This window comes from Urocampus carinirostris, chromosome 5 (genome assembly GCF_059441175.1).
Source record: "Urocampus carinirostris isolate Australia breed hairy pipefish chromosome 5, RoL_Ucar_1.0, whole genome shotgun sequence".
In the NCBI taxonomy this organism is placed as follows: Eukaryota; Metazoa; Chordata; class Actinopteri; order Syngnathiformes; family Syngnathidae; genus Urocampus; species Urocampus carinirostris.
Window position 1 is genome coordinate 39325770 of NC_142353.1, and position 72089 is coordinate 39397858.

Here is a 72089-nt window from a genome sequence, read left to right on the forward strand (position 1 = left end):
AACAGGCCTAATATATTATTTTGTCTCAATTATGATAAGAAAAAAATACTACAGAAATACAACAAAAATACTACTATGGTAATACTCTGATAAAAAAATATTATTACAAGAATGTTACAACATAAATGCTACAAAAATACAACTACAATAATCATTAAAAATACTAAAGAATTACTATAAATATACTGGTATGGAAATACTTCAAAAATACTTTTACAGAAATACTACAAAAATACCACAACGGTAATACTTTAATATGTTTTCGTAGTGCAGTGGTTAGAACATTCGCCTAACACGCAAAAAGTCCCCAGTTCGAGACCGGGTGGAAATATACGTTGGCCTGGAGAGAAATGGGCGCCACCAGGTTGTACTTGCCCAAGACACACCACAGGAAATGTCACCCCAGCGAACAGTTGATTAGGGAATCCAACCAACTTTGAGACGAAAATACTTGTACATGAATATTACAACGAAATAACACAAAAATACCTCTTCAGAATTATAACGACAAAATACTACAGAAATACTACGAAACGTATACTATGGAAAGATGACAAACTACTACTGTAGAAGTACAATAAAATACTTAAAAATAAAAGTACAGTAACACTATAAGGGGGGATGACCTCATGTGCAGTCCCTTCTCAAGGTTTCTTCATTTTCCTCATGCTGGGGTTTTTGAGTTTTTCCCTTGACTTCATGTACGTTTTAGATCAGGGGATGGTGTAAAATAATAGCACTGTAATAGTATGTGGTCTGTGCAGCTCTTTGAGAGTCCTTGTGATTAAGGGCTATACAAATAAGCAAACATGACATGATATTTCCAGCACAAGGCACATCGGGCCTCGTATTCAGCCATGTTCCAAACTAAACGTCTCTGTCTGAAGTTGTTATGTATATTAAGGGTAGACCTACAACAGTTTTGTATCATAGTGTTATTGTAGTAGTATTTCTGTAGTATTTCTATCATATTTCTTCTTATCAAAATTGTTTAAAAAATATACATTAGGTTCCGTTTTGATGGTACCACTTTTGTAGTCACACCAAGTTGCCACGAAAGTAAACCAGTGAAAATGTAATAAAAAACGACAATTGATAAATGGTACTAAATTGTTTTTGTTCAAACAATCATAAATCTTATTAATATGATTGAAAATTGGATTTTAAGACATTTCCATGCCAATTAAGGCCTTATTTTTAGAATAACGGATTCAAAGCCTTTTAAGACTTTGCAAGGATCCGAGGGAACCCTGCCACTTTTATAAAGCAAACGCCCGTCTTTGTCTTTCAGTGTTGTGAAATCTCGGCCCCCTGCAGCAGAGACGCCACAGGGGCCCCACGCCGGCCCCTGTGCCGAGTCAGTGTTTTCCTTCCCGGCAACTCAGATGTGCTGACGCCGGCCTAGTGGGACATGTGGGTCGCGTTAAGTGGGAGTGGAGGCCGACAGGATGACCGCCGGGGATTTTTATTTTTTCTATTTTTTTTATCAACAGCTGTCGTGTTGACTACTCCGGACACAATATTGCTATTTATTCATATTGTCAATATACAGTTATTTTCAGTGTTGAGCGTGTAACTGAAAAAGAGTATTTAGTGTCTGTTATTAGTTACTTCATTTAAAAAGTAATTCACTTACTTCCAGAATACTGTCACCAAAAAGTAGCACGTTACTCTGAAAGTAATTAATTACAAATTACCGTATATACTCATTGAAGCCAACCCCTTAAAATGGATTAAAAAAGCCACATAATAAAAGAAAGAGAGGAAGTCGTGTACACTGAAGCAGTGAACCCTTTATAATGAAATATGAAATAAAAGTGGAATAAGAAAGCTCGATGCGGTTGAGAAAATGGTCGGATCGCTTTTTTTTTGCCAATCTCTACCACGGAGGAGGACCTCTTGAAGCCCATCTCCCAAAAGTAAGTTAAACTTAACTTTATCTTTAAATTATTGTCACGGTTGCCATGGCACCCAATTGGCCCCGCCCGTGTGGCGACAGCTGTGGCTCGTTAACAGATTGGCTTTCTGTCTATTTTAAGCTCAGCGCTGTCACGCTTCCCTTGTCAGCTCGTCAACGAACTTCTGCCCCGCAAGACATGGGTTTTGACTCGGTCCCTGTTGGTATTTCCTGTACGGTATTGTTCCCGTTTATTTTGTCCTGTTTAATATCGGTTTTCAGTTTAGTTCCCGTCTATTTTTGTCCTGTATATTATTTTCTCCAGTTTTCGTTCCAGTCTAGTTTGTCCTGTTTATTTTCGATATTTTGATCCATTATCTATTCTGTCTGTCCCGTCCTTATTTTATGAAATGTTTATTTTTTTAGTACAAAACAATACAGGTTACCTGTACAAGCCTTAAACAAGCTTTTATAAAACTTAAACATACAAAATATAGCACTGAATCAACTTACGAACAAATTCAACTTACGAACGATCTCGTTCGGAAGTATGGCAGTGTCTGGATTTCCATGTTTTCATATTTTGAATTTGTATATTCTTAAACTTTTTTAATGTTTAAGTTTGATTATTTTATAATAATAATTATATTTGTTTTAAATGCATACTTTAAAAAAAAGTCAAGTTTTAGTGTATTTAACAAATTTCAATGTATTACCTATTGTTTTCTTTTATTGATGTTCACTCTGTTTTGTGTACTGTTACCCAATGCTAAATCTATTGCATCCTGGTCATCTAGGAAAGGGGGTTACCACTTGTGAGGCCACTTCTCAAGGTTTCTTGTTTTCTTCATGCTGAGGTTTTGAGTTTTTCCTTGCCCGCATGTTGGTTTAAGATCAGGGGATGGTGTCAATGTAAATGTGAGTTGACTTGGCCCGAGACCAAAGGTGTTGTTTGAGTTTTGGCCCTCTGAGCAATTGAGTTTGACAACCCCTGATGTAGAAGATACAACCAGAAACCTCTGACTTCTCTTTCCAGCCTTCTTAATATTGTGGGTGTGTGTATGTGTCGATATTGAGTAAACATACCGTCAAAGACTTGTCACTTCTCCTGCAAACACTGCCAATACCTTAGGAAATGGGTGTTCTCGTTTCGCAGCTTCTACAGTTCCCGCAGGGCTTGGAGACGTTTGCTGGAGAGACACAATGCAAACTGAAACACTCGCTCTACGTTTGAGTCGATTTTTGATTATATCACAGACGTGCTGCTTCGTTTATGAGCGTTTGTCAGTGGGTTTGAGAAGGATTTCCTAGCCTATGATTAATGTTAGTTAGATATAGATAGATAGATAGATAGATAGATAGATAGATAGAGAGAGAGAGAGAGAGAGAGAGAGAGAGAGAGAGAGAGATTTATCCCCGTAGGGAAATTCACACTTCCAGCAGTATCCTTGTGTTGAAAAATAAAATGATAAAATAAAAGATATAGAATAAAAAAATACCCAATATAACGTGTTGATATATTTAGTATATAGTATTTAAATAGTGCTACAGAAAATGCACACTGTAATAAAAATAGGGTAATAAGCAAATGTGGGGGTGGGGTTTAAGGTGGGCTTTTACTCCCCCGGGTGGAGTTAAAGAGCTTCATGGCATAAGGAAGAAATGATCTCCTCAGTCTCCATGTTGCCTGGAATAAGAACAAAGCAGACAGAACTAAGTGTAGTGATCCTTCTGTGGGAGGAGCCATTTTGCCACGGTCGGGAGAAGATGACATCAGTGCAGTTGCTCAAGACTATGACTTCACATTGGAACAGGAGCTAGGTTCAGAGAAGACTGAGTTACTTATAGTGGAGGGATTAGGATAACACAATAACACCAACAGACTCCTTTATGACTGTAAATCACTAAACAACCTTTTATTTGGAAGCTCATTAAACAATTTATGTTCTTTGATGAGGCGCTTTACGATAAAAAGCTGGACAAACTTGAACCAAAAACAAACTTTTTTACCCAAAAGCTCTAGCAAAGCACCTAGAGCAATTCGATTGAGTGAGCAGTAGGAATGGGCGTAGCTATACACAGCGCATACACACTCTTTATCGCCCAGCGCTGTCTGCACTGAAGGTAAATATGTTGGTATCTTTGTCTGCAGTATTTTGTGACATTTTTACACAAGAATTTGCTTGCACCTTGTTTCGAAACCATTATTTAGGACAAAAATGAGTTAACACACTCAAGTAACTAGTATATTTATATTGATATGGGAAACAGGCTCTGGCATTCTCATTCTTATTTCATAGATTTGATCATATTATCAAACATCACGGGGTAAAAAAAGAATTAGCTTTTGTCTGGAGAACAGGTTTGGCAGATTTGTTAAATTTTGTCTTAAAATGAATGGCATGACTCTGTTTTTTTCTTTTTTTAAATATTTTTCTGATGTAGCGGTTAAACATTAGAGTTAGGATTACCATTACTGTTATTATTAGTCGTAGTATTTTTCTTGCTATTAAACAAATATGAATTATTTAAAAAAAAAAGCCTGCTCTAAAGTAATTATCATATTTCATATTTCATGAATTGTTGGTAAATTATACAAGTCTGGAATAATGTAAATATGAAGAAAACCTCACTATAGTTGACTCACTTCTGATTTCTGATCGCAGCTGTAAATCTTTTAAAACAGACTGGGTAGCCTGTACCTAGTCCAGTTCTTGTTGGCTCATAAGTGGAAACTGGCAACCACTTTTGGGCGTAGTTAACTTCAACCCAAAAGTTAGTTTGGATATGGTCCAGCTAGACCGCAGGTCGAACACAGACTACGAAGGATATAAATCAAAACTGGCCCTTAGAAACCGAGAACTGGCTAACCAGCGTCACCACATCGCTTCCTTTTGCTCTTATGCTGCTTTAGGTCCGCCAGCCCTGGTCCTTAGTCGGGAATGCTAGGAAATTCCCTAAGGTCTGCCACAAATATTTCATCCCACAAATCTCCCATGTGCTGCTTGCAACCCGGAAGTGACAAATTTCTCTTGTGAGAGGAAATGGTTTGTTTGGGATGGCGGTGCTACATTTGGAGAGGAGGTGCCATTGTGGGAAAGCATCAAATTGCCAGTCTAAGATTTTTGGGGTGTGTGAAACCAGGACCTTAGACATAACATCTTATCAGATATACTGTCCCAAAACCATATCACTCATATATTAGCTAACTTACTCCCGGTCCGCTTAAGATGTGACTTTAAGCTTCTCTTACTTACACTCGAAAAATGCTAGTCTACTTGTGACTCCAAGAGCCAAGAAGAAATCTGCAGGCTCACATCAGGTGCTGTGGAATTCTCCGCCCCCTGAGATAAGATTTGCAACCTCAGTGGAGGTTTTTTAACCTAGACTTAAGACACACTTCTATTTGATAGCTTATGACTAATGCCAACCTCGTGCTTTTATTTTCATGTCCCTTCCGACTACCTTGTTGGTGGTGAAATGAGGGATAAGGACAAACCGGGATGAGTCAGCAGACCAGCACCTAGACCTTGAGCATGTCATGATCACCATCGACCAGCAGGCAGAGGTGGGAAACTACTTTGTTGCTATCATTGACTTTTAGGACAATTTTACCTACTATGTTTTTTTATTGTTATTCACCAAGTTTTGTGTATTGTTACCCAAAGCAAAAATCAATTTTAGCCTGGTCATCCTGGAAGGCGGATTACCTCATGTGTGGCCCCTTCTCAAGGTTCCCATTTCAGTCATGCTGAGGTTTTTGAGTTTTTCCTTGCCCGCATCTAGGTTACATATCAGGGGATGGAGTAATAGTCTGTGGTTTGAAATAATCTGTGCTCTGTGCAGCCTTTTGAGACTCCTTGTGAGGGGCCAGGGTTGGGTAGGGTTACTTTAACTTGATTACTTTCAATTACTTTTGGATTACTCCAATACCAAATATGCTAATAAAAGACAAAAGAAACTAAATATGAATAAAATTATGACTCACAACACGTGGTAAGCTTTCTCTCCTGGCTTTGATCTCCGGCAAAACTAACATAAAATGCGACAGAAACAAAATGAAAATAAATCCAAACAGCTTGCCAACATCATTTTTGCCGTTCCATGTATTCCGTTACTCCCCAAGCCTGCACAAAATTGAGTAATTGTATTCATATTCAGTTTCTTTTGTCTTTTATTAGCATATTTGGTATTGGAGTAATCCAAAAGTAATTGAAAGTAATCCAGTTAAAGTAACCCTGGTGAGGGCAATACAAATAAATGTGACATTATCACCAAGTGCTGCTGTATTGACCAGCAATTGGTCCGACTATTGAGATGGCTGATTTTTATTCTATGCCCTGGGATTGTGTTGTGTCCCTACACCCTAAATGGGGAAATCGGTTCTGACAGAGGCCAGCGTAACATAATATTTGGGTAGAAAATAAACAGTGATCCTTAGGGAATGCAGTAATGAGAGACTGAGAACTTGCATCCGTTCTCCAAACCAGATGCAAGTTTTTATCCCTCTTAAATAATTACTTGTATGTGGAAACATATTATTGGAAATAAAGAACACCTCCGAGACACAACATTTTCAATTTACCGAGAGAATTCTTGGCCCCTATTTAATTCGCTCAAAAAATGTCAACTTCTTTGACATACAAACAAGTTCTTTTTTAAGTATCGGGAAAAGTTACACTTCCTGATAACTAGTTACTTTTACTACAGAGTAAATCAGTTACTAACTTATTTACTTTTTGGAAGAACTATAACAAAAAACTTCATACAAGTAGGAGAATATGAATTGCCGTCAATTCCTGGAGGTGCAAAATCATCAAATCACACTTATGTCAGAGCGTAATCGTAAGTGGTCATTGAGCTTGTCGGCTGTTATCCGAAGGCCGGATGTCGGCTGTCTCATTATCGGCGGTAGCGAGGCCTAGCGGTATATCATCATTGTCGTTATCTACACGGGACTATTACTGAGGTCTATGCGGCCGGCGGTCTGTCTATTGTTCTGCCTTCCTTCCCCCTCGCACTCTTCAAGCCTTCTCCCTAATGTTTTAAGGGCATCGGGGTCATTTTTGTTGTAAATTGGCCCAATTACAGTTGCTCTGAGTTTGTACTTTTCTTCTTGGCTTTTAAAGCTGATTTGGCAATTTTCTTTACGCTGTGTTACTCTCCGGGTTGGGAGGGTTACTTTAAAAATGGAATCATGTTATACAGGGAAGTGACTATTCAATTAAAAGGCTACTATCACAAAGAAAAAAACTGGGGACTAGCAGTGTCTGAAACCCATGACAAAAAGTTAGCGGACACAATAAGACGACTAATCGGAAAAAAACTATTGTTGCAAAGTATTGAGGATTGATAAACAGAATAAATCTATTAATAACATTGATTGCATGTACAGTGGAACCTCGGTTCTCGACCATAATCCGTTCCAGAACCCTGTTCGAAAACCGATTTGTTCGATCACCGAAATCATTTTTCCCATTAAAAATAATGTAAATCGTTTTAATCTGTTCCAACACCCTGTATGTTTCCCTTGAATGTTTAACGTAAACATAAAGCTAACCCAGGCTAACCGTACGTTCGCGTTATCGTAATCTTCCGTACGAAAGATTACGCTAACATGAACGTGTAAAAATAAAAAAATGAGGTCGTTTACAAGTCATTAAGCACCCGGGTCTCCGATTTTTTGATCGAACAGCAAAGCAAGAATTTCTCGAAATTTTTGGTCGGACTCCGATTTGTTCGAACTGAGAGGCGTTCGAAAACCGAGGTTCCACTGTATATGACATTGCGGTTTTCCATCTGCCATCGTTCTGGTCTTGACACATATAGTCATGTTTTGTAGTCAGGCACCTTGGGTAGCTCCGAGGGTGTAGGGGGTCCTGAGAGTGAGCGTGCCGCTGCGTGTGTGTGTGTGTGTGTGTAAAATTAATGAGATGGCAAAGAGAGAGATGGGCGGACGTATAAGGTGAATGTAAACAAAGCTAACCGAACGTGGAAAAGAACAAAAAAAATTAAAATTAACACACACAATATTGACCCCTGTCATTTGCACTCAACAAGTTTTTTTATGTGCTGATTACATAATGCAGATAAATGTATCGTATTCCGTTACTCCCCAGTTACTGTTCATTTGATTTGAAAGTGCCAATGACCTTATCTTCTTTCTGTGGCCTTACTCAAGCAGGAAGTGAAACGAGACAAACACAAGGGCCTGGTCGGTGCACTCCCATGAAGTCATCCACTAAATTCAGCACGACCGCATGATGCAACAACAACACCAGGCTATGAAAACACTTCGGTTTTAGCGCAGAATGTTTCCTGAGAGCAAAAAATGAAGGGTTCAGAAAAGAAGCAGTCACATATGATTTCAAAAACAAAAACATTTGATGCTAGTAAGCTAGGTAGTTTGTGGTTCTAGGTCCTGTCTAGAAATTTAGTGAGATGGTCAACATTTTTATGCAATATTTAAATTCTTAACAGCTTATCAGTAAGGCACTAGTAATCCGAAAAGAAAAAAAAGTTATATTGTCCGATTTTTCGACTTTTCTTAAAAGAGCTCTACAGAATTTGGAACTTTCTTACTTGCTGCCGCCATCTCCTGGTTTGCATAATCATTTCAGTCTCTGTGATCTCGTGCTTTTCTTAGACGCGCTTAAATAATACAATAATCCTTTTTTCTTGGGGTCCAATTGTAGTTTTGACTTTTACTTGAAGAAAAATAATACCCCAGCACAACCATGACGTCACTCTCCAGAACTTCCACACACTCAGATTCCTCCTACCCAATGTGTTCCGTTCCAAACAGCTCTACGAAAAGGAAGGTAAAAGCGGCTAGGCGCAGTGGATAATAATGTATACGGGCTCTTCGAACTCAGTTGGGCATTGATAACACGTAGTTGATAGAGTACATTCCATATCTAACTTTAAACCTTTTAACCCTAGACAATTTTTGTAAGGGTCAAACTCTTCCAAAGAATAGAAAGGGTTCTTGAGTTATCCAGGGTTAGGGACCCCTCAAACGACAAACCCTTCCTATGTGTATTATTTGTCTCTTTTGACTGGAATTTGTTTTATATCATGAAATAACTCTTATTTGTTTTCTTTTTTGACTAGAACAACAAAACAGAGCATATATCATTAGTCATTATTTGACTTCAGTACATTTTTTAAGTATATTTATTTGATGATAAAAAGTTACTTTTATAAGTTTAAGTGTTGTCTTATTTCAGTGTAAAATAACTTTTATTTTGCAATTAAGACAAATAATTATCAAAATATATATATATATTGAAACATTTTTTTCTAGTCAGATAAAAGATTTGTCAGAACACTGACCCAAATTAGGTTTTGTACAGCCCAATCAAAAAGCATTTATTGAAATAAGGAAAGTATAACTACATTTCATTTTAGCAATATTGTCGTAAAATAGGGGGAAATACTGATGAATGAAAAAAAATTGGCTGATTGACAGGGACTAATTAACATTGTTCGCTCTTTTTAACTGGAGTTGTGCAGTGCATTACTTTGGACGTTCTTCGCAGACATAAAGAATAAAGCGTGATACCGAACATGATTACCGGTAACCTTGTCTGAATTTGTGAGGCGTTCTCAAATATTTGCTATTTAAAGACACATTTTTTTCAAAGTACACAAGTGTGGTATTCCTGTTTGTTTCTTAAATGAGTGAGTAAACTTAAGTCTTGAAAAAATGCCACTCTGAATTTACATAAAAATAGCTTAACTCTAAAAGTAGGGTGAGTAGTCTGAGGTGTTGTTAAAAAGTTCAAAATTAAATATTTTTCTCAAATATTTTCCTTTATATATATATATGCTCATGCCCACCTGCTTTTAGCTTACTTTTATCATCTGTGTTAGCAACACGGAGCGCATTAGGCTGGATGAAAGGGGGCGGTGGTATGAAAGACAGAGAGTGGTCGAGGTTTTCTTTTATTCGAGGATGAAAATGGTGAGAGTAAGAAAAGGACTGTTTCGAAAGCAGTCCAGATGCCAACACAATCACAAACAGATAAAGAAAGAAGAGTTTATCCTAGCACATTTAAGAGCGTCACGTACTTGCTCGTGCAACACAAGCAGCTTGACAGAGGCTGCAATTATGATTTCAGCCAGAAGATGGAGTCAGCAACTGGAATATATTAAAGTTACGGACACAACCATTAGGTATTATTGTTTTTGTTAACCTGTTGATCAATTAAAAAAAAATCTATCTGTACAAGTATGCATGTTTGGATTCTTGTGAATGGTTTCAGATTCGGATCCCAGGCAATGCATGATGGGAATTTGTTTGTCCTGTACCTGGCAGAGGTTTCTGGAATGTTGGAGAACTGTGCTCTGCAGCACTATTGTTTTTACAGCCCGCACACAGGAAGCGCCTGAATCTTTCGCGCTCTCTCGGGTGGGGGCCTCATTCGTGGAGACCAACAAAACGTGGACCGACTGACCCCCACCCAAATAAGCTTCCACCTCTCTGGCTTACCTCCAAGATATTAACAGCCAAAAACATGTGCCAACCAAAGTATTTTTTCCTTTTGTGTTTAGTTTTTGTTGTTGTGGGCGAATGAACATTTTCTCAGGCTGGCCTCCATCAAAACTTCATTTAAAATACCAATTAAAATATACGAGCAGGAACAATCGTTGTAAAAGGCCTCGAGTCTCGCCCGTCATTTTATTTTATGGCTTATATAATACACCATGTGTTGGTAAACATCTGTGATCTCGAACAAAACCATGCATACATACAAATAAACTCGTTTGAATAATTAAAAAAAAAAGGTTTCTAGTAAAACATCAGAAAATACCTTGCATGACCGGCTAAACCTCACCAATAACAAGAACAGAGTTAAATATATGTAAAGTTACTTACCTTTGGAAGACGCTTGAGTAAAAAGGCATCTGTGAGGAATGAAGTAAGATTGAGGAGGCAAAACACACCCATTTAAGATACAGTACAAGTACATCATGCTAGATATTAAAGCACCCATTAATTCAGGAATTGTGCAACTTGGTCAGACTTTTATCCCATGAAAGAGCAAAATTTGGCCAGATATTCAATGCTTTATATTCAAGCCCCTTAAAATGGACACATTTAGATAGCACAATAACAAGAAAATAGTTTATTGTTGACTAATGGTGTATGTTTTTATCAATTTTCCTTTTGGCCCCTAACGCCTCTAGCTTGTGCACAATGAAAAATAAGGTAAACAGTTACTACAACAATTAGAAAGAGAAATATGTGCTTCTTAATTTTTGTTAGATATTTTAATGTATTATTATTATATTTCATTTATCATGTTCAAACGGTAGTACATATTGAACGCAAACTCGTTATAGTCTAAGTTTTCCAGTTCAATGATTATTATCAATGGATGAGCGAGTACTGATACAAGCTCTTTCTTTTAAAAATAAATAGTAATCAAAATGATAGCGGGTACCAGTATCAGCCTACTAGTGGCCATTAACCAGGAATCTGAAATAAAATGAGAAGTAAATTGCCAATATGTGAAACTGCCTGAAACTCATGACAAAAAGTTACAGGACACCAGGGCAGACAAGTGAACAACACTTTAAAATTAAGTGGATTATAAATCTACTTATAACATTCATTGCATGTATATGAGATCACTGTTTTCTATCTGCCATCAGTATGTTCCTGTATTTACACATCTTCATTCATGCAATGTTTGCGTTGCGTTGTCTGCTACAAGCCATGTGAACTCCTCTTTCCACGATGCTTTTAATGTACGTTTACGTTTTGTAGCGTCATCAATTTTTTTAAGCTTCTTTTGAATCTTTCTTCTGGGGCTGAGGTTTTGGCTTGATTCCAAACCACTTATCCATTTTTCTTGTGTTCTCTGTGCGTCCTCTTTGGAAAATGATATGCAAATGCGCGACCTTAGAACGAAAGCACGAAGTTATTTGATGCAGGCTTCTGATTGGCTGCCGAGTATGCAAATTGCCAAACGAACTGAAATTTCCAAACCGAATGAAGATTTTGGAATCGAAATAAAGCAAACGTTTCATTTGAAAAGAAAATATTTTCGGTTTTTTTTTTTTTCTTGAAAAAGTTGTCGGCCACCCGGGCGGAGACGTTTTGTAAGTTGTAAGCCCCACATAAAATATGCACGCCCCCGGTGTCCAGACAGATGTTGTTTCAGACACTGCCAATATATGCAATGCTAAGGGAAAATATTACATCAGGAGTCATAGAAATGTCTCTAAAATATCAATCACTTATGATGGAGGGATGAGAATTTTAGGTTCTAATCATATTGGTACATGGTATTGCTATTGATGGGAATTCAAGATTTGAGTGTCAGTATCAAACATTCCTAATTATCACCTTGTACACTTTATCAAGAAAAGGCAATCATGAACTGCAGAGTACACACATTATTCATAGATTAAATTAAGACCAACCATCAAGTTCTTAATGCTGACTTGTAGAGGTGAACTATCAAACAGATCTGAACGAAACCACTTAGCACTGAATCTGTGTTTTTTTTCCGTGTCTAACATTTACAACGCTCCAGGCACACGCTGCTCTCGGCACGGCCATGTTACATTCCGTATGTATCTGCAGTATTTTACACGCCTTGATTAGCTCTCAAGAACAAAATAAACAGCTTCTAATGGTATGGTTAAGTGGGCGGTGAGAGGGAGTAAAATGGTGCAAGCTCATTAACACGAGCAGGCCAAAAGCACTCCACGATGTCTTGTTGCACGGTCACACTTACAAAAGCTTAAACTGTGGTCAAAGATGAACTGATCCACTCTGAAAGATGTTTTGAACGCTGAGTTGTGGCCAGCTTAAATAGGATAAAAGATAAAGAAAACTGTGGACCTGACAGCACTGAAAGATTATGACTCAATGTCATGTCAACAAAAGTACAAAAGGCCAGGTCACACATTGTAGATAGCCTGAAGCACACTTGTGATTATCTTTTTGTTTTATATCTAAGTCCAAGATATGTCATTGATTTTGTTCAGCAGAGTGGTTTTGTCTACAATATTTTCAACTACACACAAATACTTCAATTTTACTCAATTCTTTATCACACACGAAAAAAATCTGGAGCGCAAGACATTCAATCCAAGTAAGACACACTAAACTAATATATTAAGGAAAAAGGCTGGGAAGTGCTGAGAAGAGTCAGGGGCAAAGATCTAATTAACTTGTCTTCAGTGACAGAACTTTGAAAGGTGAAGTTACACAAAAAAATAGTAATAAAGGAAATGAGAGGGTTTCTAACCTGTCGTTGGAATAGGTCATTTTTGAACAAAGAGTAATGATTTCCTGCAGTGTAATTCCTTCTTGCGATGAGTGATCCTAAAAGCTACCAAATAAGAAAGACGGGAGACATTATATAGCATGTTGAGGAGACAAAATAATAATTTAAAGTGGTTTAATAAAAATGTATTTTAAATAACAAATTGTACATCTTGTAGGTTACATCACCTCGATTCGTATCCTCTTCAGGGATGGAGGATTCCAATCAGTACAGTAAAATATAATATATATAAATACACGTTTCCAGTGATCATCAGTACCTTCAACTGAGAGCAGCTTTTTCTAAAGACATCCCGTCATAAATAGAAAGAAATTGCCAGGTATGTTTCCCTAACTCATTGAGTGGTAATGACAGCAAACGAGAGTGAGGCAATAGAATCAGTAAAGTGAGAATATAAAGTAGCTTAAAATGCATTAACACGATTATTCAGAGTATTCAGAGCATCCTATTTTTAGCAAATAAAGGTTATAATGAGAAAATCTATCAGTAGCGCATTCAATTTAATAAAAGCATATGGTGAAATGCTTGGCCTGCACCGCATCAGAGGCAGAAACTCCATTCGCTAAGTCAGACGCCAAATACAGCATCGGTAAAGGACAGAATGCAACATTTCGTAGGAGCAACTGCCCCCTCTGGCGGTTTACCAAAACACAAGCAGAATGTATTGACAAGAACAGTGGAGATTGTTTTTTTTCTCAATTCGGCCAAATTTGTCATACTTCACGTTCTACGAAAATAGGTACAGTAGTGTGTTGAATTAAAAAAAACAACACACGCATCCTATACTTTCTTAAGCATTTTTTCCCACCGTTGTAAAAAATGAAACATTTAAAAAGTCTACACTCCCTGCATTCTTATGCATCAATTACAACAGCAATTTCAACCAGGTAAGGGTGTCACGTGCCTACTTCCTGTAGAGAGCTGGTATGCACCCAACACCTCCGCGACCCTAGAGATAAACGGTGCAGAAAACGGATGGATGGCGATTGCTCTAAAGAGACATATACATTTGGGGAAGATGTGCAAGAATTTATACCTGTTTGTGTTTTGGGGGACTCGGAACAATATCAACAATACACTTTAATATTTCTTCCCTTTTTGCCTGGACAGCCGTCATTCAGTCCAGTCTTTTTGTGATTTAGAGGACCATTGTTTTTTGAGCTACACAGGACAAAGATTTCACATTTTCCCTTTGAGGCAACCAGACTATTACATCATTCACCTAGCATTGATATCAGTGTGACTACCTTGACATACACTTAATAGATGAAAAGTCTTGGACAGTACTGCTTTATCAAGAACGAGTTTGTCTGGAACCCTTATTTGATGTGGTTTCTGATCGAGATATTCTGGACAAGTCATTGAAACCAACAGTGTGTGGTCAAACCCAGTACTGATTCCGCTGAAGTGTGGGAGTGAGAGTGTGGATCGAGTGCGAAAATGTAGTAGGAGAATCGCTGCTCCAGGAACTCATAAGAACGTTGGAATCGACAGTGTTATAATCGTATAGTCCCCGGTTCCGTACCAGTAAGTGACTGAGAGCGGGGCTACCTGAGCTGGCGGGGCTTAACTGAGTGACTGTGACATTCGGGACGGTGGCGCACCTCTGGGTCTGGTATGATTGGCTGTTCTGAAGACCGTCAGGCGGGCCCTCCTTTGGCGTGTTGCTTCTCTGCTTTCGTTGCCGGTGGTGTCGAAGGTAAACAACGAGCGCCACGAAAATGAAGATGAGCAGAAGCAGAGCGAGCAGCGGTAAAATGACCAGCAGAGCGTTTGAGCTTTTTTGCGGGTACGATTCCACACGGACGGGCGTGTTGATGAAGGGGAAACGATCCGTTCCTTTGGTGGGTTTGCCAAGAGTCGTGCTGAAAATGTTGGTTCTGTTGGACTTCCCCCAGCGGTTGCGTTCTTTAAACTTTTGTTGGTTTTTGCTCGGCTGCTGGGTGGAAATGACAGCTGTTGAGCGTTTGGGCGAAGTCGTCCCGTTTCTCGGAGTTCGGACTGTTGTCTGGGAGCTCGATGATGACGATGTCGGCACAGGATTTCTTGTGGATGGAATATCCGCAGGATCATATGGCACTATGTTAAAATGGAACTCCCCTTTAGCAGGCTGGACGTTATCAGCTCTCAGCAAAAACACCAGTGAGTCGTTTAACTCTTGAGCTCCTGTCATGTTGGCATTTAACTCCAAGCCTACTTTCTCTTGTAAAACATCCTGGTAAGTAAAAGACTCCACTGGTTCAGATTTCCGCCACCTTTTAGTCTTCGGACGGACGACTTTCCCATTAATGGGGTGTGACACAATTTCAAAGACAGGGTCACAACGGCAAATATCAGACAGTTTAGAAGCATCGAGGGAAGCGGAGTTAAGCTTGAAGATAATCCCACTGGGTGCCCTCACCGACTTGCCAACCTGGATCAGAGGGTTGACGGTGATGTTTAACACTAGTGCACTCAGATTGGCCTCTGAGGTGAAGGCTGTGAACTCAAAGCTGTCTTCCGGAGACAAAAGATCGGTCATGTGATAAGCCAAACGTCCTTCCCGTATATCTTCCTGCTCAAACTGCCACACCTCTTCATTGTCCAAGAGAAGTTTGCCGAACTTGGGCGGCCTGGAGAGCCGATAATGAATTGTGGAGTTCCTGCCATTTGTCCGAGCAGCAAGGTTGTGTTCACTGAGGAAAACGGAAGTGCTGCCTTGTTCGAGCATCAATGCTGTATGGTTGACAAGAGTGATGGTGATTTTTATGACCTCAAGATTGAAGAGTTTGTAAATTGGCTTGTGGAGGCCATCGGTCACACTGAAGTAAAACACCCCAGAGTTAGGGCTGCCATCATGGATAAAATAAACACTTCCATTGTTGATGTGGGCTTGGGTGAAGGTTACAATCGATTCATTCAGTCTTCCGACGAGAGCAAGGTAGCCATTGTTTGGTTTGCTAATCACAGTGAAGACAATATCATCAGGGGGATTATCTAAGTCTTCCACGTTGAGGTTTTCTGGTTTGATTACTACGCTATCTCCCTGTACCACATCCAGACTCGGTGCTTTAGTCTTTAACACAGGCGGCTGGTCATTTACAGCAATGATTGTAATGTTGAAAAACTCCTCGATGACATCAATGTCATCTAAAGGCCGTTGGGCCGTTTTGCCCTTTGGGTTCACCCAGGCGCTGAAGCCAAATGAATCGTGAGCCGTCTCCGAGTTGTCATGCTTGTAGGTGATGCCAAATTTGTTGACGATAAATTGGGAGAAGTTAGGTTTCTCCTTAGTCAGGTTTCTTTCCCCCACGACTATAACGCCATGCCGCGGCAATGGCGCCACCTGGAACCAGACTTCGTTGCTGCTCCGCAGAGGCGTCGGCAATTTATGCATCAGGTTAGTGGCGTCGAGCATGGACTTGTTGATAGTGACGCTCTCCCCTTCTGTTACATTAGCACCTGGAAAATAGGAAAATAACCAAAGTTTTGAAACTAATCACTGTAAAGTAGAGGTACTGTATTTCATCTAAATTAGCTAACAGAGTGTGGATTGAAGTGTTAATAACAATGACATTATGTAAACCGATAGTAAAAAAACCAAATGCATATAAATTAATCCCCACGAGTCACTCTAAAACAGCCGGATTGGCAGTTGTTTTTTTTTCCAAATAAAAATGCCCTAAACCACGAAGAAATATTAAATAACATAAATTGTTAAATAACAAATTGAGGGAGGGGACACTTATGCCAAGGGCAATGTGCATCATTGGCAAATAAAATCGTCCAAGCTTTATTGTTTTGAAAGAGTACTTCTTAAGTCATAGTTTTTATTAATTCTTTCCAGACTTTAAAACGCAGATATGATTTTGGCTGACAACCTGCCACAATGCCTTTTTGTTTCTTCATTCAGTTGAGAATCTCGTGTGCTTCGTAAAGTCTTTGCAAGTCGGTGATAAATGCTTTGTTTTTTTTTGTCCTGCATTTCTTCGCTATGGGTCTTAATTCACACAGAGATGGGAGAAGCAAAAACATGAATAGCATTGAAAAAAAGCTTACGATGATCAAGAAATACAAAGATGGCTACCCTCACTAAGTCGCCCGGCCATAATCAATTGACGATTTTGACGACTATTAAAAATATAGAGGCAATTAAAGCATGAAAATGTTCTAAAGGCATGACAATCCTTGCAAGTGGAAGTTTTTAAATCAGTTTGATTTTTTAATGCACCGTCACGGCCTAACTCCCCCTCTGCATCCACCCACTAGCTCCACTGTGCCAGCTTAAGACACATCACACAAACGGTACATGCAATTTTAATTTTGCATTTCTATTTTTTATAAATATATGTGTATCTAATCATTTGCACATACATAACTCATAAGTAGTAATCACTCCTGGTATATACCATTATGTTATTTTAAAGTTTTTAATCTGGGATACATAGCGTTCAGAATTACAGTAATTACTATAGGTTTCTATTCCAACTAAATGGCAACTTCATTTTGCGATCCCCACCTCAGGATGGAATAATTCCATATCCCAGGGTCTACTTGACGGTGTGCATAATGGTTTTAGAAACCACTCAAAATTTGCTTACCTGTATTTGCCAAAAGGACTGTGTTATGTTCAGGTCGTGTATTATCATAGGAGATATCAATCTTGAAAGTCAGACTCTCCAGAGACGAAGGCGGTGAAGTCACGGATAAGGTCAGCGAGTCCATGGCTTCCCAGCCCACGGACTCAATTGGGGTTTGGATATACATCACCTCTTTTCGATCCACCTTGTACGGTATAACAAAACAAAGCATTACAAAGTCAGCTTTTGTCTGAATCAGAAATTAAATGATCCCATGTTTACCACCCACCATAGCTTGCGTGAATGTTGAAATGTCAACAGAAACATTTTCAGACTGCTTCCTAACCAGGCGCCCCAGTTTAGGATGTCGAATTACACTGAATGTTATTGTGCGGTTGGAAGTGCTGCTGACGTCGTTGGTTACCACTTGCAAGTCCTTATTTGAAATTGCTGTTGAAGACCCTGAACAAAAGGACAATTACTTTCAGTTAAAGTGCTGTTTCTCCAAAGAAATTAACACTCATCTAACATTTGTTGTGGCTTCTGCTATACACCAAGGAAGGAGATAAATACGACCTTAGGTGCATCAAAAATTATCCTAAAGGGCTTTTATAATTCTAAGACAAGCCGAAACATGCAACACAATGCAACGAGCATGTTTAACTAAAGGACTACTGAAATAAATATAGACCAAAGCTTCTCTACTTCCTCCCCTGTTGCTACTTGAAAGCACCTTAAGGAGTATTTGAGTTTGTTGTTTTGTTTTTTTTAAACTGTATCGGTTTCTTAAAAAGTAGTGTTAATTCAAAATCAAAGCACTTGCTTCCCTTCTACACAGAAAATAATGTTTTAGATATATTCTTTATCATCAGACTTAATTTTCGACTTATTTGAAAAATAAGAATAAATAATCTTGAAATAAATGAATATGTTGTTGTGGTTGGAATATCCACATTTATATCAATTATGCTGAGCATTATAAGGATTATTTTCTTGATTTGATGCTTTAATTTTCTTGCACACTGACACATTTTATTTTTCTACTTCATTTTAGAAAAAAAGTTAAAAAAAAACATTCATTCATTCATTTTCCAGCCGCTTGTCCGCAGTAGACAGCGGGCAAAGGACACTCAGGACTGGTTGCTCTTATACCCAAGTCATATGGCAATGAAAAAAGTTTGAGAAAAACTTAATGTACAAAATAATACACAATAACAGACACAAGACTGAATAGGCGTGTGAATACTTTTCATTGTCTTGGTAATGGTACAAACAGAAACAGTGCAAAGCCATTATGAGTCCATAACGATTCATATGCAACCATTTTGTAAAGAAGAGATTTACCCAAGGCCAATCTTATGGCATTTGAGCAGTGTGAGGAAGATGAATACACATTTATTGTGAGACTGATCCATTGTACTTCTCACACCATCAAGCTTCCCTTCAATAGTGTGCTAAAGCTCAAATAATGTGTTTTTTTTCAATGTCTTTGATTCCTCTGAAACAACAACATAAAGCTTTTCAAACTCTCACACTGGGAAGCACCGCAGAGCATGCCAACTAGCTGTTTGCAACCTTCATAATAGTTTCCCTCCAAACAGTCAATCCAGATGGTTGGAAATCCCAGGACAGCTGGCAGACATTCCAGCAGCCTATTTTTAACTCGACTGTATGGAAATAGCATACCTCCCATTAAACGTTATTAATGGTAACTTTGATTAATTGGACTTTGACCTTGCACCAGTTAATGATTAATTATTCAATAGAACATGGTTCCTTATCAACATATTGGAGCATTGACAGTAGAAGTACATAAAATTGTCCTCTTTTGGTTATTGAAAGAAAAGGCAATAAGATGCAGAGGTATCCAGATGAAATAGACTCTTCCATCATGGTTTTATTTACCTGGAAAAACTTTAAGGGGGCGATTTTGCGCCAAAATGAGGACCAAAGCTCTTGCAGTGATGCTGAAGATCTGCCGGGGTGTAAAATTCACACCGTCATTGACTTGGAAGTTCAGTCCACCAGACATGGCACCTGAAAAAAAAAAAAGAAAAAAAAAAAATCTATAGCTGAAGTTTTTTTTCCCCAGCCACCTCATTTATTTTTTGCAAAATACAAAAAATGTCTATACCATTATTAAGTAACACATGATACTGTATTATACAGACTATAAGGCACACCTTCAAAATTAACCTTTTGTGAAAAATACTTCTCTTATAAGGCGCACTTGACTATAAGGCACATGGAATTAATACTACTTTAAGAGCTAAGGTTGCGTTAAAAAACAAAAGAAAAACATATTTCTAAGGGGAAAAAAATTGTTTCACTGCTAAAACGGAATGATTATTTAATAAATGGTTACAGTAAGTAGTAGCATTTTAATGCAATTATGTTTTTCCAATTTGATTTAGAGATGATTCCATTTTTTATTCAATATTACCAGGCATGAAAATGAGTCAGGGCTTATAAAGGTGAGAAGGGTGTGGAGGAAATACCATATTTTTTGTAAAAAAAATTTGATTTAGAGATGATTCCGTTTTTTATTCAATATTACCAGGCATGAAAATGAGTCAGGGCTTATAAAGGTGAGAAGGGTGTGGAGGAAATACCATATTTTTTGTGTATCACGCGCACAACTAATTTTTTTATCAAAAATCGGTTATAAGATTTTGTTTGACTTCTCAGCTTAAACTAAGCATTGAAAGTGACAATCGTTACACCAAAGAGTTGTTTCTATCTCTGTGCTTTTTGCATTTATTTATATCTTTCAAAGTCAAATTCAGCTTTATTGTCAATTCTGCAACATAAATAAACAATTGAAATGATGTTACTCTCAACCCTCAGTGTCTATAAGATGAAAAAAAAACACTATGCTAGCAGACACTACAGTCAGACACACAAGTAGATAGTACAACACAAAAATAGACAGTATGGACAAACCTTTGTATCTCTATTTTCGAACATATGTCTCCGGTAATGTGAATAAAAAGAGTGTGATAATGAGATAAAATCGAATGCACACTGCACACAGATAAATGCAGTACTCCAGCCTGTGGAAACTACACAGATTTTAATTAAAACCACAACCTCAATGCAATTCACAACCTTAATCGTACGATTCTCCCTGGGAAATCTGACAAAACGGCTCTCTCTCCACCTTAAAATATTTTTACCTCATATATACAATGGAAGTAGGTCAACCTTTTTGATGTCAAGACGTTGAGTTTCTACTAAGGATGTATGATTTTTATGCCTGTACTTTCCAGTATATTAAGTGTGCCTTAGAGTCCGGAAAATACGGTAATTACAGTCACAGAAATAAAACTCTTAATTTAGGCTGTAAAAAAATTGGTTTAACTTCTGAAGTATGATAAGTCTTGAGCTTTGATCAACAAAGTCTCCACGCGAATGCAGGAGAATCAGTTACTTCTTGCTGCTTTGTGATTAAGAAATTTATTTTACCTTTATGCACAAACAACAGCTGTCCCTTGTCTATGTGGGCCTGTGTAAAGTTGAGAACGGCAGTCATGGGAGAACTTTTTAGGGCCAGGTGTCCATTGCTGGGTGGGGTCACCATGAAGTGGAGCTCTTCGGGGGGCGTGTCAAGGTCCTGCGCCCTCAAATCCTCATGGCTAATTTCAGTCATTGAGGACACCCAAACCTAGACATAAGGTAAATGAACATGTGTGTTACAAACGAACAGGCTTAACAGTCTTCTTAATTCCATAACCTATATCTAAAGTTCGTACACATTTTCCATGGTCAAATTCAAGCACTTTTCAACACATTCAAAGCCAATTTTCCAAATTCTTTAGGTGCCATCTTGATCTCTTCACCTGTCTTCTTGGGTGTGATGCAAGATAAACTAATGCCAGCTGCCGTTAGTCCGGGGAAAAAAATGCAATGGCAAAGCAAAGCCACCAAAGCAGGCGTCATTTTCAAGCAGACTTCATTTATTTTTTATCATTTAATCAGTGGTTTTTCAAGTCAGACTTCCAGGAAACATGGCAACAATTTTACCCAAAATTTAAGCATTTTCAAACCTTGAAATCCATTAAAATTCAAGTATATTAAAGGATTTCAAGCACCTGTACAAAACCTGTATATCAGTGGTTAAGTCAAGTCAGTTATTTTCTTTTATCTAGACATGTTTATTTGTATAGCCCTTAATCACAAGGGGTCTCAAAGGGCTGCACAGACCACAGATTATTGCTAACTACAGACTATTATAAAACGATTCCCTTAACTAAAACCTACATGAGGGCAAGGAAAAACTCAAAAACCTCAGCATCAGGAAAATGAAGAAACCTTGAGAAGGGACCGCACGTGAGGTAATCCCTCCTCGAGCATGACTAGGCTGCAACGGATGTTGGAATAAAAAATAATACACAGACATTGTCAACATGAAATATATGGTCAGCAACCTTTTCTGTACCACAGACCAGAACAATGTCTGACAATTTTTCCTGGCCCAGACTAATGAAAACATTAGTAATAATAACATTAATTTAAAAATAATAATAATAATAATAATAATAATAATGTCTAAATTCACTAGGGATTCCCTAGATCACTCCTTCTCAACTGATTTGACTTCAGGACCCCCCATTCGACCTTAATGACAAGCAGAGACCCAAATCATAAAAACATGCCCACTTCTTATATTTACTGAATATTTTTCAAATAATATAGCTCTTTTTGGATTCTTTTTTATTATTCTAACAATGTTGGTTAATTTAATGTTAAGTACTAAATTTAACCAAGATAACAACACGATTTCAAAATAATTCAGTTATTTATTAAAAATGCTTCTTTTTCAGTTTCTTTAAAAATAACTTTCAAGACCCAGAAGTCCACGTAACCCAATTTGAGAACTAAGACACATCAAAAGAATGCACTTTTGTATCTTACCTAAAATAATAATTTGAAGCTTACAAAAAGCCATTATCATAGGACAAAGATATATAGTCATTACTTGTAAACTATATCAGAATATCCCATAACAGCTGCAAAAACATAGCTGAAATCCGTTGGAGGCAGCTGTGCCTTTTTATTTAAAAATGACTCACAATGGACGCAGGATGCTGCAGATTTTCAGCTCCAAGGCTCTTTTCCCATACAGCTTTTTTTTATAAAATTTCCTTTAGCCTTTTTTCATTGCACATCAATCACCGAAGCAGAACAATATAAAAAATGTCTCCTTGATGAACCAAAGAAGGACAAATGGTAAATGGTCTGCATTTATATAGCGCTTTTAAAGTAAATGAAGACCTCCCAAATCTTTTCTTTTTTCAAAACACATTTAACAAGCACATTTTAAAGTGAGATATTCATAGTGCCATATTGTTAGTTTTTTTGGCGAGGATGAAAAAAAATTGATGAAAAAAAAAAAGATTTTCATGTGAATATGAATTAATGAAAATGTTCATTTTATGCTTGACATCTATTGACAGGAACTCAATACCCCTTTAAGAATTATTGGTATATGTAACCGTAAAATTCGGACAATAAGCAGCGATTTTTTTGGCAAGCTTTCAACCCTGCGGCTTATGCGAAGATGCGGCTAATTTATGCAATTTTTTTTAACGGCCACGAGGGGCGCCCAAGCAGTAATGGTAAGGGTGAGACACGAGGAATATATGTGTCGAGGAATACGTAAGTTTAATGTAACTTCGGGCATGAATAAAACTATCATGAACAAACAATCACAGAAAATGTGTCAATCAACGGGGGAGCGATAACTAACATTTTGGGGATAATTTTACGAATGTCAAACAAAGTGGAAATGTTTAAGGCGCATTCCTATTTATCTGTCGGCATCATCGTGTGTTTTAGAGTAAATATTTTACACGGTTGGATTCAATGGATTGTCCTTGATGTAACAAAAGCATTTTCGCAGACATTCGAAAAAGTTGAAGACTGCCTGGTGAGTTACGCTGGCTTTATAGTCAAGTCAACTATACGCCCTTAATCACGAGGAGTCTCAAAGGACTGCACAGACCACAGACTATGACAAACTAAAGACTATTATTACACCATCTGATCCAAAACCTACATGAGGGAGGGCAAGGAAAAATGTGAATCCTGTTTTCGACTGATAGTGGGGGGGGGGGTTTAAGGGTTATTGTTCTATCTTCGTTATTCATTATCCATTATCCGTTATCGGTCAGTTCATAATACGCTACAAAGCCTAGGAGCCAGGACACTTACTCTCAGCCAAAAGGCCAAGCTAAGGTCCTAGCCCTAAAGCCTTGCTACGATCATTGCGAATGATGTTTCTGTAATCAGTATATTTTAAAATGGTCATCATATCTTGAATCCCAAAAGTTTAAGATTTCAATATGTGGCATGACGTATTTCAGTGACTGGTGACATCGAACACATATTTGTTTATCAAAATTCCGGCGGCCCACCGGCGGCCAGTTAAAGGGTTAAGGTACCGTATATTATTAAAACTTTTTCTATGTGCCGTCTTTCTCAGTTAATATCTCATGTTTCAAAGTTGGCACATGCGGCCTATAGTCAGATGCGGCTCATGTATGTACAAATGTTTTTTCCCTTTAAAAAATGTACTGCGTGCGGCTTATAATCAGGTGCGCCTTACCGTCTTAATTTTACTGTAACTACAAAAGAGATCTCGCTGTGAGACAATTTAGAAGACAGTCAAAGGGGTAGAATTAAATAAACATTTACTTCTCCCTACTCCTTTTTAAAAATGTTATGTTAACATAGTTTTTGACTTCTGGTTTTCTTTTGTTTTTTTTCTCATGTTTGAAATAAGGTTTTTTAATTCGTTCATTCAAATCTGTCATTTTCAAAGGCATCAATAACATTCTTTGCTAGTAAATGAAAGTATAGAGTTGAGTATGGATATATCAAGATATTTAAATCACATAAGATAGTATTTCTGAAATTCTGAACAACAGCTTCCTTAAAGGTCATCTACTTTTTACCATTAGTCAAAAAAATCCCTACAACGTTGTCTGCTTATGAATGTTGTGTCTATTGTTAAAAATAAAAATAAACTCTCGCAAATATTTATACGACAAAAGAAAATCTGAGGTAAAAGTTTAACTTTTAGAGAGTGAATTGAAACGCTAGCTTGATAGCTATCTTATGATGAAGTCGGAAAACCATGAAAAGTTATTAGTCTCTAATAAGTCAGGACATTTAATGAAGCTAACATGGGAGGTCGCTGGTTCGCGCCTCGGCCGAGACATACCTAATTGGTATAATGGCGGCGCCCTCTGGCTGCGGCTGCATCGACTCGCTACAACGGGTCAGGTGTATCGACATTTCGTTCTGTGTACATTGTTACAAAGAATGACAATACAAAGGAAATTATTATTATTATTATTATTATTACATGGGGAAATACAATAATGTATGAATCCAAGTTAAAGTAAAGTTAAAAATCAAAAACCCCATGGTGATGTGCAAGATTCATTCCAAGGCAAAGTAATGAGCTATTTAAAGAGTTGACAACAAAGAATGAGCTCGTACTTGATGTGGCAGAGCAGCCATTGCATAATACCGCCATGAAAATAAGTCGTAATTCCCACAGGCAGCTCTCAACCGAAGATGCAAACCCTGACAGTGCTTCGCCTTTTTCTTTTCCAGTGTCAGTTCTGGCTCTATGGAGTTTACAAGAAGTGATGTACAAAGCACAAAATGGATGTCACCTTTTTCTATATCAAGGTAAAGATTTATCTTGTCCTTCCTGCAAATAAATATATGGTAACTAAAATTAGCAGATTTTCATTTGTGTTTAACTACGCTTCTCCCTCTTCCAAGAAATCATGACTTCAAATCAAATAAAAAACAGACTATGACCTAGTAGAGATGAAATGGTGTTCAAATTACAGGGTTTGCACCAAGATGTCACCTGCCTAGAGTAAATTGCTGTTACTGGAACAGAGCACGGAGTCTTCTTTCAATTAGCACCTGTAAGCCACCCAACAAGGGACCTTCGCACTTCTCATTATCACACAAAACACCTCCATATGTTCATCTAATTAGCGTCCTATAGCACCTCGGGCAATCCCCGGTTTAGCAGCAAGCTGGAGCGAGGATGTGTCTTGAGAAGCAGCGTTAACACTGACTGAGTCACCCAAAATTAAAGACAAACGAGCTTAATTTGAACAGTTTCTTACCTGGACCAATTGAAAGTGTTTTAAAAGATCATCTCGTTTAGGCAGTGTTTTTTTTCTAAATGTTCCATTTAATGAACCAATTGAATTAGTAAACATAAAATACACGATGAAATGACAGGTGTTCATCTAGTTGCACTGCTGCATAAATATCAACAATATATTTACAGGTGTATTCAGATGCATCTTTGTATAAAGGTGATTATGTTTCTATCAATTGATCATTTAATTTCAACACTTTTGTAGGTTGCTGTAATTACCAAGCACACCAACAAAATTAACCAAAGAGATATTAATGTTGAAGTGCAAGAGAGCCATCTTGTGGACAGAAGACTGTTAAGTAATACATCCGTTCAAACTCATATCACGTTAGTGGCTTTTATTCAAGGCACAGGTAAACTAGAGCCCATTTTTTCTGACCATAGGCATCATATATTGACACCTATGGACAATTTAGAGGGATTCATAAACCTAGAAACATATTTTTTTAGAAAGTAAAAGGAATCCTGAATATAATAGGAGGGGAAAACACCAAGCGAAAGAACATGAAAACGATAAACAGAGCCAGGAAGACCCCTAATCCAATTAAAGGAATACTTCTCAAAATAACTGTGTGAATATATAAAAAAATAATTAGTCAACATTAAACTCATGCTTTTCAACACAGAGAGTGGATTTCAAAAACTTAACAGGCTTGGTACCATGACAGCCAAGATGTGTTTAATCGTCCTTGGCATCTTTCTTCAATTTCATGAAGTGTTTGGCAGAGCAGTTTTAAGTTTCCTGGTAAACGTTCCAAGTATTAAGCAGTAGAGTAGACTTACCCTAAGGACCCTGTTGGTTATGATAACAGGGGACTCGTCGTTGACAGCTGTAACTTGGATGAAGAGCGTGCGAGCCTCGCTCTGCTTCCTCAAACCCGTGTCGTTGGCAGCCACTGTGAAGTTGTCTGCTAACGTTTCGCTGCTGTCATGAACGTAGTAGATGAATTCATGCTCCACCTGGTTAAAAAAATCATCAGAATAAATGAAAAGAAATTTTATTAAAATTTATTAGAGGAAACACCCTGATCCGAGTGACATGGTCGCTTTCTTGGGAGCTTGTTATCATATTTATCATATTAATTCATCCCTTGAAAGTCAAATTTGTTTGAAGACTTGTCTATAAAAATTCTACCATAAACTGGACTTTTACCTAATGCACACCCCGCCCTCCCAGCTCTTGTGAAAATGTCATACTTTTATACGTACAAATATGAGGGCCCGTTCACTGTGAGTTTTTTTCCAAACCATATGCACAGAATAGTGATTCAATTAGCATTTATCAAGCATTTGAAATTGAACTAAGAGAAAAACATTTCAATTCCATGGCTTTTTCTTTGAATTATTCATAGGATCCAAATGCTGATATTTCTCTTATGAGATAATTTCTGACTCATATTAAAGTAGTCAATTGACCTCTTCCAGAAATATAATCTTCAAAGAGTTTTGGAATTAAGAAAGTGGTGTAGCATCGTACCTGCCTCCTGGTGAATGTTGTCAAGGGCACACCGGGGTGGCGGGAATGCTCAATGTGTCCATGATGTGGAGGCTCAGTCACATTAAAAAGGAAGTTAATTCCATCAAAGTGTCGGTTCTTGACTTCAAGTACTTTGTTTGTCAGGGCCTTGTAGCCACCCTCTTCCACAGTGAAATTTGATACATGAAGTGGAATAAGGCGAGGAATGATATTAACTGACATGCTTATGTCACCTACGTCTGTGACACCATTAGTGGCCTCAAGGACAAAGGTGTCGTTGCCTTTGTCAGCCTCCACTTGCACATAATGGATGCTTCCGCTGTTAATGTCCTTTTGAGTAAATGTCTTGACAGCGAAATCTTCGCTTCCGATGTAGTCTTGATCTTTTGCCACAAAATTCCTGAGAAAGCCGTGGTACGGACCCGCCTTGACTTTGAACGCGATTTCAGATGGCACGTTGTCCTTATGTGTGACCTGTGTGTGTAACACTCTGTTATTAGAATTATGACAACAATAATAAAAAGTAAAAGACAATGTCACTGCCACTTACCTCTAGTATAGTTTTGTCAATCTTGACTTGTTTTCCTTCCTCTACCAGTAAGCTATTGCGATGCTGCACGACAGGTGGCTTCTGGTGACTTTCCAGGTAGACTTTCACATTAATCCTAGATTTGAGTTGGAGGTCATTAGCATTTACCGTCACGTTGAAATGGTCTACCAGATGTTTGCTGTCATCATGCTGATAAGAGATTAATCCATTCTTGAGGTCCGACAGTGTGAATGACTCCACCACTATGTTGTTTTGATAAATTCCTCCATTCTTAGGAGCGTCATCCAAAGTGAAAGTGACGTCTTGATCATCTCGGATATCCAGATTTGAGGTTGTGGTGAAATTATGGGCAGAAAATGTAACAGACTGTCCCTTCTGCACCAGTAATCCAGTGTTGTTGACAACTTTCAAAAAAGGGTCCTGTGCATTTATGTCTAAAAGACTTGACACAAAGTTTTTGCCATCCGAAACAAAAAGCACAAATCTGCCGACGCTTGCGCCCTTGTGAATAAACAACACTTTTTTTTCTTCTAAATCTTTTTGCCGAAACTCAAAGAGTCGATGACTGGTGTTGCTCACTAACACCAAGTCTCCCACAGGGATTCCACGACGGATGTATATCAACTGCGCATCGTCAAAATCGGAGTCTGGATCATGGTATCGCAAATCTTCAATAGTGAGCAGCCGCCGTCCGTCTTTTACCACGTGGAAAACACGATCAATAACACGGACTGGTTTTTGATCATTGACAAGTTGAATGGATATATTGAACGTTCCCTCTTTGGCCCCAATTTCATTATCGGCAATGAATGATTTGAAACCTTGTGTGGTGGATACAATGAAAGTGAACTCATCCTGGGTTGTTTCTTCATCATTGTGAACATACATGATCCGTTCCTCTAAAAGATCTTGATTGCTGAAGGTTAAAATGTCGTTGTAGCTTGAGTTAGAATTTGATTGTGTTATACGAGCCAGCCTTCCACTTTTGGGACTACCAATGACAGTGTAGTACAGGTCTTGAGTAAGCAATGTTTCTGCAAACAGCTCATTTTTTGTGATAATCTTACTTTCCCCCTCCAGAAGAACCAGTCCGGCATTCCTGATGAAAACATTATTAACATCCGCTTTAATTGAAAATTGGAAATCATAGTTCTGGGACTGAGCATGTTTGGAAAACAGGTGAAACTTGAATCTGTCATGTATGTCCTCATAAGGCCGGTCAACTAGTTCATAGTGGACTTTTCGATCCGTAACATTTCTTTGACTAAAGGTCGTGTTCTTTGTCAAAACCACTGTGTCCAATAGAAGTTTCCCTTTCTTTGGTGTGGTGAGGACCCTAAAATAAAGATCCCCCTCAGAGACAATCACACCCTCAGCTGCAGCAAACAGATATTCTGAGTCGAGAGTCACTCTCCTAACTTTGTCCAAATTCATAATTACATTCCTCACCAGATTGTATCTCACCCAATTCACAGTGATAGGGAAAGTAATGTCTGTAGTTGCCCTTGAAGCCACAATGACTGTACATTTAAAGTAATCAGTGGCATTGTATGTTTGGATCTCATGATATGTGCTAAGATACCTAAGACGCTCTGCCTTTTCTAGAAGCCTTTGGGAAAATGAGTCAGTGGACCGCCATTCACCACTGGAGTGGAGTCTTTGGAGCTCTCCATACTGCGGTTGTTCGATGACATCGTAACGGATGTCAATCACTTGATTGACAGCGTTAGTTTCTACGGACAAGTGTTGTGAACCAATTGAGGCTATTTCTCCTTGATTTACATTTAGACCTGTGTTGTTAGCAATCTTATACTCTAGTTCAACAGCCATCACTCTTAAAACTACAGTGTTACTAGCCTTCTCCCCATCACTGACTCTAAGCACTATTCTTGAGTTTTTGACTCCAGTGTGAACATAATACACTCTAAAATCTTGCAAGTCTGATTGAGAAAATGAGGAAACAGCTGTTCCAGGGTTATTTTCAATTTCCAAATAGCCTGCATCTGCATTCAGATTCCCCAGCAAAGTAAAAACGAGATTGTCATAGTTGCTGTCAATGTCTGTGGCCTTCAGAACATCCGTAGTGAGACATTTTTTGGAGTTTTCTATCAAGACAAAAATATTTCCTTCAGGGAGACTTAATTCAGGAGCATCATTGGTGGGGGTAACCGTAATGTTGAAACGGTACAGTTTGTTAACCTTCAGATAGTTTGGAACTTCTTTCCGACTGCTGGATGCTATTGAAAAGAGGAAAAAGTCATCTGGCTCCTCTGAACCTCCGTGGATGTACATAACTCGTTCATGCCAAAGGTCCAACATGCTGAAAGTGTTTTGGGGTTGATCCTGGTCAACATCAAGCCTGATCTGACCATGTGTTGGTTGATCTTGAATTTGGAATACAATTTGAGACTGACGAATCCCAAGCACTTTAAAATCCAGGAGTACCTTGATGTGTTTCGCCTCAAGAGATGCTCGACCACCTTCTTCAACCACCAATGGCTTTAACTGCACAAAATTGGATCCATACCGTCTGTCCAAACCCTTTGCAAGTGTTGACATGTGCTGAGATGGTGTTGGTGTCACTAAAAAAAACAGAGATCCTGGCACACTAGTGGGAGTAATCGTGGTTAATGACACTGGTTCCTTCTCAGGTTCACAACCAACTGAGATGTCCTTTGTGACCACTGCATTTGCCAGACTCATCTTCACTCTGTTCAACTGAATATTCTTCATACATCCTTTGAAAGAGCCACCACGCATTCGCCTCCCTGACAGAGAGGCCAGCTCAGCTTTTCTAACTTGCGATCGGTTGCTGTCGTCAATACCGCCAATAAAAGTGTAGCCTTTGAACTGCAGCCCCTTTGAGCGAGAGCCCATACTGCTTCTTACAATTTCCCCATCTAAAGTTAATTCGAGCGATTTAGAATTTAAGCGCATCTTGATGGCATGCCATTTTCTGTCATTGATAAATTTAAGGGACCGTAACTCCATCTTGCTACCACCTTTTCCAAGGATGGCCACAAGCAAGCCTTCTTGAATCTCCAATGCCACAAAGTCTCCCTCTTTGGCAGAGTTATACAGGATTATGCCCTCGTTGGCTGAGGTATGCAGGACACACTCAAACACAGCTTCTAGTTGTCCGTTCCACCGGGGGAGAGAAACGTAGGCCCTGGAGCTAAAAAAACTAATGGGGTCGTCCTCAGTAGCGAAAAACTGGGGACTACAACCTAGCGACACCTCATGGACAGTCTTATATCCAGTGTATGGCCTCAGTGATGATAGCAGATCATGTTCATTGAAGACTATGTCCTCCATGCAGCCTCGAAAACCATGTAGGTCTCTGGGGAGGTAAAGCCTGTCAAGGCCGGGTGAACCTCCAACATAGATACCATCTAAGATGTTAAGGACATGATGAGAGCCAGGGATCGTTACACGTGTGTGTGAGTTCTTGTTTACTGTCATAGTGACATTGTTCTTCAGATGGTTGACCTCCAGTGAATGCCAGGCAAGGTCATTAAGTTGGGTGCCTCTCTCGGATTCCAATAATTGCTCACCAGATCCCAAGTCCATTTTCAGCTGCGGAAAAAAGAAACATACAATGTTACAAGACATTCTTTATTTGATGCCTTATTGTTTGTTATATGATGGCACCTGTTGTTAAAGTGGAGGAATTTGCCCAGGATTTCAAGCAGGAAGAGCATAATTATGTTCTTGCCTTAAGCCATACCCTGAGTGCACCATGTCACCTTCCCAAACTAATTCTGATGACATGCTTGTCAAGGCTTGCTGCTGAGTCCCTGCTAAACGAGTGCCGGCTTCCTGGGAGAGAGACGCTGTAGGCTGACTCACAAATGTTCAGTTGTGCCAGTGAACACAATTATTTGGTGGCCTGAGCCTGTTAAAGGAAACTAAGAATGTGCACGCCCTCCTGAAGCTTAGTGAAGAACAGCCATGAAAAACAGTAGGGTTCACACTAAGGCTGCACAATTTAGGGAAACATTTTCAGACCTAAATTGCAATTTTGACGCGATTTTCGATTTTAAAAGAAAAGCGCATTTTCTGTTCCTTTATTTTGTGGAGGAACATAAATATAGTGACATGCAAACAAAACTTGAGATTACATACTTAGAGACTGACAGTATACGACTAACAAAAAATCAACTATAGATGTACAAATAGAAACAGGATTGCAGTTGAATAAATGGTATTTATTGTCATTATACACAAGTGAAATGAAATTGGAGGGACATTCTTTTCAGTGAAAGAAAACGATGAGGAGAGCGGCTGGCAAACTACACGCTTTAGTAAGGTCCCTGCGACTTCTGCAAGGTCTTTGTGATGATTAAAATACAAATTCACAAATGTAGCGAGTAGTACCTCCAAGTAATCTGTTTTATTGGTAATAGATCTGGCGTTGGTGACTAGCCACGTCCGGCAGTGGTGTCTTAAGAGTTGTTAGCCTTGCTATTAGCCTAACTGTTAGCTTTCCCTTCCGGGGCCGCCTCAGTCAATTCTCGAACGTGATAAAAATCTAGGGAGCAACCGCTGTGTGGAGTTTGCATGTGCTTGTGTGGGTTACCTCCGGGCACTCTGGTTTCCTCCCACATTTAAAAAAAACCATGCATGTCAGGTTAATTGGCCGGTCCGAATTGTCCCTAGGTGCGAATAAGCTCCAGCACCCCTGCGACCATACTGAGGAGAAACAGTGCAGATAATGGGGATAATGATTTTTGTTTACATTTTTTGAGATATATTTTTTTGCATTTAAAAACAATTATACATACATTTAAATGTATTGCTTTTGTTTTGTTTTGTTTGATAAGTCCAAAAATAATATGATATTTTGAAAATAGTATTTAACATATTTGCATAGGTGTATAGAATTCATTTCTATGTATTTTTGTTTACACTTATATTTGTTGTCGTTTTATGTTACGGAATATTTTGTTGTTTTTCCACTTTTTTTCCATCAGTCCAAATCTTCAATATCTGAATAAAGAGGAGGAATTAAGAAATGTCTTTAAGAAATCCGATTCTCGATTAATCGAAAAAATAATTGACTGATTCATCGATTCTGAAATTAATCATTAGTTGCAGCCCTAGAGAGGACCACTTTTCAGGTGTGGTTCAATGGCTGAATATCCTGAGGCCGTCTGCTGCCATCCCTCAGTGTGGATAAGCCTTCCTCAGGTCCCATTCCTCTCATTGTTAGTCTGTGACTTGCCATAATCAGATTTTATTTCAATTACTACTTATTTAGTTTTCATTCTATTTATTGTATTTAATCGTGTTATTGTATTAGGTGTTTCGTGTTTTTGGGTGGAGATAAAGGAGGGGATTTTATTGTCTTATTGTACACTGAATGTTTTTATACAGCACTTCGAGTGGCAATTTATTTCCTGAAAAGTGATTTACAAAAAAGAAATTTGATTAGATTTGATCTATTCGTATAGGCAGCACGGCAGCGCAGTGGTTAGCGCGTGTGCAGGCACAGTTCTAAGGTCTTGGGAACCTCCTGTGTGGGTTCAAATCCAGCTACCAGACTTCCTGTGCGGAGTTTGTATGTTCTCCCCGTGCTTGCGTGGGTTTCCTCCGGGCACTCCGGTTTCCTCCCACATTCCAAAGACATGCATTTCAGGTGGATTGGCCGGTCCAAATTGTCCCTAGGTGTGAATGAGCGAGCGAGTCGTCTGTCCCTGTGTGCCTTGCGATTGGCTGGCAACCAGTTCAGGGTGTCCCCTGCCCACTGCCCGATGATTGCTGGGATGGGCGACCCTACTGAGGATAAGCGGTGCAGCTGATGAGATGAGATTTATTCGTGTCTATCGCGCACGAATGAAAACCCCTATTTATATTTATATTTATTAGAAATCGGTATAAATTTAGTTTAACTTTTTCCCGGTTCAAACTTTTTGACTGGATTCAACAGGAATAGAACCTGGGTCATATCTGTAATTGGACCACCCCTAACCACTGGACCACCAGTGGTATTGATGACAGAAGAAAAGGCGTTCAATTTCTATCTCACCATCACACAAGAGACAAATGTTAATTTTGCTATGCATTTCTAATGTAACAAGTAAAATAAATGATATTCCATTCATCTATTTGATTCAAAGTTGTTTCTTTCGTCATTATTTTTTGCATTTGTTTATATCTTTCAGGGTGACTTTGTTTTCTTCATGCTCTTACATTCGAGTCTCGTACGATCAATAAAAGTAGTTTAATAATGAGATAAATCCTAATGCCTTTTCAAGTGTCATCCATAGCACTGGCAGTCTAGTGGTTAGCATCTGGCGCTACCACCGCTACGACATGAGTTCGATTCCCGTTACATCCAATGTTTTGCGATTGTGGTCAGCGAGATCAATGGTAAAACAAATGCTCAAACTTTTTTAAGTAAAAAAAAAAAAAAAGTCTACACAAATATATACGCTATGCAATAAGAGGGGACATTTTTGGCATGTCCATTGTGCATGCTGCATAGAAACGTCTCTGATTATTTCTATCAATTATGTATTTTCAATATTCCTTGCAATATTTGCTCTGATCAAAACTGTGATCAAATCGTTAGTTGAAATATCAATTATTTTTATACTAAACACAAAAAGAACATGGAGCCTTCAGAATGCGCAGCTGTGACTTGAAGGGAGCGGTATGGGGCTTGCACTCAGCTCGCGTCACGCAGGCTTGTCTGCTTGTGTTACCGGGTTGCGAGACTGACACTGTCAGTGGAGCTGGAGTCATTGCTTCGGGTCGGTCAGCCATGGTGTGAGCACAAATTTTTGTAGGGATGGGTGTGTGTGCTCATCCAATGTATGCTTGACCACATATGCTCATGCATGGGGGCCATGGATGTACCCACCTGCAGGCGACCAGCATGGAGCTCTAGCAGAATATAGTCGCTCTGGCCAGCGGCGAGAAACAGCAGGCCATTGCTACTGGAAGTTCGGAAGCGAATGCGGAGCTTGTTATGGTCGGACGACTCTGTTGCCTTCAGCTGTACAAAGCCATCACCATAAAAGGACGCTGGAGAAAAAAAGTGAAAAGGGCAAAAAATATATAAATATTTCTAAAAGAGAAACGATACTTTTCTCACACGTGACTCAATAATTGTGCAGGCTTTTACAACAATCAATCCTGCTTCTATCTAAAGCAAAAAACGAGGGCAAATGCAGGATTGTAGCCTAAGCACACATCTGACATTTAGATATTAAAGCACCAGGCTAATTAGCATTCCGGTTGTTCTTACAAGAGAAGCACGCATGCACATTTCAGAGCGCATTACATTTCTTTCCAGAGGGTATAGAAGTAACCTTAACCTCAAGTTTCGATGACCTTAAGACCGTTTTTGCCTGTTAACATTAAACAAACTATATGGAGTAGCTTTTAAATAAAACAGTTAACCGCATACATCATATATTTTAATAATTCCCACTCAGGTACACTCACTAAGTATATTTTTGGGTCAAGGCACCTAAATTTCAGTAAGCCATGTGATTTTTTTAAAGAATTTGATTTTAATCCCACAAAAGTAGAGTACAAAAGATGATCCAGGCAAGTTTAGACACATCCTTTCCCAATGGTGACCTTCAACCTGAACATGAAAGGTTCCCGCATCCCCACATTTCCTTAGGTTGCGAGTTCCTGAAAGGTTGGAAAAAACAATGACGGATCCATCTGTTTCTTCTAGTCCACTTCCCCGACATTTAGAATCAGCCTGTAATCTGGACTGATGTGCTCTGAAGCGTTCCATGTGAGCTTTTATGCCTGGGTACCAGTAGCATGCATTCGAATCATCTTCCATGACGTAGATTCACATCAAAGTATTTGCTTCTGGGAATTAATTGTTTTATTCCCACTGATGCAATGACAAAGATGGAATTAAAATTGTAAAGAAATGACTGAAAATCAGCAGTTTGTTATGTTTTTGTCCTTCAAGGCTTATTAGTGCAATAAACCACTAAACCATGTTAATAAACCCTACAGCTGTCCTGATGTACACTACTGCCATTAACATTATATAGTCATAGTATTTTAGTATTCAAAATCAACAAGACATCAACATAGTTGTCCTACTCAACAATTTTTTACTACTTAAAATCTACGACACCTGTATTATCAAAGAAGCATAATTTGTTCATAAAAGGTTCACTGGTCTTTATTGTAACTCCATACAGTTTGATCATTGCATGAGCTTCTCTTTTGAAGATGGAAAATTTGATTAAAATTATTTATTGCGCATAAAATTTGAGTAATCTGTCCTGTGGACTTAGCATGCCTTTTTGATATCTGGTTCTGAAAATGTTTTTTTTTGTTGAGTGTTTCTCAAGCAATAGCTTATTACATTTGGACTTGTTCAACGATTTTCCCCCTCGACCATGATAAAAAAAAATGTACTTTTCTGCATTTATCTCAAATTTATGTGAATACAATTAAGTAAATAGTTACCAAAGTGTTTATCATGCAAACTAAGTTACCTTCTGCAGCCTTGATTCAAGTGTTTTCTCCGCACAGTGTTTTTTTGGGGCATTGTTTCTTTTGTCGTGGGCTTAATTAGCAGTCATTACCTGAGTGCACTAGATATAAACCCCAAAGTCAGTTGGATTCAAATAACATTGTATCCATTAAGGAAATAAGTAAATAAAACAATTTGGCAACGACAGAAAAAGTGTCAACTGCTCATCCCTTCTTAGGTGATAAAAAGAGAAAATCTGTGACATTTTGCCCTTTTACTGTACTGACACGGATGGACAGGCATGCTCAGATGCATTTTTGTGAGACTACAATGATGTTTAATATGTCTGACTGAATGTCATGTTCGCTTAAAAACACAGGTCTCGTCTCAAAATGCACTGGGATGAGCGGAGCTGCATTCTTAAAGCGTGGTAAAGGAACAATAATAGTTGCTTCAAGTGGAGGAGACTGGCATCAGCCGTTTTGCGACACAAGCTCTCGAATCAGTGACATTTTGGGAAGAATGGCAATGTGTGAGTAGGATATAGCTACAAAAAAGCATGTTCTGTCAGCTCGGCTCAAGACAAAGCCAGTCTTTATTGTTAATTAAAGAGGCCAGACCCGAGCTTGTCACTGCTTGTGTTCCAAAGTTTATCCAACAAATCGACGATGCAACTTGACTCAAGTGTCTCTTTTTGTTTGTCAAATCCCAACAGCGGGAACAGGCTTCATACTGAATACTTTCGTTATCACTATAGGCACAAAGGAGGCAAAGGGGGTGTCAATAGATTTGAAAACACACAGTAAAACGCTGAAAGAATGGTAAATATATTTTGAAAATGTGACAACCATGTCACGGGTGCCATTGTATGGATAAACAAACGCAGTTGTGAAACCAGGCTTGAGTGTCGAGAATAAGATTGGGGAAAAACTTGGGAGCATTTTTCAGTAGAAAGGAAAGAATACACAAAAACAACTTTTTTTTTTTCTTTTTTTTTTTGGTTTGAACAAATTTATTGACACTAATAACAGAAAACAAACAGTGTGAGGTTTGAACAACCCCTCTTGACAATCTCAACAGCAATCAAGCACATTCACAATATTATATTTCAATATGACGTTTAACAGCAAACACAATGTGAGGTTTGAACAACCCTTCTCAAAAATCTTAATAGCAATCAAGCATATTCACAATTTCGTTATATAACATCTTTGTTAGTGTCAATAGATCCGTCCAGGCCTAAGTCGAATGTTTTTGGTCTAAACGTTAATGTCATTTAAGTTTAAGAATGACACTAAGCGAGTAGGTACAATTGTTTTCATTTATTCATATATTACTGTAGGTAGAGTGTTCTTAACATATTAGAGCCACTTATAAATGCCATTAAAGTGCATACAATTGGATACGTTCCACACTACATTAGCCAAAGATAAAAAGTGATTTTAACAATTCTGCTCAAACAAAGTAAAGCGTGACCATTGTCACATTCCGAATACCGTCCACTACTGTTGCTATTTTCAATGCATGATGGAGTGAATGAGTCACAAGAAAATATTTCCTGATTAACCCCACTGGCACAGCCAAGGATGAGTGAAGCACGCTGAATTTATATGACACATGACCACGATGAAATCAAGCAGATAAGGCTAATGAATACTCGTATAACAATGTATATAGCCATAAAAATAACACATGCACTTCTGTGTTTAAGGGGAAATGAGATGGAAGACTAGTCTGTTCATGATGTCACTGTACTTTTCTTTACGTACAATACTTGGTGTAATGATCAGAAAAGTAGAGGTGCAGCAAATAATCCACTAATCGACAACTATTTCATTATAAAAAAAAACACCAAGTAAATGAATCATTTCAATACCTTTTAAATTTGAAAGTCCCAGATTTAATCAGTAATTTTATCTTAAACATCTCTCTGATGTCTGTATCAAAATGTTGGTCAAACCTATGCTTTTTCAACAACAATTATTAATGTTTTGCCAACACATGTGGTTGATTTTTTTTATTCTTGGGTGTATTATTTTGAAAAGTGGGTGCTTTTTGCCTGACTACACCGATCTGCTTTAACTTTGGAAAATATAAATCGACATTTCTGCCAATTTTCTGACATGTAATCAAAAAAAGGCAGCAACTAAAATATCTTAAATCCATGTTTTCCTTCAATGTTATATTGATTTATATTGTTTAAAAAAGGCTGGATTGATTCAACATTTTTTAGTTGATCTGATTAACTGAGAAATTAGTTGACAAATTATTGGATGAATCAAGTGATTTTTGTTTTTTACAGACAGACAGTAAAGTGGTAAACTTCCACAATAAGTTGCATCAAAAAATTGCTTCGGAATTACTTTCTAAAATTGAATTCAAACAAAGGATTTTAAATTCCAAAACTATGTGTAACCAAATTTACACTGTATCTTGTTTATCATATATGCTATTTCAATGATAAATCTCTTATTTTATTTTGGGATGGGCATTTTTGTACTTTTTAACTTCTGCAAAAAATTTTGATGACACCATGTTGCATACATTTTATATTACATTTCAGTGATGCGTGAGTATCGATACCGGATCTCAGTATTGGGAACGCTAACCCGGTCTTTGTTAAAGTATCTGTCTTTGTTATGGTAGCTGATATCAGTGTCAGCTACCTACTAGTGGCCATTGACAGCAAATAACCTGAAATGAAAGAAATAATAACCTTCCATTAACTTGATCAGATATTAAAGAAACACATTTTGTTGGGATTTCAAAGTATTTCGATAAAAATATAATTTGATGCAGTGGAAAAGGAGTTTAACTTTTAAGTTAAAGTATCTCTTCTCAACATGTGAGTATCGATACCAGGTTTTGATTTTGGGGCCCAACATAGCCTTTTTTAAAGTATTGGTACTTGTGATAGCTGCCGATACCAGTATTCGCTACTTCCTAGAGACAATTGACAATAAAAAATTTGAATAGTAAGAAATTGTATCATTAAATAAAAACAATATTAAAGAAAATGATTTTTTTCTGATTTAAAAGGTATTTCCATACAAATGTAATTTCATGTAAAAGGGAAGGAGTTTTTGTTATAATGATATCTACTCAAAGTTCGTTCACTTTCATAATGGCCAAATTCAAGCACTTTTTAAGGAATTTCAAACCCAATTTTCCAATTTCTTCTGTACCATTAAAACGAAAAAAAACCTGGGTTAATCGTGTTTTTGCAGAGCCACAAATATATCTGTGATTTACATATTCAAATTTAAACCTTGTGTGTGCATTCATCAAGACATACGACTTTTAGAGCTTGAGTAAATCACGAATATATTCATTTTTGAGACAAATCTCTCCCCATATGGGTGTTGGGTAAAATCGATGGGAATAAGTAGCTTACATTTACAGTTGCAGAAAGTTATTTCTATTACAATCAACCAATTGAAAATGTTACCTTAATTTTTTGCATGGCCCATTATAAACTTCATTATTCGATGCGTGATGGGCGCCACCAGGCTGTACTTGCCCCAGACACACTCAATGAAATAGTGTTCTTACGACCCTAGTGGTTAAGTGATCCAACAAACTAATCCTTCCACTAATACATATTTGATAGTGCCCTGTTGGCCGCGCAGTGGTTAGCTCGTTCTGAGGTCATGAGATCGAACCTCCTGTGTAGAGTTTGCATGTTCTCCCCGTGCTTGCGTGGGTTTCCTCCGGGCACTCCGGTTTCCTCCCACATTCCAAAGACATGCATGTCAGGTTAAAAAATAGGCCTGTCCAAATTGTCCCTAGGTGTGAATGAGCGAGCAAATTGTCAGTCTCTGTGTGCCCTGCGACTGGCTGGCAACCAGTTCAGGGTGTCCCCTGTCCACTGCCTGAAGACAGCTGGGTTGGGCTCCAGCACCCCCGCGACCCTACTGAGGATAAGTGGTGCAGATAATGGATGGATGGATAGATGGATGGATAGATGGATGGATGTATAGTGCCCTGTTTACATGTAGCATGCACAAGTCCTCTTGGGCACAACCCATAAGGGGTGAAGATGCTTCATAAAACAATGCTGTACAAACTAATGTCAGCTGCAGTTAATTACGAGAGAAGAAGAAATGAAATGGCAAAGCAAAGCATTATGCATTTTAAGACGTGTACGACGTACAAGAAAATCTGTAAGGAAAAACGCAAATTTGGCAATCATGGGTACCATGCGGTATACACCAACTAAGACGAAACGGCAAATCAATCAAGTCAAACGAGATCGCCGCGGTAGCCTCTATCTCAGTATCGTTTTTTTTCCGTTGCAAACGAAGCGAGCGGTTTGATGCTACTGTGCGCATGCATCTGCCGCCTCGGATTTCATGAGAACTGGCTTTTTCGGCTCTACTCATTAAAGAGAGCCGGCTCTCAAACGGCTCACTTGCTTTGATGCATTATATTTTGAATCAGTATTGTTGTAAAAAAGAAGTTAAGAAAAAAAGGAATTATAAAAGGAGAAAATGAAAAAAGACAGGTTTGTGGTTACCCCTTTAATCAGTATATTACCAACAATAATTTCATCTCATCTCATCTCATCATCCGTACCGCTTATCCTCATTAGGGTCGCGGGGGGGCTGGAGCCCATCCCAGCCATCTCCGGGCAGTGGGCAGGGGACACCCTGAACTGGTTGCCAGCCAATCGCAGGGCACACAGGGACAGACAACTCATTCGCTCATTCACACCTAGGGACAATTTGGACCGGCCAATTCACCTGAAATGCATGTTTTTGGAACGTGGGAGGAAACCGGAGTGCCCGGAGGAAACCCGTGCTGCCCGCCAACAATAATTTAATGCAGAAAATGAATTCATAATTTGAATAAGAAAATGTAGTATTCTATTTAATTATATTTGCATGTATTTTTTCCTTCTACAGTGAACGTCCAAGCTACTTAATTTTTGAACTTTTTTATAATAAACCTCATTCATGGCGAGCGACTCAGGATCTCACAAAAAAATGTTAATTAAGAATATATATGATATAACGAAACACATGTACAATATAACATGTTAAACTACATCAATAAACACGTTTGGAAAAAAAATATGGTGTAAGATTATTTTGTATTTTCTAAGGGAAAATACAACATTTTGTAAGGGCATGGAGCCGTGGCGGTTGACAGGTATGTGAGAAACACAGTAACAATGTAAATTACAAACACTTCCCCCAAAATCCAATCACTTTTCAGTCCTTGAAAACACAATATTAAAATTCAAGCATTTTCAAGGATTTAAAGCACTTATAGGAAACCTGTCTTCTCTTGAAATCTGGGCATAGGTCTGACAAAGGAAGCATAAAGCCCTGTAATTTGTGATTGTAGGGCAGTTCGTGAGAAGCGTCATGGTGAACATTTGGATTTGGATGTTAGAAGAAAGGTAGTGTACAGGTGTCCGTGCGGTGGACATTATGAAAAATCACAGCATTGCCTTTATTTATCGCTGACTCAACACTCTTTACTTTAATGGTTTCCACTTTAAAATTTGGGACAAAATCCAGCTATCGCTACTGTAACACAACTTTTGACCTTTTCAGGTATTCATTTTTACCCCCAACGTCGCCAACAATGAATGAATGTAAAAGCTTAACCAATAGGTGATATATTACATCATAAATAACGCTTATAGATGAGTTAACTCGGTTTTTGAGAAAGTTTTAAAGAAAAACACAAGTTACCTCCCGACGTTAGCTCGAACAGGAACGACCACCAAAGCAGTCCGGGGAGCCCCGTCAGGAACTTCTTCGGGGCTCTTTTCCCAAAGGAGACCATCTTCTTTCGCTAAGTTGACATTTCACATGCTCGCACACGGCTTTTCTGTATTTTTCTCGTCGAGTCCTGCACAATTTAGTCGGGTTTTGTGACAGAAATTTAGGACCGTAATGTGGACCACAGAGCCCACGAATGCGCTGGCTCGAGAAGAAACTCCGCCTCGTGAGCGCGCGGGGAGGGCTCGTGAACGCGCGTTCCAAAATAACAACACTAAAGCTGTGGGCTGATACTGTTTTTGTGTCTGTTTTTGAATTTGAGGCCAATATACAATACAGTAAAGACATTTAGAGCTAATTATCCATTCATCCATCCATTATCTGAACAGCTTATCCTCAGTAGAGTCGCCGGGTGCTGGAGCCCATCCCAGCCATTTTCAGGCAGTGGGCAGGGGACACCCCGAACTGGTTGCCAGCCAGTCACAGGGCTCACAAAGAAAGACAATTCGCTCGCTCATTCACACCTAGGGACAATTTGGACTGGCCAATTAACCTGACATGCATGTTTTTGGAATGTGGGAGGAAACTAGAGGGTTGGAGTAAACCCATGCAACCACAGGGAGAACATGCAAACTCCACACAAGAAAGTTTGATCCCATGACCTGAGAACTGTGACACAGACACGCTAACCTTTGTGCTGCTGTTCTGCCTTAGAGCTACTTATTTATCCAGAAATGTTTCTCCGGGAGTGCGTCTGCGGCACAGTTCTGAGGTCAGAGGTTCAAATCCAGCAACCAGCCCTCCTGAGCAGAGTTTGCATGTTCTCCTTGTGCTTGCGTGGGTTTCCTCCGGGCACTCCGGTTTCCTCCCACATTCCAAAAACATGCGTGTCAGGTTAATTAGCTGGTCCAAATTGTCCCTAGGTGGGAATGAGCGAATGAGTTGTCTGTCTCTGTGTATGATCGGCTGGCAACCAGTTTAGGGTGTCCCCTGCCCACTGCCCCGAAGATAGCTGGGATGGGCTCCGTCTCCCCCGCGACCTTACTGAGGATGAGCGGTGCAGATAATGGATGGATGTTTCTCAGGGATGGCGAGATGGGGCCACTTCAAATCTTGAAGTGGCAATCCAAAAGTAAAAGTCATAATTTCAGGTTTTTGAAGTAAGAACATCAAGGAAAAAAAAAGATTTAATGTGCAATGTCCATAACTGTCCAGTCAACATTTTGAGTTTCAAAACAATTTGGTTTTATTGTGTTATGTGTGTATTAGGCATAAAGTGTACATTTAACAAAACAATTACTGGGTGGTGCCAGGTTCAAATAAAAGTACAGAGACAATCATATCTTAACTGGTTATCTCTGTCGTGTCCAGCATGGTCGCCGTGGCGTCCGGCTGGCCCCGCCCCCCTGGGCACCGGCTGTAGTAGATCAGCTAATTGGCGTGTGTGCTTCTTAAGGATGGGTTGTGGGTATTGCGGGTGCTGGTTCATTGCATTTCCTGTTCTGCATTTTCCGTTCTGTTTTGCTCTATCCTGTTTTGTTTGAGTCGGAGGAAACCTGTCCTTGCCCGTTCTGAGTGTAAGCCTGTTTTTGTTTTGTTTTGTCCGTGAGTGTTGGACAACTTTTATTTTGCTAAATAAAAGTACTGATCGTCAACGCGAATGAGTTCACCCGTCCTGCCTCCTGCCCCCGTTCTGGTCCGGTCCTCGTGACAATCTCCCAACACAATGTTAATGTGACACACAATAATTATGACTGATTGAACATTCATCAATCCATTATCTGCACCGCTTATCCTCAGTAGAGTCGCGTGGGTGCTGGAGCCCATCCCAGCTAACTTTGGGCAGTCGGCAAGGGACACCCTGAACTGGTTGCCAGGGCACACAGAGACAGACAAGTCACTCGCTCATTCACACCTAGGGACAATTTGGACCGGCTAATTAACCTGACACGCATGTTTTTGGATTGTGGGAGGAAACCAGAGTGCCCGGAGGAAACCCACACAGGCACGGGGAGAACATGCAAACTCCACAAAGGGAGGCTGCAGTAGCTGGACCCTGAACCACTGCAACGTGGGGCTGCATGCTAACCACCCAGTCGCTGTGCCGCCCTACTGAATGAACATAATATAACAAAAATACTTTTCAACAGAGATAGACAGATTGCCAGGCTATGCCATATATTAAACATGCACTCATATATTACTATCATTACTTATTGCCTGGCTGTGCATATAAGATAAAATGCATAACCGATTGCATTGATTCAAATACAGAATGTGTGAAACGCCATTCCATTACTCATACATCTGCTCTTTTTTTATCTTTAGTTTCAGCACCTGCCAGCCCAGAATCTCTGCCCCGCCTTGCTTTTGAGTTTAAAATGCAACTAAAAAAAGCTTATCGTGATTCCACTCACACCCGTCAACGCTTAAACACATTTGAAATCATTTTTCCTTTTGTGGTTGTCAAAAACCCGAAGGAATGAAGATGAAGAAGACAGTGAATTCCGCCTTCTTGCTAGAGGCTGACGACAGCACAGAGGCCAAGACGCGTCACACAAAATACATAGGTCCCTGCAGGCCCTCACTCACCTCCAAGATAGCAAGAATTATTAGATATTTCAGAGAGGACAGTTACATGAAAGATTTCTTCTGCGGATCTTACGCTGACAGGCACTACAGATGTAAATTAGGTCCTATATACCCAGCCATCCATTTTCCCAAAGCACTCATTCTATTCAGGGTCAAAGGAGGGCTGAGCCTACCAGTGACTAAAAATAAATTCAAAGCACAATACTAACTAAACATGTCTTGCATGTGGATTAACACGGCAGACTGCTCTGCACATCGCGGTTGAGCGGACGAGTCTGAGCTACGTCAAGCTTCTTCGTAGTAAAAGAGTCAATGCTGAAGCCAGCAGGAGATTCCAGTCACACGAGGCCAAATGTATACTTTGGTGGAGTTTCACTCGAAATAAGGGGATACCACATCAATGGATTTTAAAGATGCAAAGGGAGTCCAAACTGTCATGAACCGGAACAGGATCAGGACCCAAATGCGTGATGTTTTTCACACAAACCTTTTTATTTTACGGGAAATGGAGAGTCATGCAGGTTAGGCAGCAGTCTGGCGTGGAATGATAGGAAGGCAGAGGATGACGAGATCGATACCAATTGCCTGAGCAGATATCGGACTGATGGGGTTGATACCAGACAGGACGAGACAGACAGGAGTGATATCAAAACAGGATATCGAAAATAAACGGGACAAACTAGACGGGAACGAAAACTGGAGAGAATAATAAACAGGAACAAAATAGACGAGAACGAAACTGGAAACCGATATTAAACAGGACAAAAATAAACGGGAACAATAACGGACAGGGAATACCAACAGGAAACAGGACCGAGTCATAACCCACGTCTTGCGGGGCAGAGGTTTGTTGACGGACTGACAAAAGAACAATGAGAGCACTGAGCCTAAATAGACGGAAAGCCAATCTGTCAATGAGCCGCAGCTGGCACCACAGGGGTGGGGCCAATTGGGCGCCATGGCAACAGCTACGGTCAGGATCCTGATAAAATACTGGATCCACTTGGTGTGCAACTGAAGCTCTCAGAAAAATGTCTGAGAAAACAAAATAAAAAAGTATAAACAGGGACACAAAGTATTCATGAGCGACAGAACAAAAGTATCTAATAACATCGACCATAATAGTACTTAAAAATCACAAAAACTCTTTTTAAAATAGTCAGAAAAAATGTTGTCAAGTCAAGTCATGTTTATTTGTATAGCCCTTAATCACTGTCAGTCTCAAAGGGCTGCACAGATCAAAGACTTGCAAACTATTATTACAGACTATTATGACACCATCCTCTCATCTTAAAACTACATGAGGGCAAATAATACACATATTATCAACATAAAATATAGATTATTCATATGCTATAGAGTAGAAGTGTGTTTTAAGCTTAGATTTAAGCATTTTCTACTGAGGTTGCGGATCGAATCTCAGGGGGAAGAGCATTCCACAGCACCGGGGCCCGGATGGAGAACGCTCTCGAACCTGGGGATCTCTTCTTGGATCTTGGGATCACTAGTAGACCAGCGTTTTCAGAGCGAAGGCTCCGGACCTGAGCATAGGGGGAAAATAAATCTGAAAGATATGAGGGAGCAAGTTCATGCATGATTCTGTATAATACCAACAGAACCTTCAAATCGCATCTTAAGCTAACAAGGAGCCAATGCAGGTTAGGTAAAATCAGGGAAGATGGAAGAAAGCCGTTCTAGTAATATTTTTCACGTGTGTTTGAAAGGACAGATCGGGGTCAAATATGACACCTAAATTTTTAACTGAGTCACTCTGGGTGATATTACATTTGTTCAGAGCAGTTTTTGAGAACAAGTCACGGCATTTATATGGACCAATAACTAACATTTCGGTCTTTTCAGAGTGCGTAGCATTGGAAACTGATATTATATTTGCGAATAATATCACCTAATGGAAGCATGTAAATGCTGAAAAGAAGGGGGCCCAGTACTGAACCCAGTGGAACACCACAGGTAACACCAAATGACTCAGATGTCATTTCACCATATTTATCACAGTGCGTCCAATCGTGACACCAAACCTTGCAGGAATTCCAAATTCTTCTCAAATCCGTCCCTTGAGCCTTTTATTTTTCTTAAACCTCTTAGGTTACAAAAAAACAAATCCGCCCTAAAGGGTGTGGAATCAAAGAACAGCAACATGATTGGCTGATAGTGACAATGATGTAAACAGTATATAGTCACAACAACAAACAGCAGTGAAGTTTAATAGTGAAAGTCATAAATTGGCATCCTATGTGATCTGTCCAATATTTAAAGTGGAATAAACATAGCAGGTGGGTTCATGAGAGAGCCCTTTCTCTACTTTTGCCCCCTCTAGAGGTCAAACAAATAACACACAGCACGAGTAACACTAATAACGGCACTTTCATAGAACGCTATTGGGTGAAAAAAAATGCTCAATTTGATATAATATTGTTTATTCTGCAATATTTAAACTTGTTTTTAATCAAATCAGAAAAATATCGTGGTATGTTTTTCATAATATTTGCAAATATTTATAAAACATACTTGTCGTTTTCTTATTAGATAAAATAGGTAATGTTAAATGTAATAATTGTACTGATAAAAGAGCATTTATTAATGGATTTTTATTAGTAAACATGTATTGTTTGTAGTGCATGTAACTGAACCAGGTTATGGGAGTTGTTCATGCTCGATTTTCCGATATTTTTCTTTTCTCAATGCTTTAGTTCACAGGTGTCAAACAGGCGGCCCGCGGGCCAGATCAGGCCCGCTAAGGGATTGAATCCGGCCCGCGAGACAACACTTAGAGAAGCGCAAGAGAAAAACAAGCTGCAGGTTGAAATACGTCAACTTGATGTTGCCAAAGCCAAGTTGCCTCGAACAAAGACACTGTACTTGTATTTATTTCTCTCTCACTCTCTCTCTCTCTCTCTTTTCCACCCCTTTTCTCCCACTGTGTCTGTCTCTTTCACTCTCTGTGTCTCTTTTTCTCTTCCTTTGTTTCTCTTTGTCTCTTTCTCTCTCTGTGTCTTTTTAACTTCTTTTGCTCTAACTTATTTTTTTCCTTTTTCTCTCTTTTCTCTTTCTCTCTTCCTACCCTTCGCACTTTCTTTTCTCTTTTCTTTCCTTCTGTCTTTTTATTTCTCTTTGCATTTCTTTCTTCCTTTCCCTCTCTTTCCCCCTCTCTCACGACTTCTCTTTTTATCTCTATTGTTTCTAACGCTGTATCCCTCTCTCTCTTTCTTTGTCCCGCCCTCTCTCCTTTTCCCACCCTCTTTCTCTTATTTCTTTAACTGTTTTTCTTTTAATCTACTAGTCCGGCCCCCGACAGAATGTTTGTTCTATCGTGTGGCCCCTGAGTTAAAATGAGTTTGACACCCCTGCTTTAGTTTCTTGCATCAGGAGGGCGGGTACAAAACAATACTTAGTTTTGCCAGTAGAGAGCAGCATTTTATTTATTTTGGATAGGTCAGTTTGAAAAGAGAAGCGATCATGGTGGAGCGGAGCGTTTTTATTGACCGAACTGGCGATTTATACGTTTTTTATCCTTTTTTTAAAATAAATTATATTTTGTATGGGAAAAAATACGCTGTATAATAGGCAACACTACATTTTCCTGCTAAAATAATTGTTTGTCTAGATTATTCAGTAAAATAAGTCAACTATCTTGGTTTTTATTTTACATAATTTGTAAGTAAATGTGAGTAAATAGGTGTCGTGCTGCGTAAGGTTTAGTATCGCTTAATAAGGGCAATTGCAATCATTACTATACTATAATATAGGGGGTGCAATTGGCCTAGGTTGAAATATATGATTAACAGTCACAACTTTTCCAACTGTACAGGTTCCTTCTTTGAAATGAGCTCTCATTGTTTCAAAAATTAAAAACTTAAAGTGGAGAGAAAAAAGTATTTTATTTCTTACTTATTTATAAATTTATAATGGCTTCGGGACAGTAATTGATTTAGCTTTCCATTAATCATTTTTGAGTTATTGTTAAATAAACACTCTTTACTTTCAGTAAACAAAATATCGACCTTCACTCTTTGAGTGTGAGTATAGGATCGGGTAATAACCTGGAAGTACCTGATTTTAGATAAAATAGTCATAGTCGGATTAAAAGAGATAATTTATTTCTAATTTTTATTTTTTGTCAAAAAAAAACATTCTATTAATTGGGTAATGGGCTTCAGAGGAGCCAGGTGTCCAGCAGAGGGCGAGAGAAGCCTCTATTTACCGGCCCGATAACATTTTTACAATGTATGGCCTTTCCACATTATTCTCCTACATTGGAACAACAAACATTTCTATGCTTCCCTCGTATTTTGAACGTTTTTTTGTTTATTTCACAATGTGTACGCCGTGCGACCATTTTAGTGCAGGAAAAATAAAGTTTTGAATTCTACTGCAACACCGAATTCACTGGAAGTGGGGAAAAAACGAAGAAAGATTTGTTTTTGTTGTTTATTTGGTGAATAAGATAAACTTGTTTACACATAGACGGCACGGCGGCTGAGTGGTTAGCGCGTCCACGGCACAGTTCTGAGGTCATGGGATCAAATCCTCCTGTGGGGAGTTTGCATGTTCTCCCCGTGCTTGCGGGGGTTTCCTCCAGGCAAACCTGTTTCCTCCTATGTTCCAAAACATGCAGGTTGGTCCAAATTGTCCCTAGGTCTGAATGAGCGAGTGAGCCCTGTGACTGGCTGGCAACCAGTTCAGGGTGTCCCCTGCCCACTGCCCGAAGACGGCTGGGATGGGCTCCAGCATCCCCGCGACCCTACTTAGGATAGGCGGTGCAGATAATGGATGGATGGATGTTAAAACATATTATTTTTGTTTTTATTCCTTGTAATCTGTCTTGTTGTCAGTAAATAGGTGCCCCGATGTATTTGTAAGGTTTATTATCGCCTAATAAGGTAAAGTCGCTGTCATGATCACCTGTGCCCGCTCATTTGGCGCCAACCGCTGCGGGCTCTGATTGGCTCCCTGTCCCTATTCAAACCCAGTCCTGTCACTCTCCTGTTGTCAGTCCGTCTGTGAACCTCTGCTGATGCAAGGCAAGCCTTTTTTGACCCTGACTCCTGCCTGTCCTGTTTTTGCTCCTGTTTGTCTCTGGCTACGACCTGTTTTGATCCCGACCACGTCTGCTCCCCCGTCCCGGCTTACGACCCATTTTTGATCCCGACTACGTCTACTCTCCAGTCCTGGCTTAGGACTCGTTTCCGACCCCGACCACGTTTTTGCTCTCTCTGGACCGGCTACAGACCTGTTTTTCCGTCCCTGACACCGCCATCGCTCTCTACGGAAGATCCTCTTCCGTATTCGGATCGCAATCTGAGTGCGAGAGCGACTTCCCTCCAGTGTCCAGCGAACACCGGATCATGGGCGCAAACCTTCCTCTTTCTTTCAAAGAAACTGATGGTAAACGTTACACAATTGGGTCCAGATTCTGTTCTGGTCGTGAGAGTTGCCATAATTAAAGCGGCGGTATGTTGTAATCAGTGCCTTATAGTGGTACGAAAAACATTCAGTGACAAAGCAGCATTGGTTTAATGCTAGAGAAATATATGAACTAGCATACCAATGTTAATCTTTATTGAAAAAAATCATAGGTTTCTTTTACATGGAGGAATTCCTACCTAAAGGTCACCCCCATGTTTGTCTTGGATCTTGCTGTTACGCCGTGCTCTGTGGCACTGGTTTTCGTTCGCATCAGAAATCAGTGCCATCTCGTGGTCAAATGATTCACATCCATCCATCCATTATCTGCACCGTTTATCCTCAGTAGGGTCGTGGGGGTGCTGGAGCCCATCCCAGCTATCTTCAGGCAGTGGGCAGGGGACACCCTGAACTGGTCACCAGCCAGTCGCAGGGCACACAGGGACAGACAATTCGCTCTCTCATTCACAGCTAGGGACAATTTGGACAGGCCAATTAACCTAACGCATGTTTTTGGAATGTGGGAGGAAATCGGAGCGCCCGGAGGAAACCCACGCAAGCACGGGGAGATCATGCAAACTCCACACAGGAGGTTCGATCTCAGAAATGTGCCTCACACGCGCTAACCACTGCGCCAGAGTGCTGCCCCAAATGATACACACTAAGGCTTTAATAAGCGGAGAAGTCGGCCAAGGTCGGCAGGTATGCGAAAGGAACCTATAAAAGTGTTAACTTCAAAATCCAGTTTGCACTTTGTTTAACGTGTGTTGAGAACAAGCTGACAAACTGTCCTTCAAAATTCAACGTTGGACCGGGTCATTTCTTTGACCTCCCTCGAATTAGATTAACAAATGACTGTCTTGAACTTGCAGCATTCATCATGTGGTATTGCTCTGCTTTCATTGGCCTTGTAACACGGAACCTGCCCGCGTAACTCATAAAACGCAGCACCCGAGCCAATATTGTTATGTTTGGCCCCCTTAGAGCGAAGCCTCCAAACCTGAGTGGGTGTGTGGTTGCTTCTCCTTCTGCCACGATGTGGGGAGTCCCAGGTGCTATTTTTTTACTTTTTTCCTCATGCCACAATAGAAACGGAGCTGCCATGTATATATATAGTGCAAAGTCAGGTTTTCGTCCGACAGCCTAAAAGCAGAGTCAGCCCCTTTCCAATTCAGCGGTAAGATTTCACAACAGTTGCCCCGTGCTTGTTTAGGAAGGATATGATCCTTAGCGGAATTATTGTATTCACAGCGGTTCTAAGATAATAACTGCGAACAAACCTACATTGTGTGTCCTTACACCGCAGCCCTTGAAACAAGTAACAGTGGAAAACGCCGGCTTGATTGAACGGTTCACAGAGTTTTTCTCGAAGTTGGGGAATAAAAATAATGGGGGTTGGCGGCGGCATAAATTACACTCTGACGGGAACTCTCAGCCTCTTTGCACATTAACTTGACATCCTCAAGGTGTCCAAGAACTGCGATAACTGGAAAGGCTGGTGGTACTGGTTGTCACTGCCGAACAGTCCACTGCGACACTAACATTTTCTATTCAGATGATTACTACTTGATTTGGTAACCTGTATTAATCGTAAACTAATTAACCGAAAAGTATGGATGGATATAAATGAATTATCTTTAAATTTAAATAAAACCAAAGAAATATTCTTTGGTAATCGCAAGCCAAATCAAGATTTAGAAGTAAAAATGGATGGTCCTGCAAAAGACATTGTATCAGAAATTAAGTTTTTAGGGGTCATAATAGACAATAAATTAAGTTGGAAAGCACACATCAGACACATACAAACTAAGATATCTAAAAGCATTTCAATAATTAATAAAGCCAATTCCTTTTAAACTATAATGCATTGTATTTATTATATTGTTCTCTAATTCAGCCATACTTAACATATTGTGCAGAAGTCTGGGGCAAAGATTACAGCCCCTTTGTATCCTCCAAAAAGATGCAAATAGAACCATACACGGGGTAGGATACCGAGATCATACTAATATTTTATTCCTGCGGTCCAAATTATTAAAATTAGTTGTTTTAGTAAAATTTGTCACTGCACAACTGCTATTTAAGGTCAGCAAAAAAATAGTGCCAGAAAACATCCGTAAATTATTCATTCGGAAAGAGGGAAATTATAATTTAAGGGGCTGTAGTGAATTCATAATCCCAAAAGTGAGAACCACTAGGAAAAGTATGTGTGTGTCTGTGTGTGGAGTCAAGCTTTGGAACGGATTGCAAGACGAGATCAAACGGTGTCCAACTATTCACTTGTTCAGGTTTAGATACAAAGGAACATTCCTGGCGGAATACAGAGATGAGGAGGGTGGGGAATGGGAGTGGTGCGGGAGATTAGAAATAGTGCGTCTAGTTAACTTTGTGTTATTGTTGCTATTTTTATATCACAACTGTTATAATTAATATCATTACATTTGTTGTTATATCATTGGTATATTTGGTGGGGAATATGAAGGGGTAGGCAATATATTCATTTGCTTCTCACTACCCCTTTTCGCACATATTACGTAACGTTATTTTGTTGTCGAGTTATTGTTTTTGTTCTGTTTTTTATTTTGATGTTCGAATAAAGTTTTCATTCTTTCATTCATTCATTGGGTTGCAATTGAAAACCCGTAATGGCAATCGAAAAACAGGAATAGATACTTGATGGTTCAAATTCAGTTTTATTGTTTGATCTCTGCACATTTTTCAGGGAATCCTTTTCAGGATGCTGCAGGCGTGACCACCTCCTCTTCACCCGCTGATGAGTCACTTTGGGCGTTGAGCAGGAGCTCCTAGAAGTAAGATCCTTTAGCTGTGATCATAAGGAGCGCCATAAAGCAAAGACGTGAGTCATATGAAAATATTTAAACAAGACATTTAAATCAAAATAACGTGTGACTGCTTTAGTATTTAAGGGGGGTGTCAACCCAAAGGTTTTCCTAACAATAATATATATCGACGGCCCTCACTCGTTTTAACTTATAACTAACAATGTGTTTTCAGGATATGACTTAGGAAGCAATAGTGCTTCTACACTGCAAAATACAGCAACATTGCCAAGGGCTTGTTTAATAACAAAACACTCTTTATTTGTTTTTTGGAGTTGAAGCTGAGTAACTGTGCTGTCTTCTTCAATCACTAGGAAGTGTCATTATGGCCGCCTCCGGAGATGGCTAAAACAGGTAGATTTTGCGCCTACCGTAATTTCCGCACAATCAGGCGCACCTAAAATCGTTTTTTTTTTTTTTAAGCTGACTATGCGCCTTATAATCAGGTGCGCCTTATATATGGATCATTATTGAGCCGCGACAGGTCTCGCAACCACCGATTCGCGTAGAAGAAGAAGTGCGCTGTGCATACTGGGAACAAATAAAAGAGAATCGTTGTTTAATATTAAACAACGATTCTCTTTTATTTGTGCGTTTGTATAAAGACCCTGAAATGGCTCCTATTAAGAGACACGCTTACAACACAGAGTTTAAACTCAAGGCGATCAGTAACGCAGTAGAACACGGAAATAGAGCAGCAGCAAGAGAGTTTAACATTAATGAATCGATGGTGCGGAAGTGGAGGAAGCATGAGGATGAGCTGCGCCAAGCAAAGAAGACTAAACAAAGTTTCCGTGGCAATAAAGCGAGATGGCCACAGTCAAAGGACACAGTTGAACAGTGGGTTGTTGAACAAAGAGCAGCAAGTAGAAGTGTCAGTACAATCACTATTCGACTGAAGGCAACAGCGCTGGCACGGTTATTATGTTATTGCTTTATTGTTATTGTTTTGCACTTTTTTTTTTTTTTTTTTGCACATTACAAGTGTTACTATATTGCGATTGCACTAACATTTAATTTACCATAACAGTATCAGACGATTTTTTGCGTGTTGACTAAATGGAGGAAAAGTAAAATTTTATGCCTTGCTGTTGTTCAAAGATGTTAAAGATGTGTCACGAAAATGCTTTACCTCAGAGAAAATAATAAAACAGCTGTTTATTCATTTTGGGAGTGAATGGAGTTGTAGAAAGCTTGTTTGTTATCTATTAATAAAGTTTGACTGACCTATCTGACTGTTTTGTTGACATTCCCTTTAGCGGGGCACCATTTAATGGTTGCATAACGTAACTACAGCCTCTACTGTAGCGCCTTATAATGCGGTGCGCCTTATGTATGGAAAAAGTTTTAAAATATATCATTCATTGAAGGTGCGCCTTATAACACGGTGTGCCTTATAGTGCGGAAAATACGGTAATTAATATTCCACAAACACATTAAGAATCAGAATGTTGTGTTTGGACTAGGATCCAGTCATAAAACTCTGCTTTGCGTTCTGATGCCAGATTTAAAAATTAATGAACCTACATCTTTTTAATCATTTGATTTGAAGAGCAAAAAAGCAATATACAAACTGTAGCATAGAAAACATGCTTTTTTTTGTCTTACCTTAACCTAAAAATGAAGTATATGCACTGCTTCTTTTGAATAAACGCAAAGGAAAAGGAGGGGGGTTGGCCGCGTGGAAGAAAAAAAAACCCTGCAGAGAAAAGTCTCTCTATCCTATTGTGTCGCATCCCTCAGCCAAGGGATGGGGAAAAGGAGAACCATAGCTTGGTTTTGTCATGTTTCTTGGCTGGGGAGACTTCTTATTATCAATCCTTAATACTTTGCAACACAGTTTTTTTTTTTGCGATTAGTCGTTTTATTGTGTTTCAGTTGTGAAAAATGGGGCAGGCAACTTTTCAGAGTTGTCTGCCCTGGTGTCCACTAACTTTTTGTCATGAGTTTCTGACGCTGCTTCAATTTGTGCACATTGTTCTGTTTACCTGCTCTGGTAAACCCTGACAGTGACCTGCTCTCTCAATCACATAACTGACGAATGGCTCCTAGCCAGGACTGAGAAATGTTGCTCCTGTGCTTTGCCACTCCGCCACACACAACTTCAGCAAGCTGCCAGTGGGTCTAGGACCTCCACGATACAGAGCCATCTTTTCACGCGAGCTTCACAAACACACCATGCTCAGAGAGGACCTCTCTTTGATTCTGGCCGAGATGCCTTGGAAACAAGCCATGACCGCAAAGCCTAGATCCTAGGCAGCGCGATGCCCAGAATCACACCCAGACGGGGAGTTCTGGGGGTCATGCGTTTCTTTTCTTTTTTTTCATTGGGGCCCTATGATTGATTCCAGTAACACAGAGATGCCTTTGACATGTATTGCATGAATACCATCATGCCAGTGAGGATGCTCAAGCATGCGAGAGAGGAGGGAAAACCCCAGAAAAGAGAGTCAGTGGGAAAAGAGGGCAAGCGCATACTGTAAATGAAGGCTAGCTCACTTCTGAGGTGGCTTACAGGTCCTGCAGGTTTGGCAACCCATAAATAATAATGATTACATGAATATATCTTGGGCATATATTGTTGTTTGACCAATAGTGTGACAACAATTTAGTGGTCTTTGGCGATTACTTTTACAAATTAATTCTCGCAATCACTAGAAAAAAAACTAATTTTCCTGACTATTTCTGGCTTCTTATATCCAAAGTAACATTTCCATTTAGTTTTATTTATTTTTTTCTTTCTTTCTTTCATTTTTCCCCCCCAGTTTTTTTCCGTGGTATGCTCTGCTCCCTGAGATTCGATCTGCAACTCAGAGGAACTGTTTCAATCTAGGTTTAAAACACAGTGATATTCCATAGCTTATGAATGACCTAAATTTCATGTTGATGTCTGTGTATTGTTTGTTAATGCCCTTCCTGGAAGTGGGAATACCTCTGTGATTTCCTCATGCTGAGGTTTTGAGTTTTTCCTTGCCCTCATGTAGGTTTTAGATCAGGGGGTGGTGTAATAACAGTCTGTACAGCCCTTTGAGACTTCTTGTGATTCAGGGCTATACAAATAAACATGACTTGACAAGTTTAGTTGAATATAATCTTTTTTTTTTTTTAAGTATTTCTTCTGGTTTCTGAAATGTTCAGAAAACAAACAAAAATACAGTACACAATTTATTTTTTTGCAAAGCTGTTAAAGAAATAAATCATGAAAGAATATTTCAATATGGGTTTAAAACAAATTGATAGTTTCATAAACAAACTAGACGTGAACGAAAACTGGAGAGAATATTAAACAGGACAAAGATAAACGGGAACAATAGCGGACAGGGAATACCAACAGGAAACAGGACCGAGTCAAAACCCACATCTTGCGGGGCAGAGGACAAAGGAAAATGAGAGGACTGAGCTTAAATTGACGGAAAGCCTATCTGTCAATGAGCCGCAGCTGGCGCCACACGGGTGGGGCCAATTGTGCGCCATGGCAACCGTGACAGCTACGGTCAGGATCCTGATAAAATACTGGATCCACTAGGTGTGCAACTGAGGCTCTACGAAAAATGTCTGAGAAAACAAAACAAAAAACTATAATCAGGGACACAAAATATTCAGAGTGACAGAACAAAAGTACCGTAAATTCCGGACTATAAGGCGCTACTTTTTCCCTAACTTTCAACCCTGCGGCTTATTCAGTGATGCGGCCAATTTATGTAATTTTTCTAACGGCTGCCAGCGGCGCTCGAGTGTTGCTACCATTAACTGCACTGTCGCAGCCACCGTTTGGGATGAAAGCTATATTATTATTATTAAAGCTTTGAAAATCTCTCGCTGTACCGTCTTTCTTTGTAAATATGTGTAATCCATGTATAATATTTGCAACTTTATATTTTTGTAATGTATTTATTTGTATTTATTTTAGACACTTATTATGATATGTTTTGCACAGATGAACGAAAAGTGAGGGGCGGAACAAACGCGGGGTGCCGAGTTTAAGTGGGGACCGCTAAAGGTGAGGGACAGACAAGGAAAGAAGAGGGCGTAAAAAGTTGGTTAAAGAAAAAGGAGTTGCGTGAGTAAATGTGTTCATCTGCTATATTTATCCCACCCTTACTTTTGGAAATATACACTTTTTTCCTTGGATTACATTCAACGGGACCCGGACTCTGCAGGTCTGCATCAAACCTTAAGTACCGGTATCATTTTCCGTTCATTTTGCCGGCTGTGATTTTTTGACTGTGGACTTTAATGAAAGACATTTATTGACACTAACAAAGATGTTATATAATGAAATTGTGAATATGCTTGATTGCTAATAAGATTTTCGAGAAGGGTTGTTCAAACCTCACTTTGTGTTTGCTGTTAAAAACGTCATATTGGAATATAATATTGTGAATGTGCTTAATTGCTGTTGAGATTGTCATGATTGTTTTCTGTTATTAGTGTCAATAAATTTGTTCAAACCAAACCAAAAAACATTTAGTTTCAATAGCTTGGCCTTTTGGCTGAGAGTAAGTGTCCCGGCTCCTAGGCTTTGTAGCGTATTATGAACTGACCGATAACGGATAATGGATAATGAATAACGAAGATAGAACAATAACCCTTAAAAACCCCAAACCCCACATTTAGTTTCAATCGCGGGACTTGAAGTCGGGTTTGGGTTAATTTTGTATTTGTGTTACATTTTTTGTTGTGGGCGCATGCGGCTTATATACAGGTGTGGCTTGTGTATGTACAATCGGTTTTCCTCTTAAAATGTGGTGTGTGCGGCTTATAATCAGGTGCGCTCTATAGTCCGGAATTTACGGTATCTAATAACTCAGAGCATAATAGTACTTAAAATAACAAAAACTTGCGCTTTTTTAATATCACAAGTTACAGCAATACACCTCCACAGACTTCCAATACTATTAGGGATATTCAGGGGACTCGTCTTCTATTTGGCTGCCACTGACATCTTTATTTAGTCCCACCTCTTCTTCAGAAGGCAAAGTGTCAAGTTGCAATGCGTCATGTCTCTTTCCAGTGAGTCATCAGAAGCTTCTGACCAATGGCTTACCCTCTTAAAATTAATAAAAACATTCACTGATGCATGAGCAGCTGTGGCCTTGCATCGTGAAAGTACTCATGCATAAAAACCAGACAGTTCAAAGGTGAAAGTGCATTTGTGAGTGCTTGGTAGAACCTCTTGCATAGATCCGCTTGCCTGAAGGTAGAGACTAACATGACAACATATTAATAGAATATACGCTTCTTCTGCAGGTATTAGGTGTCCAAGATCATGAACCCTTACCTAATTGGGACAGTTCTCAGCACTTTCTTTGTGTCCTCACTTACTCTGACGCAAAGGAACAAATTGGTAGTCCTGCTTTTTCGGGGTACTATGAATATTAAACGCAAGAGGCCTCCCTGTAGGAGAGTCACACTGGAAATATTGATTAGTCATCCAAGGTTCGGTCAGTTCATTCCATGAAAATATATGATGACGAATGACACCTCCCCCCGTTGGACCTTCTTTCTGTCTTTGTTCATTCATTTTGTAGCTTAGCCTGACCGCATATGCTTTAAATACCGTATATTCCGCGCTATAAGGCGCATCTAAAGGCCTTTATTTTTTTCAAAAACTGACCATGCGCCTTATAATACAGTGCGCCTTTTATATGGATCAATATTAAGTCGCAAGGTCTCGCAACAAAGGCAAGCAGCCGCCGACTACATTTTTCCTCGTAGGCGATGTGGTCCGCGGTGTATGCTGGGATACATATGCCGGCGTTTCATTTCCCAGCCAATGTGTCAATCATCATTTGAATCAATCACTATTGGCTAAAGTTATTTGGAGGTAAAGGGGGCGGATCGTTATTATCATTTACAGGCTCGCATAGGCTAAAGGGGCAAAACAAATCCTGCAATTGGCCGAAAAAGATGTGTCAATCATGAATAGCAAGTTTGGTTGTCTACGGCATAGAGGAAACATGTTTTACCATTCTGTATTTGTAAATATTTTACTCTCCTGGATTTACTACACTCACGGATATAAGAGGACCATGGTTGCACATTATTATTGAACGCAACGACTTCGGTGAGCTACTCCGGCTATATATTTTCCCAGTATCTTGTTTCAGAGTAATCTAGACGTTTCTGTGATGGGTCTTTTTTTAAATTAAACTCAATTCCAAGTGTTTATTGTCATATGCACAGTAAAGTTGCGACCGAAAAAGAAAATAGAAACTAAGGAATGGTTGGCATTTCTTGAATCCCAAGACTTTAACCTTGCGAATGATATTTGGAACGATGCATTTGAGTTACATCGTACGGACACTGCATCCGCAAGTGTCTACGACACGTATTTGCTTCTTTGCAAGCTTTGGGAATGTTAAGGGGGTAATAAGTTTGACTGAACTATCTGACTGTTTTGTCAACGTTCCTATTGTAGCGCCTTATAATCCGGTGCGCCTTATGTATGCAAGATAAAGGACCAAAAACTGTTTTTGGGGGGCGCGCCCTATAACCCGGTGCGCCCTATAGTGCGGAAAATATGGTAGATGAAGTGACACACCTTTTACAGACATGAGACTTTGCTTCACATCTCTGCTCTACAAGCATCCTTTGTAGCAAAATGGGTTCCATTCTTAGAGTTTAAGATCTGTATATAAATCCAATAGCAATGAAGCAGAATTTCAATATCTGAATGCAGCATACCTGTCAACCTCCACGGCTCCAAGCCCTGACAAACTGTCGTATTTTCCCTTAGAAAATACAAAAAAAAATCTTACACCATATTTATTTTTCAAACGTGTTTATTTATGTAGTTTAACATGTTATATTGTACATGTGTTTCGTTATATCATATATATTGTAACTTAACATTTTGTTGTGAGATACTGAGTTGCTCGATATGAATGAGGTTCATTGAAAAAAAAGTTCAAAAATAAGGTAGCTTGGACGTTCACTGTAGAATGAAAAAATACATGCAAATATAAGTAAGTAGAATAATACATTTTCTTATTCAATTTATTTATTCATTTTCTGCATTAAATTATTGTTGGTAATATACTGATTAAAGGGATAACCACAAATCTGTCTCTTTTTATTTTCTCCTTTTATACTAACTTCTTTATACAACAATAATGATTCGTAATATAATGCATCAAAGCAAGTGAGCCGTATGAGATCCGGCTCTTTTTAATGAGTTGAGCCGAAAAAGCCGGTTCTCTAAAAAGAGACGGACTTCCTTTCACTACACAACCTACCACATGAAATCCGAGGCAGCAGACGCATGCGCACAGTAGCATCAAACCGCTCGCTTCGTTTGCAACGGAAAAAAACGATACAGAGATAGAGGCTACCGCGGCAAACTGGTTTGACTTGATTGATTTGCCGTTTTGTGATAGTCGGTGTATACCGGATGGTATCCATGATTGACAAATTTGCATTTTTGCGTACAGATTTTCTTGTACGTCGTACACCTCTTAAAATGCATAATAAACGTACTTTGTACGGCAAAAACGTACAGGTTGATTGGTATGATGCACGTAAGCAAAATATCATCCACAATATTCATCCACTTTTGCAGAGGTAGCAGTATCATCTCATCTCATCTCATTAGCTGCATCGCTTATCCTAGGGTCGCCCATCCCAGCAATAATCGGGCAGTGGGCAGGGCACACCCTGAACTGGTTGCCAGCCAATCGCAGGGCACACAGGGACACAAAACTCGCTCACTCATTCACACCTAGGGACAATTTGGACCGGCCAATCCACCTGAAATGCATGTCTTTGGAATGTGGGAGGAAACCGGAGTGCCCGGAGAAAACCCACGCAAGCACGGGGAGAACATACAAACTCCGCACAGGAAGTCCGGTAGCTGGATTTGAACCCACACAGGAGGTTCCCAAGACCTTAGAACTGTGCCACACATGCGCTAACCACTGCGTCGCCGTGCTGCTCGTACCAGTCGTTTCGATTTAGAGTTTAACATGAAAAAGTCAGAGAAATACAAGTTAGGGTTTTGAGTTGAGTCCCAGTCAGGCTCGAAACCCAATGAAAGAGCTCCCAGTTAATGGACGGAAAGATGTTTTCGTATAAGATTCAAGGTAAGGTTACACTTTGAAGGTTCTAAATAAAGTGTCATGATATGACCTGATTTTCATTTTAGGATTTTTAGTTTTTACAATTATTTCTCAATTTAGGGTTGAAAACAAGATTTCTAGGATATCTTTGTCCGTTGTGATTTACTCGTGATGATGGACCCAAGTGGAGGAGGCAGGAACTGCAGACAGAAGTGCTGAAAACAAGAATGATGTCTCCCATCTCATCTCATTAGCTGCACCGCTTATCCTCAGTAGGGTCGCGGGGGTGCTGGAGCCCATCCCAGCAATCATCGGGCAGTGGGCAGGGGACACCCTGAACTGGTTGCCAGCCAATCACAGGGCACACAGGGACAGACAACTCGCTCATTCACACCTAGGGACAATTTGGACCGGCCAAATAACCTGAAATGCATGTCTTTGGAATGTGGGAGGAAACCGGAGTGCCCGGAGAACATTCAAACTCCTCACAGTAAGTCCGGTAGCTGGATTTTAACCCACACAGGAGGTTCCCGAGACCTTAGAACTGCACACGCACTAACCACTGCGCCGCCGTGCTGCCCACAAGGATGATGTTTATTAACAAAATCAGGACCAAAGTGGAAAATGCAGGTAGCAAACAAAGAAACCAGAAATAAACAAACCTCTTATTTCTTTCTCTCTTTTCTCTTCTACCTCAATCTACTAGTCCCGCCTCGAGATAATGTTTGTTCTATCGTGTGGCCCCCGAGTTGAAATGAGTTTGACACCCCTGGACTACAGTGTGCAGGAAGTTAAAGGTAACGGACTTGAAAATTGAGAGACGAGCACCTCGCTTTGTGAAAGATGGTCAGAGCATATGCTAACAGCAAGACAATCCCTAATCTGGGGATAGGAAAACGAATTCAAAAACACACGCTCACATCTGTCTGTCACATGGGTTTGTAAAACAAAACTGAATATATCTTTAAGGCATGGCACGCTTCTTACCACCGCCACTGTAAAATGGCATAGGGCTAACCTAGTATTTTTAAATTCCGCACCTTTTTGTTTTTCTTAGCAGCTCTGAGCGTGCAGTGTTCACAGCTAAAATTCTTTCCACAGTTTAGCCATATCAAATACTATCTAGCATGCATAAAGGCTCTTTGTTTTATTCCGTTTTGGGTTTTTCGAAATGTGTGGTAAGCTCACGTATTTTGTGGATTTCCACAGGAAAATGTGTGTATACAGTGTTTCTCATAGAAGTTTGTGAGACCCCAGTGAGTGGACAGTCTAGAGCAGGGGTCTCAAACTTGCAGCCTGGGGGCCAATTGCTGCCCATGGGTGATAGTTTGAAGCCCCCACCTTGATATAAAAGTTTGAAAAGGCAGTGGTATTATTTTTCGCCTCCTAGTGGTCGGAAAATTGTCATTGATTTAAAAATAATCACAAACTATGATATAAAAGTGCATTTTTTTAAATAGTCATTGCTTGAGAAATTTGCATTTGTTTTACATAACATGAGCTAATTGTTTGCCATCTTGCTGCTGCTACAAGTCCCCAAAACCTCAAGGAATCTCAGTCGATGTTGAGCTGGTGAAACCTGGAAGTTGTGTGATTGTATATATCCATTGTCATGGTTGCCATGGCGACCAATTGACAGATTGGCTTTCCGTCTTTTAATGCTCAGTGCGCTCTCTCTTAGTTTGTCAGCCCGTCAACGAACCTCTGCCCCGCAAGACGTGGGTTTCGACATGGTCATGTTCCTGTTGGTATTCCTGTCCGGTATTTTTCCCGTTTATTTTGTCCTGTTTAATTTCGGTTTCTTGTTTTGTTTCCGTCTATTTTTGTCCTGTTTATTTTTTTCTCCAGTTTTCGTTTCTGTCTAGTTTTTCCTGTTTATTTTCAATATCCTGATTTGTTATCCATCCTGTCTGTCCCGTCCTGTCTGGTATCGACCCCATCTGTTCGATATCAACTCTGGCAATTGGAATCGATCTCGTCGGTCTCTGGCTTCCTGTCTTTCCACGCCAGACCGGCTGCCTAACGTGCATGACCCCCTGTTTTCCGTAAAATAAAAGACTTGTGTGAGAACGTCACGCGATTGGGTTCTGATCCTGTTCTGATTCTTGACATCCATAACCATAAAGCCCAATCATAATTCGATTTTATGTACCCTGAAACACATCAGTAATTACATTTAATAGACTTTAAACGGGTCACTGGACACCCTAACACAACATAATGATTGAAACCTTCACCTAAGTATTCTGGCTGAGACTGCTGGCTGAGGCTGGACTCTGTTCTGCCTTTGCCTATTGCCTAGATTCTCAGCAACACACCATGGAAACCAACACCTTTGTGAAGAGAACATGAGTGATAACGACTACTGCGCTGCATACTTTGATATACTCCTTGGATTCAAACAATGGTAGACACTGGTTTTTGGCTCCTATGACATTGGGAGCAGTTATTCTTTTTGAGTTGCTGCTGGAACAGGTTTGACATAGAGTCATTGGGTTGGATGAGAAAGGTAGATAGATAGCTAGATAGCTAGATAGCTAGATAGCTAGATAGCTAGATAGATAGCTAGATAGCTAGATAGCTAGATAGATAGATAGATAGATAGATAGATAGATAGATAGATAGATAGATAGATAGATAGATAGATAGATAGATAGATAGATAGATAGATAGATAGACAGATAGATAGATAGATAGATAGATAGATAGATAGATAGATAGATAGATAGATAGATAGATAGATAGATAGATAGATAGATAGATAGATAGATAGATAGATAGATAGATAGATAGATAGATAGATAGATAGATAGATACTTTATTCATCCCCGAAGAGAAATTCATACTTGCAGCAGTGTCCTTGTGTTCAAATATAAAATAATAGAATAAAGATATAGAAAACAAAAATACCCAATATAACGTTTTGCTATAGAGTATTTAAATAGTGCTACAGAAAATACACACTGTAATAAAAATAGGGTAATATGCAAATGTGGGGGTGGGGTTTAATGTGGGCTTTTACTCCCCCGGGTGGAGTTAAAGAGCCTCATGGCATGAGGAAGAAATGATCTCCTCTGTCTGTCTGTGGAAGAAGACTGTGACAGCATTTTTGTAGTCAGCATGTTTTGTCTGGCAGTTCTTCTTGATATTATATTCTTTGAAAACAGCCACAGTCTCTTGGCAAATGAGGCAGGCGCAGCTCTTTCGGATTTCGGTGAAAAAAAAAAATCCAATTTGCACTTGTCCTGAAAGCAGCAACCCTCACAGTCAACTTTCCTTTTTTTTGTTAAGAGTCGCCATGAAATGGGGTGGGCTAAAATTCTCACAGAAAGCCAAAGGCAAGGTGGACAAAGGCCAATGACATCATCTGGTAAAATAATGAACTATTTTGGTACAATTTGATTTTATAACGCAGTCAACATCGCTGGCGGGTCACTTATGATTCATATTATAACAGAGGTCACGAGCCAGTAAGAATTTACTGGGTCGGACTATGGACATGCCTGCCTGAACCCTTTATATTGACTGCTCTGACTGTCTCTTGGGTCAAGTCATTGCAACATTGGGCTTGTTTTTTGTTATTTGGTTCTGGTTGTAACATTGTGTTAGTTGTTTTGATAGCAAATGATTATTTTGTTTGTTTCTTTGTTCTCTTTTCTTGTTTTTTGTTTTTAAGATTTAAAAACTGTCCCTATTTGTGCGCACATGCCTCGGTTTCTGCTTCCCTGCATTTGGGTCTGCTCCGAAAACGACACATCTGAATTATCTTAACAATGTTATTGGCTTCTTCGCTTGTTTTTTTTCCTTGCCCCTTCAGGCCCTTATTGTTTGATCCTCCGATTTCTGCACAATTTTGAATACGGGCATCATTTTTATGTAACTGAAAATGTCTATTTTCTGACCTTTTCAGATTAGCAATCTCAAATGTCTTGCATTCATAAATCCCAAGCGCTTTAAACTATTATGACGCGATTTTAGAATCATCTGTCTGCATTGGAATAGAGATTAGCACAATCCTGTATAAGAACGTTACGAAACCCTAAAAACACAGGTAACTATTGGATTTGGCTCATTATGACACATGTTCTGGAGTTTTCCCGTAGCTTTGGAATGTCATCATGGGAAATAAACACGTTTACACAAGACCACACAGTGGACTATTGTACAGTAATATTATAATCCTGCCACGCCTCACGGGACTGTACGCTAATCTATTTTGTAAATGTTGCCATTTTGTTGAATAATGTCATCAGAAAAACTTATAAAAACGGATTGCCTTTACAGCGACTTTTTGTCTTTGATAAATAAGATACTATGTTTAAAATGCAATACGAGACTCGAACAGATATTGTCAGAACCCACACAGACGGAGGACCCAGACGCGTAACGTTTTCACACAAGCTTTATTTTACGGGAATGGGGCAGTCATGCGCGTGAACACAAACGCCAGTGATTCGGCGATAGCTGGGCAGAAGAAGTGAGACAGAGAAGTGAGAGTCAGACGAGATTGAGGGCGGACAGAACAGATGGGATCGATACAGGACACACGGGTAGATACCAGATGGGACAGACGGGATCGATACCGGATACTGGGGCAAGATACCGGACAGGATGAGACAGACCGGGTTGATACCGGATACTGGAGACTGGTGCAAGATACCGGACAGGACAAGACAGGCAGGATCATTATCAGATACTGGATACTGGAGACTGGAGTAAGATACCGGACAGGAGGAGACGGACGAGATCGATTTCGGATACTGGAGACTGGAGCAAGATACCGGACAGGTGGAGATAGACGGGATCGATACAGGATATTGGAGACGGGAGCAAGATACTGGACAAGACGAGACAGACGGGGTCGATACCGGACACTGGAGCAAGATACCAGACAGGACGAGACAGGCGGGATCGATACCGGATACTGGGTACACGAGCAGGAAACCGGACAGAGTCAAAATACAAGTCTTGCATGTGCAGAGGTTTGTTGACGGACTGACCAGGAGTGAATGAGAGCACTGAGTTTAAATAGGTGGGAAGCTAATCAGGCAACAAGCCGCAGCTGGCGCCAAACGGGCGGGGCCAAGTGAGGGCAATGGGCAACCGTGACAGATATAAGAGTTCTACTTAGATATTTCGTGTTTTTTGAGCTTTAAGTTGAAAAATTTAGTAAAATAACTTTCAGGTTTACGGCATCACTTCCTGTTCTGGAATCTGGTTGTCATCAGTATTCTCACACAATCCAACAACAAGGCAATGCAGTAAGTTTCTAAAATTGTTTACAGGATGCATAAACAACTATATTGTCAAGAACCGGAACAGGTGGAGGACCCAGATGCGTGACGTTTTCCACACAAGCTTTATTTTATAGAAAATTGGGCAGTCATGCACATTAAACCAAATGCCAGTGATTAGGCGATCGTTGGGCAGAAGACGTAAGGCAGCAGTCTGGCGTAGAATGACAGGAAGCCAGAGGCCGACGAGATCGATACCAATATCGGACAGATGGGTTTGATACCGGAATTATATCAGGCACTGGAGACTGGAGTCCGATAACAAGAAGGACGAGATGTACGGAAACGATACCAGACACTGGAGATCGAGATTAAACAGAAGAAACTAGACGGGAACACTACCAGACACTGGAGATCGATATCAAACAGAACAAAATAGCCGGGAACGAAACTGGAGATCGATATTAAACAGGACAAAATAGATGGGAACGATACCGGACAGGAAACACAAGCAGGAAACCGGACAGAGTCAAAACCAACAACTTGCGGATGCAGAAGTTTGTTAACGGACTGAAAAAGGGTGATGGAGAGGACTGAGCTTAAATAGGAGGAAAGTCAATCAGTCAACGAGCCGCAGCTGGCGCCAAACAGGCAGGGCCAATTGGGCGCCGTGGGCAACTGTGACATATATATCTTTAAAGTTTAAAGAGACTTGAAGTTGATGTACTTTATTTTTTGTGAACTAATTGGCACAATGCTTTGTGATGTACTTTTGCAGTTTTCAGCATCCAGAGAAGGGTTTTAAAGTCTCAATATCATGTCCACTGCGGTCTTGGTCCTTCTTCGGTGGTTTCGCTCGGTGTCATATTGATGGCGATATACATATATTTAGATCATTTGTTAGAATTTTAGTGGCTTTTATGCAAAAAAAAAAATGATAACAGTGATTGCGTGTATGAACAGTAAACTTTAGAACACATAGTGACATTGTGGTACTGAGGATACAACTCTGTCCTGGCAGCTCATTGCAATGCGTGACAAACTGAGAGTGAAGACCACTGCAAAGTTCATTTGAGTCTAAAGTAATTCACCTTAAAAGCAAATGATTCTTCCTTTGTACACAACCAGGACGCAATTTAACGATTTTAAAGGTATTTGAACTTGTCTGAGTCAGGAATGTTAAAAACCGGTGTCCTAAATTCAACTAGCATTTCGGCCAAGTCCAGTCGAAAAAAGCCAAATGGGTGAATCCGTCATGAGTATCTCATAGACATACTGTAGTACTTATTCCGTGTGCCTAAATCTGAAAGATCATTCTCTTATTTGATGGGTCTGAGAACAAATGCTTCTAATGACCTGGCAGGCGAACAGCTCAGTGTGCCTGCTTCCCATTCATCTCATCCATCTTCTGTAGTCTCGCCCTTCCCACTATTTTTTTTCATTCCCTGTAAGTCACAGGGTTCGTACAAGTGCTTGCAATCATTGAAAATGCTTGAAATGGCTTGAGATTGTTGCCATTTCCGTGTTCCTTGACACTCTGACATTTAATGCAGAAAATGAAAAGTGCGTAAAAACACTGACACGCCGGCTTTCGTGGCTTGTCATAGTGGCGTTGTCGTGGGAACCGTCACCGCCCCCTACTGTCGCACCCAGGAGGACAGCTCTATTTAGGAAACCGACTCTTTTTGCTTTCTTTCTTTCTTTCTTTCTTTCTTTCTTTCTTTCTTTCTTTCTTTCTTTCTTTCTTTCTTTGTATGTCTGTCTGTCTGTCTGTCTGTCTGCCTGCCTGCTTTTCTCTCTCTCACCCCCTTTCTTTCTTTCTTTGCCTGTCCGTCTGTCTGTCTGCCTGTCTGTCTGTCTGCCTGCCTGTGTGCCTGCCTGCCTATCTGTCTGTTTTTCTCTCTCTCACCCCTTTTCTTTCTTTCTTTCTTTCTCTCTGTCGGTCTGTCTGTCGGTCTGTCAGTCTGTCTGTCTGTCTGTCTGTCTGTCTGCTGGTCGGTCTGTCTGTCTGTCTGTCTGTCTGTCTGTCTGTGGGTCGGTCGGTCGGTCGGTCGGTCTGTCTGTCTGTCTGTCTGTCTGTCTGTCGGTCGGTCGGTCTGTCTGTCTGTCGGTCTGTCTGTCTGTCAGTCTGTCTGTCGGTCTGTCTGTCGGTCTTTCTGTCTGTCGGTCGGTCGGTCTGTCTGTCTGTCTGTCTGTCCGCCTGCCTGCCTGTGTGCTTGCCTGCCTGTCTGTCTGTCTGTCTTTCTCTCTCTCACCCCCTTTCTTTTTTTCTGCCTGTCTGCCTGTCTGTCTGCCTGCCTGCCTGCCTGCCTGCCTGCCTGCCTGCGTGCCTGCGTGCCTGTCCGTCTGTCTGTCCGTCTGTCTGTCTTTCTCTCTCACACCCCCTTTCGTTCTGTCTTACTGCCTGTCTGCCTGTCTGCATGTGTGTCTTTCTCTCTCATCCCCTTCTTTCTTTCGTTCTGAATTTTTTCAATGACAGAAACATTTTGTCGAATAATAGCTTTAGCAAGTTAGTTTTCTTACCACTGTCAGGTCTTCATTTTTACCTAGTTTTACCTCTCCAGAAATCCTCCCGGGAAGTGAGCACAGTTGTATCAAGTGCCGGGACAATACAAGTAAACGCAGATCAGATTGCAGACAGGGGCTGTTTAGGTGTCATTTTCTCATCATGAGCAAGGACGGAAACAAAACAAGCACACACTGGCCAGAACACTAACTACATCTGCACAATCTTATCACAGGGTGCAAAATCATAACTATTTGATTGACACCATCGGGTAAGGCGTAATGGATATGTTTTTATAGTCTTTTGTTGTCTTAGTGGATTCATGCTCAAGTCCGAGAAGCAGAATTTGAATCTGGGTTTTGGGGTTATCTACAACGGAGGATTAGTGGTTAGCACATCTACCTCACCGTTCGGAGGTTGGAGGTTCAGATCTGGAGTTTACATCTGGATTTTTTCTCTGGGTGCTGTGGCTTTCTCCCACGCTGTAAAAACACGTAAGCTTCATTGAAGGCTAAATTGCTCACAGGCATGATTGTATGGGTGAATAGTTGATTATCCATGTTGGGGGGTACACAACTATTTTGGTCGGGTTCTAAAAGAAGCATCATAGGTTGTTTTTCTGACAGGAGTTGCAAGCATCTAATTTGGTCGAATTCACCAGAGTAGTAATCTACCTTCTTGTTTACACTCTTCCTATGATTGCATTTTAATTGCTGGTGATTTTAGCATACATGTAGACAACATCTCGGACAGACTGTCCAGAGAGTTTTTTTGACTTATTTAGATTTTAAACAGCATGTCACTTAGCCGACTCACAACAGAGGACTCACTCTTGATCTCGTAGTTACAATTGCCCTCTGTTGTCGATTCATGTGTCTTTTTAAAAATCAGTGCTTTTAATCACCAGGTGGCCTCAGTGAAAACGGTGAGGAAACGATACTTAACTCCTACATCGAGGGCGTTGCGGGCGCGTTTAACTTCTGTGAATTTTTTTTTTAACTTTCCAAGAATAAAGAGCAATTGCACCTCCACTACACTAAGGGGCAGTGCTGTACCCGGTGTTTTGTTTACATTAAGCGTTAAGAAATCAGAGTATAGGCATTGAGTATGAAGTGTAGACACAAAGAGTAGCAGGCCCTCAAGGGACCCAATGAAAACAACATTCAACATGGATGCAGAGACCTCCCGTAGCATTTTAATGTGACCACGGAGGGAGACGAGTAAAGACCAGTGTGCTTGCTATGTGAAAAAGTGAAGTGTAGACACAAAGTGTAGCAGGCCTTTAAGTGACCCCTAAAAAATCTTTTTAACATGAATGCGGAGACAGTTGAACAGAGCTCCCGTTTTGATCCCAACCTGTTTCCTGTCTCGACCTCCGATCCAAGCTCCGTTCTCCTGTCCTGCCCACCCGTATCCTGATTCTGTTTCCTGTATCGATCCCAGGTCCAAGCTTTGTTCTCTTCTCCCGGTTACCCGTATCCTGATTCTGCTTTCTGTATCGATCCTCGATCCAAGCTCCGTTCTCCTGTCCGGCTACCCGTATCCTGCCCGATTCCGATTCTTGTATCGATCCCCGATCCCTGACTTCCCGCTCAACCTGGCTACCCAACTTGTTCTGATCTCCGATCACCCTCCGTCTCCCGTCCCAGCTGCCCGACTTGTTACTATCTCCGACCACGCTCCGTTCTCCCGTCCCGGCTGCCTGACTTGTTCCGAACTCCAACCACACTTCGTTCGCGAGGGCTTCCCGTTCTTACTGGCCAGCGAGCACCAGATCGCTGTCTTTTTCCTCTCGCCCTGACTTCCCCGATCCCCTAATAAATCATTGTGTGAAACGTTACACATTTGGGTCTGCTGCTTGTACCGGTCGTGACAAAAAAAAATCGATCTTAAGGGGGAGCGACAGGATTTGTTCTTCGGAGGTGGGGGCGTGACAGAAAATAATCGAATAGCACTGCTGTAATGGAACTCACCTGAAAATGAGAAAAGGGCCAAGTGAAGTGTCAAGTGGACATAACTTATTTATAATAATAGTAATAAAGTGCCAAGGGGGTGTGGAGGTGACGTCTTAAGCGTAAATATGTGTTCTCAAAGGCAGCTGTATCTAGTAGAGCGACCTGTTATGCACATGTCTTGATATGCCTCGTTTCGTTTAGTTGTACGGCTACATTACACGTGAATACTGCGGTTAAACGTATTTTATAGAGTATTGTCAGCGCTGTTCTGTGCTAAATAACCTTTTTATCATGATTTGATTTTCGAATAGATTATAAATCTTCTCATATCACACTAATTGACTTACTTGGAAAGCTTAAGCCTTTTTCCTTTTTCTATTCCATAAGTATGTGTACCTCAAATCGGGGTGGTAGTATCCCTGATATAGCACCGAGCTAAACAATTAAAAAAGGACTATGACCACGTGTAACCGTAGCTTTAATGTTAGGGTTTGGCAAACCTCTCATCAGATGGCCCCAACTGGCGTTTTGAACTGGACACAAGTGTAGTAAATCAACACACACCTGTCTCCAGTCATCCTCCGTGGGTCATTTTCGCCACTATGCCAGGTTTGTTTATTTCTGGTTTCTTCGTTTCTTTGCTACTTCCATTTTTCGATTCCAGATTTTGTTTTACGTTTCTGTTTTTTGTTTGGGCATTTTGTGAGTTGTTTTGTGCCCGCTAGTATGTTTGGTACTTCGGTCCTGATTCTGTTCATAAATACTGTCCTTGTTTCGAGCACCTCTGCTAGCAGTGCTGTCTCCCACTCATGGTTCCCTCATCTCCACGACCAAATCGTAACATTTAATCCTTTTATGATTGGTAAAATCTTTAAAGTACTTTAGAATGCATTGTACCTTTATATCAGTTACTTTTCAGTCTAATTTGATTTCCCGCACTGTTATTTTTTTGTTTTAAGTGAGAGATTAGTCATGTTAGTTTTGTTGGCTTTTTAATTTATTTAGAGAGCTGTTATACTTTTATTTCAATTCATAACAAATATTCTTTGGGTTTTTTTTGCATTATCAAAAAATTCTTCCAGCCATTTTCAAGCTTCTACAGCAAAAGAATATCGGCGAGCAGCCACCACTTAATACTAACGATCGGTATCGGGCCTGAAAAATCGATCATTAAAATAAAACAAAAAATTGATGCTTAAAAAGAGCAAATTTGCCTTTATTGTCAGAACCAGAACAGTAGGAGGACCCAGATGCGTCACGTTTTCGCACAAGCTTTATATTACACGAATGGGGCAGTCATGCGCGCGT

At 39.9% G+C, this 72089-nt stretch overlaps 1 protein-coding gene across 1 annotated transcript; it reads right to left on the reverse strand.

Annotated features, from left to right (window-relative positions):
* Nucleotides 1–13302: 13302 nt before the first annotated feature.
* Nucleotides 13303–42385, reverse strand: cspg4ba (chondroitin sulfate proteoglycan 4ba). The gene is made up of 10 exons (XM_088336797.1): nt 42144–42385; nt 34849–35012; nt 27984–31559; nt 27434–27907; nt 26740–26916; nt 21228–21426; nt 19668–19799; nt 18052–18224; nt 17784–17967; nt 13303–16644 (listed from the first exon to the last, which is right to left on the reverse strand). Exons 1-10 carry the CDS (start codon nt 42235–42237, stop codon nt 14585–14587), a joined length of 7233 nt encoding a protein of 2410 aa, XP_088192923.1. The 5' UTR covers nt 42238–42385; the 3' UTR covers nt 13303–14584.
* Nucleotides 42386–72089: the final 29704 nt, after the last annotated feature.

Coding starts and splice junctions, on each gene's coding strand:
- cspg4ba (XM_088336797.1), bottom strand. CDS start 42,237: ATGGTCTCCTTTGGGAAAAGAGCCCCGAAGAAGTTCCTGACGGGGCTC. Junction 31,560..34,848: donor TCCATGCTGGTCGCCTGCAG/GTGGGTACATCC, acceptor TTTTTTCCGCAG/CTGAAAATGGACTTGGGATC. Junction 16,645..17,783: donor AGTCCTTTTGGCAAATACAG/GTAAGCAAATTT, acceptor CCTATTTTCCAG/GTGCTAATGTAACAGAAGGG.